Raw genomic sequence first — 63047 nt, 5'->3', positions numbered from 1 at the left:
TGTCTGATGTAACACGGCTGTCAGCCAAACAGCATTCAGGGCTCGAACCACCCAGTTTATAACGCCTAATACAAATCATCAGTAAAGCTCCATCCATAATGACCTCTGCTGTTTAGAAGGAGTCAGGTCAACCCAGCCTCACCTCTGACCACTGCCTGCAAGAACAAGGTATTTAGCTTGTGATTTACAAACTATCATCTACTGTAGCACTACTTACTAGAGTTTGGTGTAGGTTAAATACTGTGCATTGTTGTGGTTTCACTTTGCTTGTTTAATCAGGAAATGCAGGACATCTCTTAAGCCGTTTCTCCTACTCTTTTAAATGCAGTTGAATAAAACATGTTTTAATCACACAGACCCATGTTTAATTCACATGGACAAAGGATTCAAATAGACGACAGACGATAAGACAGGTTAACCACTTACACAAAGCTACAGGCAAAGTAACACTTGATCTAATCCTGGATAAAAATCCAATCTCAAGTAGTACTGCATTGTACTTTGATATCCTGCATTCTATGAATGCTAAAACAAATGAAAAGGTCAGCACAACTTCCTGTTGAGGGTTGAGAAGTTTTTAAGAAAACAGTAACCTCAGACGATGTATTATTTCGGAATCAAGTTCATGTGCACATGTGGCACACTCCATAACCTTTCGTATACATATCTGCACCTGTGCATGAGCCAAACCGCTTCATTAGGCTTATTGCTGCTACCAGATACCGGATCATCTAGACAGGAGGCGGTCAGAGGTGAAGGAGATTAAGGAAGGGGATTGGAGAGGAGGGAAAGAGATCGGGCATAATAATCTTCATATCTCTGTAATCAACTGTCTGATGATACCCAATCCACAAATGACTGCAGATAGTCAGGTCTCGTCTCAGCAGTTAACCGCAGAGCATATCTAAAAATAGCTACATGATTGACTGATTGATTTGTTTTATTATTATAGTGTTGGTCATCTTCAGGATGCCCAGCCCACATGGACTTATAAAACACTGCATTTGCTGTAGCTCTTTACTTTTATTCAAGTATGAATAATTGGGTACTTTTTCCACCACTGATGATATTGATTTAACAATTAAACACTTTTCCATTGCCCCATGTAGTACATGACAGAACCGACCATACCACTGATCAATATTATATTGGGTTTTCTGGCAAGCTTCCAGGTTATCAATAAGGTCCTTAAGAACAGTGCAGCACTTTAAGATGACAGAAAACAGTCAGGTAGGCTTCTAGGACTGTTGGTCTGATTTGCATTTGACTTAGATAAGCTTACACCACCTTCCTCCCCAGTACAGTTTCCCACCATGAATTTCAGAAACAACAATGAATGAAGAGGCAGTCTACTACAGTCTCCAGTCAGGCCAATACACTCAGGACCTTTACTTTCCACAAGCTCTGTTGAGGTAATCACATTCAACCCCACACATGTATTCAGACAGTTGTGGGATGTTACAGAACAGTCGACGACTAGTTTTCCCTTTGTTGATATTGATGTGAAATGTATCATTTTGTGGTGATAATCTACCATTCAGAATGCCTCACTTGGAATCCTTTAAGAAGCCAATGAACTTTTCCCCATGCCTATTTCCCCACATTTCGAAAACAATTCTTACACATTTTCAAACTTGAGTAAAACCCCATATACAGTATCGTAACACAACTACATGTGCTAACAAAGCACCATACACATCTGGAGCGGCAGGTAGCCTAGTGGTTGAGTGTTGCACTAGTAACCGAAAGGTTGCAAGATCAAATCCCAGAGCTGACAAGGTAAAAATCTGTTGTTCTACCCCTGAACAAGGCAGTTAACCCACTGTTCCTTGGCTGTCATTGTAAGTAAGAATTTGTTCTTAACTGACTTGCCTAGTTAAATTTAAAAACACCATACAAAAAAGGTGCTATCCAGAATCTGAAAGGGTTCTTTGGCTGTCTCCATAGGAGAACCCTTTTTGATTCTGTAGAAAAAGGGTTCTACATGGAATCCAAAAGGGTTCTACTTGGAACCAAAAAGGGTTTTCCTATGAGGACAGCCGAAGAACACTTTTGGAACCCCATCATAAACAAATAATGAATTTCTTACCTTCTTAAGGACTTACCTCTTCATCCATATCCTATCAACTGCTGATCATCACAATCAATGTGACGACCTGCATCTACACAACTGGATAACTGCTCACCTGTATCCCTACCCGACCTCTTCATTTTCTTTATAACCGTGCTGACTTCTCTGAATCTTCTCCTCCGTACCTGCTAGTGAGGTGACCTGAAGATCACGAGGTCAATCCCTTGTACTCTGCTCCCTTTATACCCATGTCACCTCTTTAAATAAGCATGAGAACACCATTCAGTGGAAAGTGAACTTGGATTTAATTAGAACAGGTGAAAACAGAGAAAGCTTTGTGATTATACTGTAAGAGGAGAGACACAGTGATTGAAGTTTACTTGGTTAGGATTCAGACAGGTTGGTTATGTTGAAAGGTCTATGTTTAAAGGGGAATATTGTGATTCTTGTGGCTTCTCGGTCAGTGTCAAATGTTTTAGGCAGATATTGACTGTGTTTTATTCCTCTAAAAGCTACACGGAGCTTGATACATAGTGTATGTAGGATCTGGAAAACTTAATTACACACATTCTCAATTCAAATACGCTTTTTTGCTGCACAGGAAATGGTTTTGACTTGTTTCGGGGGCCTACCCTGTACATCTAAATACCTAGTGGTTCTGACAGCTCAACGGTTTCAGTATTATGCTAGGCCTGTGAAATGCATTAGGCCTAAACAGTGCATTCGGGAAAGTATTCAGACCTCTTGACTTTTTTCACATTTCGTTACGTTACAGCCTTATTCTAAAAATGATTCAATTGTTGTTTTTCCTCATCAATCTACACACAATACCACATAATGCCAAACCAAAAACAGATTTTTCGACATTTTTGCAAATGTATAAAACCTATTAACCTGAAATATCACATTTACATAAGAAGTCAGACCCTTTACTCAGTACTTTGTTGAAGCATCTTTGGCAAGCGATTGAAGCCTCGAGTTTTCTTGGGTATGACGCTACAAACTTGACACACCTGTATTTTTGGAGTTTTTCTCATTCTTCTCTGCAGATCCTCTCTGGTTCTGTCAGGTTGGGTGGGAGCATTGCTGCACAGCTATTTTCAGGTCTCTCCAGAGATGTTCGATCTGGTTCAAGTGGCTGTGCAACTCAGGGACATATGAAGACTTGTCCCGAAGCCACCCCTGCATTGTCTTGGCTGTGTGCTTATGGTCGTTGTCCTGTTGGAAGGTGAACCTTCTTCCCAGTCTAAGGTTCTGAGCAGGCTTTCATCAAGGATCTCTCTGTACTTTTCTCCATTCATATTTTCCTTGATTCTAACTAGTTTCTCAGTCCCTGCCGCTGAAAAACATTCCCACAGCATGATGCTGCCACCACCATGTTGTACAGTAGAGATGCTGCCAGGTTTCCTCCAGACGTGACACTTGGCATTCAGGTCAGAGTTCAATCTTGGTTTCATCAGACCAGAGAATTTTGTTTCTCATGGTCTGTGAATCCTTTAGGTGCCTTTTGGCAAACTCCAAACGGGCTGTCATGTGCCTTTCACTGAGGAGTGGCTTCTGTCTGGCAACTCTACCATAAAGGCCTGATTGGTGGAGTGCTACAAAGATGGTTGTCATTCTGGAAGGTTCTCCCATCTCCACAGAGGAACTCTGGAGCTCTGTCAGAATGACCATCGGGTTCTTGGTCACCTCCTTGACCAAGGCCCTTCTCCCTCGATTGCTCAGTTTGGCCGGGCAGCCAGCTCTCGGAAGAATCTTGATGGTTCCAAACTTCTTCCAATAAAGAATGATGGAGGCCACTGTGTTCTTGGGGACCTTCAATGCTGCAGAAATGTTTTGGTACACTTCCCCAGACCTGTGCCTCGACACGAGCCTGTCTCAGAGCTCTACGGACAATTCCTTTGACCTCGTTTTTGCTCTGACGTGCATTATCAATTGTGGGACCTTATATAGACAGATGTGTGCCTTTCCAAATCATGCCCAATCAATTAAATTCACCACAGGTGGACTCCAATCCAGTTGTAGAAACATCTAAAGGATGATCAATGGAAACAGGATGCACCTGAGTCTCATTGCAAAGGGTCTGTTTTTTATTTCTAAAAACCTGTTTTCGCTTTGTCATTATGGGGTATTGTGGGATGAGGGATAAAACTGATTTAATCCATTCTTGAATAAGGCTGTAATGTAACAAAATGTGGAAAAAGTCAGAATACTTTCCGAATGCACAGTATATGGTGTACATGGTGGTGGATACTATACTGTAGGCCAGGTCTGCCTTGATACCTCATTCATGGTGTGTAGGTATGAAGTGTATCACATCACCTACAGATGTAGGATCTTAATTTGATCACCTTGTTGCAGGAGAACTTTCCTGCAATGCATTTGTATTTGAGGTCAAAAAGGTTTCTTAAACTTGTAATTTCCGGTTTGACATTTCAGAGTTGATTTTCCCTTATGAAAAATGTATATTAATTATAATCCACATAATAATTCACATTTCCTGTTACTACAGGATTATTTTCCTGCTGTAGCAAACTGGCTCAAATTAAGATCCTACATCTGTAAGAGTTTCATTGATTTGTCCATGTCATGTGTGTCCAACATTACTTGATAGATGATACGTGTGGGGTCCCAACATCTCGTATATAATAGCATGGTCTTTCTCAGATTTCACTGCTATGGCAGGTGTATTCCTATTGCACCTAATAGTTATGGTATATGGTGACTCAGTGCGACTTGATCATGATGTACAGATGCCATATCTTAATTTGAGCCAGTTTCAGACAGCAGGAAAATAATTCTGCAGCAACAGGAAATTTACATTTTTATGTGGATTATAATTAATGATTTTTTTTTGCAGAGCAAAACAAGTATAAAATGTTAAAGTGGAACTTACAAACTTTAGTTAGCCTTTTTAAACCTTGATTACACTACAAGTTTGCATTTCCTTCAACAACAGGACGGTCAAATTATGATCCTACATCTGTAAAGGCAGCAGTAGCTGCCTTCCGTTAGTGATTCAGTGAGCGGACAGGACACAGACACCACGTCTGCTTAATTATTGAGGCACTGACAGTAGCTTTGCTTAAGGAGCTAATTGGAGCAGACAAACCAGAGGTCAACTGACCCGAAACGAGGCGGTAAATTGGTAAATTCTACACCATGTGGTTGCGGACCATCCATTTGGAGCACATACAGGTTTATTTTCATTATGCACTAAACGGAAGAAAAGTGACTGAAACACGGAGGAACTACTTGGACTTGTCATAAGAGACGTTCATTTTCTGTTGCTTGCTCTAATGATCATGGCCCGGATGTGCCCATCAACTGGAAACAGAAGACTTCTCTTCAGAGGAAAAGATAGCATTAGCTGTCCTTCATTGGGAGAAACTTCATTTTCCTGTCATCTTTAATTTCACTCCCTCAAAGATTATAGTTTGATAAATACTCCAAATGCTACGCACAGGGCACACACTGGTTGAATTACATTGAACCTATGTGGAATACAAGCTGAATTGACGTCTGTGCCCAGTGGGTATATTCAATTGCCTATAATGCTATGCTGCATTTCCCATTTGCAGTGTTAGTACAGTAGATTTTGGCTGTGTGGTGATTGGAGGGTTAAAATGATTGGTTGAGAAAAATGCCTGACCAAAATCCATATTTCGGTGTAGATCAGATGTTTATATATAGAAACAAAATGAGCAAGACAAGCAGAAAAGCCAAACAAGTTTATTTACAGACACAATATAAAGATGATCCAGAATATAGGTTTTGTATCACTGTTCAAGCTGTATTCATTCTATCCATTCATTTTCAGACCAAGTCTTCTACTTAGTTATTTTTTTACTCTATAAAATGTATGATATTTTGTGATTCTGAGTCAAACTGAAAAGGTTTAATGTGCTCATACAGTGCCTTGCGAAGAACTGAAACCTGCTGTTCACAAATGCTCTCCATCCAACCTCACTGAGCTCGAGCTGTTTTGCAAGGAGGAATGGGAAAAAATGTCAGTCTCTCGATGTGCAAAACTGATAGAGACATACCCCAAGCGACTTACAGCTGTAATCGCAGCTGGTGGCGCTACAAAGTATTAACTTAAGGGGGCTGAATAATTTTGCACGCCCAATTTTTCAGTTTTTGATTTGTTAAAAAAGCTTGAAATATCCAATAAATGTCATTCCACTTCATGATTGTGTCCCACTTGTTGTTGATTCTTCACAAAAAAATGAAATGTGGCAAAAGGTCGCAAAGTTCAAGGGGGCCGAATACTTTCGCAAGGCACTGTACAGATTGAATAAATGTACCTTGTGCATTTTGTCTTTTACACACAATCTGTGTGACTGAGTTACAGGTGAAAGAATCGTCCACATTTTTTAGGAGTAATGTCTTTTAAATATCATGGTAATTTGGGGCATTGCATGTACAGAAGAACGGTCCTATGTTTTCAGTTCAGTCAGCAACGTTCCTCTTCTCTGTCACAGTTAAACACAATAAATATTCATAGAAACATACAGCATTCCAAAGCCGAGATCCACAATGCTTTCAAGGGTACATTGTCACAAAGGGAAAATGACACGATGCAGTGACAATAATTATCTTATTTCAAAACGGGCCGATAATAGTCATTCCTTTCCATCATCTGTGAAAAAGTGCATCCATCACTCAATTCTCTTTCAAAATCTATTCAAGGTTTGGTGATGTAAAAGGTTCCATCTCTCGCAGTGCACTGGGAGCTTTAGCAGAAGCTGATCATTGTAAACATATTTCAGTGGTGGTTGCAGGCACACACAAAGCAAATAATACAGTATCATCATGCACAGCATCACGAGTATGCAAATGGAATTCTATTTTACAGTAATTATAGAATATTAAGTCATTTCAACAGCAGAAGTGAGCCTTTTCTTAATGAGGTTACACTGTCAGCAGACAGTAAGACCAAGAGTTTGTTTGATACGATCATCCGTTAGATAAGTGATGCAGGGGTGAATTGCATATCTGAGAGAGGATTTGTACAGTAAGGCAGCGTGGTTTTAAGACATGAATGACAGCGACAAATCAGATTGCTCAACAGTACCCAATAACTAGGGCCAGGGTATATTTCTTTGACTATGTGACCTGACCAGGAACACCTCAAAGCCCTAGTTACAGGCTATAACATAATATAGGCTACAACTAGGACCTAGAGTGTTCCCAGTCAGGTCCCAAGGTGAGGAAACACTCCTGGCCATGCAGAGTGACTAGGACTGTCTGTTCTGGAGGTCAGAGATTTTACTATGGTGGTGGAGATTATAAAATATTAATCATCTGGCCTTTGTCCAAAAACAGCGAGCAATTAAAACACCACCATTTCACATCAATAATATCCAAGGATATATTCCAGCGTTTGGCAAGTTAGTTATACAGAAGAAAGTGGACCTGTGAAAAAGGTAATCTCTGGTCAGGAGTGTTAACAGTGTTTTATATGAAATATTTACCCATGTAAAACCGGTTAATGTAGCTGGACAACAGAAAGTTCAACTGTTGGATCTTTGAAGATATATTTTGGATTTGCTACAACATCAATAGTGTTCAGGCTTTTTACACAGACATACATAAAAGCTGCCTCACCCACAGTGTCTGAGAAAGATAGCACATAGGTGGGTGGGAATCATAACACAGGAAGTGGCAAAGACAAAGTACAGGAGGAGGTGAGGGACACACAGAGTGGCCCTATATCAGTGTAAATACTTGTGCAACGTTGAGTTCAAATCTGTACAGCAGTAGTACCACCGAGCCACTAAGATTTCACAAAAACGACATCACTAGGAAAGACCACTTTACATTAAAACAAGCAACCTACATTAACAGAATCAGAAATACCGGCAGTCATTGGAGTTGCTTATTCAGCAAGAGAGTAAGAAACACATTAAGTAGCCAGTGTTTGCATTAAAGCAAGCAACCTCCAATTCATGGAGCTACTGTAGAGAGCCCAGATATACGGTGTTAGTTTAAAAGGCTCTTGTGACTGTAAGAAAAAAAACATTGTACCTTTCAATTAAGATATGAAAAATGTACAACAGACAAAAACAGATGGTGACAGACAACAGACAAAAACAAATGGTGACTCCCCACAATACATTGCGGTGTGGGCGTGACTCTGGTTCACAATCACGTGCAGGCTCCCGAGTGTACATGGAGGATGCCTCGCGTGTGCATGTGCAGGAAGTTAAAGATCTCGTGGGGCATAGCGTGGAACCCGGGGCGGGGCTTGACGTTGTCGTAGTAATGGTGCGTGATGAAGATGCCTGAGGGGTTCATGGGAAATGCCCAGAAGCCGTAGAGGTGGACCTCCTCGCACAGTTCCATGGCGGCGGTGACCAGCATCAGGCCGCTGCTGAGGCGTTTGGCGCGGACACCCTGGACACCCCAGAAGCGCTGGACGTTGAGCAGGTACTGAGGATGGAAGAAGAACACGCCCCTCTGGGAGTCAAAGTCGTCTAGCATGTACTTTACTCGGAAGGAGACATCAGTGTTACGCGTGTTGTAGAAGGCGGGTAGGACCACCGACGAGTTCTCATAGTTCTGAAGAACCTCATAAAATGGCCGCCGCCACTTCTCTAGCTTCTGGAACCTGGTGGAGGAGGAGAGTCGAGGTAAGTGATTCATGTTTAAAAGGAGGGAGGGAAAGGGGGTGTGTGTTTGAGAGGAGCAGATGTGAGTGCTGCAGCTCTGTGCCCCAACATTACATTTCACTAAGTGCACACCCATTGTAACTGCCTCCGTTAATACATTTAAAGTCTAGATGTTCTGTCTGTCTGTGTGTGTGTATGTGTGTGGCACAATGACAATGCAATGTTAATGGCAATACACTTTTTTGGTGACATAGCCTACAGTACCTCTCTGTTATAATACTTGGATTAATCGTCACCAGATCTGTTTTGGAGCCTACATCAGCAGAATACTTCTCGCTGATGGGTGGTATGTTGCATCTTTGGGGAAGGAAGGAGAATTATTCATATTATTCAATGCAGATTCTGAGAAGACCTGAGCAGATTGAAAGTAGTTCAATACTAGATATTGCCATGTGAAATCTGAAGACCAAAATAAATCAGCTCAAGTGATGCTGGTAAATATTTATAGCACTACAGGATGAAGATGCTGTGTACCTAAACACAAAATCTGCTGAGTCAATTTCCTTCCCACATTTGCTGTTCTTGATGATTCCTCCGTTTCCAACAACAGCACATTTCTTGAACTGGGACTTGGAGTACGGCATGTCCTTTAAATGAAACGGAACCAGTGTCAGTTCCATCACTTTAGGGTGGGAGGTATAGCATTGGATGCATGGATGACAGGTAGTCTTTCAGGATGCTATACTATATATTGTTATAGTTGGAACACTCACGTCGGGGAACATCTTGAAGACCTCAGTAGTGATGGGCAGGATGCCACTGGTGTCCACCTCATACCTCAGCTTGGTGCCTGCTGGGGTGTTCCTCTTGGTGGTGAACAAGAAGGAGGGTGCATTACAGCAACGCGACAGAGACATCCTAGTGGAGAGAACAAAAGAAGGACGGAGTTCCTGTCGGATCCAAACAAACTGTAGTCGAACAAGGCTGCTGGAGAAACGAGCAACACAGCAGGCCTGGTCCTTGAGGGACAGAACGTTGCACCCCTGCAATAGAAAGTATCTCCAGAAGTTGGGTTACAGTCACACAATAAAGATTGCTCAGATGTCTCTCTCTACATATCAGGCTATGCGATTGGTACTATAGGTCGATCTCAAATAAAACGTCACAATAAGGTGCAGAGCGTTGGATTTTCCTGCTGGGGGGCAAGCTGACCCCTAACTTTACTAAAACCATTGACAACTGTGTGCCGTTTTCAAGGGATTGCTAAATAAAAGTTAACAATTAGGTTGTAATCAATTGATCATGTAATTTCAGATATGTGAGGGACGATAGGCTATCATTAATTGGATATTTGAGTGATACAAAATAAAACCTGACAAGTATGACTGGTTTAGGTTTTTCCCATCCTTTGTGGACAGTTGGCTAAACATAGTAATAATTCAATATTTTGTTGTAGGCAGAACACATCGGAGTAGGATTCTATCGCATTGAAATGCATGTCTCAGCCCGTACTCTACACAGACCGGCATAGCATAACCAATCAGAGCTTCAGTATCCCTATATGCAAAAATAGCATTGCCATATATGGATCTGTGCCATTCACTTTGAATTGGACTGTGTTTACAGAATAAGCTGTCGTGAGTAAGCCGTTTTGAGATCAGAGCGAGAGCTGTATGTAGCTGTGTGTGCACATTTGATCATATCCTTTGCTAGTTAGTGAGTTATTAACCCAGTTATAGCTAGTAGTCAGCAATGGGGGAGTGATTGCTTCCTAAAAGAGCACAAAACATTACATTCCTAGACCTCTTTGAAAAGCAAGTCAGGTAAAGGGCTTGCTTTTCTTAAAGGTGCCGTATTGAATAAGCCAAGTAGCCAATAAGCAGAGGGTAGCATAATTTGTCTGATTTTCTACAATAATGGTATCGAATAATAATGCATTTTATTGTGCAAAGTGGTTTCTTGCATCAAACAACATTTTCAGTCACCTCCTTGTCTGAAGGACAAGTGGATAAATAGGTTAATGTGAATCCCTACAAACCCTTTTTAAAAAGTTCAATGTAGGCCTACATTGAACACCACACATTTGCTGCTACTGTAGACTGAATGATAGAACAGCTATTGTCGTGTTAAAATGTTATGGGATGCATTTTCTCTGTTGTTTTTGATGGTAGGCCACTCTGGTAGGCCTACATTATGATCAAATAGCCACAGTACCCTACTTGATCAGTGTCTGAAACTGTAACTTAAAGTGGGTACAGCCTCAGTGTTCACAGTAAATGTGCGCTGGAAGTTGCACAGAATTTTCACAACGTTCAAGATGTGCTCAGCAGACCTGAAATTTGCTCAGTGCCAAAAAAATGTGGGGGAACATTGGACTAAATTGACTTTTTGTCCAACCAGCGTAGGCTTACTAATCATGAAAAGCATTCAGCTACTTGCTGTGTCGCTCTGATGATAGAACTAAATGTGGAATAATAGGACATGTGTCGCTCTAATGATAGAACTAAATGTGGAATAATAGGACATGTGTAACTCTAATGATAGAACTAAATGTGGAATAATAGGACATGTGTCGCTCTAATGATAGAACTAAATGTGGAATAATAGGACATGTGCAGCTCTAATGATAGAACTAAATGTGGAATAATAGGACATGTGTCGCTCTAATGATAGAACTAAATGTGGAATAATAGGACATGTGCAGCTCTAATGATAGAACTAAATGTGGAATAATAGGACATGTGTAGCTCTGATGATATAACTAAATGTGGAATAATAGGACATGTGTCGCTCTAATGATAGAACTAAATGTGGAATAATAGGACATGTGTAGCTCTGATGATATAACTAAATGTGGAATAATAGGACATGTGTCGCTCTAATGATAGAACTAAATGTGGAATAATAGGACATGGAGGATTCCGGATTTCCTGCATATTACCTACTGATTCCTTTTTATTGAAAACTAGTTCCTGGAATTTTGCAACCCTAGTCAAACTAGATGGAGATTGATCGGGTTGATAATGAGTAGAAGTACAACAAAGGAGGAGGCTAATGTGTGTGATGTACGGTAGACGACCATTAATAACGCGATCTCTGTGATGCCTTGAGGGTCAATTGTGCTTACTTGAAGTTGTTAGTCTCCACCATGTTCTGCTGCCACTTGCACACCTGCAGGTTCCTCCATCTCTCAAACAGCTCCGACGTCTTCACCCTGGCAGACAGCCAGGGAAACCCCACATAAAAACCAGACAAAGAGAAGAGTCAAGTGATCCATGTATGTTTAAGAATAAGGAAATGGTCCTATACCAGACACTGAGTGTATAAAAACTAAGGACACCTTCCTAATATTGAGTTGCACCCACTTTTGCTCTCATAACAGCCTCAATTTATCGGGGCATGGACTCTACTAGGTGTTGAAAGCGTTCCACAGGGACGCTGGTCCATGTTGACTCCAATGCTTCCCACAGTTGTGTTAAGTTGGCTGGATGTCCTTTGGGTGGTGGACCATTCTATATATGCATGGGAAACTTTTGAGCGTGAAAAACCCAGCAGCGCTGCAGTTCTTGACACAAACCAGTGTGTCTGGCACCTACTACCATACCCCGTTTAAAGACACAAATCTTTTGTCTTGCCCATTCACCCACTGAATGGCACACACACAATCCATGTCTCAGTTGTCTCAAGGCTTAAAAATCCAGCTTTAACCTGTCTACTCCCCTTCATCTACATCATAGCTTTCACCTGAAGTCACCTAGTCAGTCTATGTCATGGAAAGAGCAGGTGTTCTTAAATGTTTTGTACACTCAGTGTAGGTTCAGTATATGGTCACAATGAGGGGGTGGAAACTGCACAGGTATATAAAACTGACCAACAGGGGGAAGGGGCTGCATGGAGCTACACTGCAGCATGCTATGTGGCTCTGCTCTATAATATGAATATTAAACACGCGCTGAGGTGTAACATGAGAATGACACTGGATTCTGTAGCTCTGGGATTAGCATTGCGCCCAGGCACTCCCTCTGACTGACGCCTTGAGTCCACCGTCTTGAGGAGAAGATGGTGATAGCCAGAAATAGGTCTCTGAATAGCTCCCCTTGAACTGACATTCCCCCTTGATGATTGTGGCATTTGACTTGCTCAGGGAGGTAAAGCACCAGAGGGCTTGATGTAGTGTAATGAAAGCCAGTCACTGTACTGTCACTGCTGGCAGAGCCATGGGCGGTTGTCTGTCTGTCTGCTGCCTGGCACACTGCCCTTCAGCAAGCTCCTCTTACAGGTGTGATAACTAGCTGGAACAGCCTCAAGAACACGTAGGACGGTGTGGAACAGCCTCAAGAACACGTAGGACGGTGTGGAACAGCCTCAAGAACACGTAGGACGGTGTGGAACAAGCCTCAAGAACACGTAGGACGGTGTGGAACAGCCTCAAGAACATGTAGGACTGTGTGGAACAGCCTCAAGAACACGTAGGACGGTGTGGAACAGCCTCAAGAACACGCAGGATGGTGTGGAACAGCCTCAAGAACACGTAGGACGGTGTGGAACAGCCTCAAGAACACGCAGGACGGTGTGGAACAGCCTCAAGAACACGTAGGACGGTGTGGAACAGCCTCAAGAACACGTAGGACGGTGTGGAACAGCCTCAAGAACACGTAGGACGGTGTGGAACAGCCTCAAGAACACGTAGGACGGTGTGGAACAGCCTCAAGAACACGTAGGACGGTGTGGAACAGCCTCAAGAACACGCAGGACGGTGTGGAACAGCCTCAAGAACACGTAGGACGGTGTGGAACAGCCTCAAGAACACGTAGGACGGTGTGGAACAGCCTCAAGAACATGTAGGACTGTGTGGAACAGCCTCAAGAACATGTAGGACGGTGTGGAACAGCCTCAAGAACATGTAGGACGGTGTGGAACAGCCTCAAGAACATGTAGGACGGTGTGGAACAGCCTCAAGAACATGTAGGACGGTGTGGAACAGCCTCAAGAACACATAGGACGGTGTGGAACAGCCTCAAGAACATGTAGGACTGTGTGGAACAGTCTTAAGAACATGTAGGACTGTGTGGAACAGTCTTAAGAACACATAGGACAGTGTGGAACAGCCTCAAGAACATGTAGGACTGTGTGGAACAGTCTTAAGAACATGTAGGCCTGTGCCGGAGTCTGTTCTAGAGGTAGAGCTGCTGCTGATTGTACATCACCATGGCGACAGCTATCATCAAATCATTCTTTACAACAACAACAACAAAAAAAGAAAAAAAAGAAAAAGAAAAACAAGGGATGGGCCTGAATGTTGGAACTGAGTGCACAGGCTTTGTTGTTTCATCTAAGATCTAAATTAGAAACTCATTTCAGAAAGAACACAAACCAGCAAGACACACAGGCTCTGGAGGACCATATCTGCCCATCACTGCATTCCCAACACAGGCGATACACTCACATGGTCAAGACTTTGACATCCATAATCTCCTGTCTGAGCTCTTTACATGCAGTGGAGTTGTAGTCATAGGATCCATCGTATGAATCCAGATACCTGGAGGGATTGTCACAGTCAACATAACGATTACACAATAATCAACAATAATATGGAACAGACTGGGCCACAAAACACATAGCACAGTGGGTTCGGGAAAATATTTTATAAATTGTGATACACTTAACTGTATTCCATTACAATTGGCTATACTTTAAAATGTATTATTATTATTCATCTTTAATGTAAAGACATTGTTGTGAGATGAGTGGCAGGTGTGATATCATTCCTATGGGTAGGGGACCCACAATATGTATCCTGGACACTTTTTTGTCACCAACTACCAAAGTTGGTGGTTTTGTTTTCAGATTTTAAACATTCATTATTGTATTTTGACATGGGAATTTGGACTTGACATGGGGAACAACAATTAACACTGACATTCTCTTAACAAAAACAAGAGTCATTGTAAACAACAAAAAGTGTGAAATACATAGTGAGAAGGGGGGGGGGGGGGGGGGGGGTAGAAAAACGATCAGATCCTGATGGCAGGAGCACCTAGAACGCACAACCTTTATCATGGAGGTGTGTCTGTGTCTAATGACATGTACAGTATGTTGGTTAGAGTGAACTGCACAACTGTACAGTATGAAAAATGACTATTGTATGATGCCAATGGCGAATAATGGGGAGACTATTTCACTGCATAGGGCAGACACAGAAAACTTACCCACATGGCAAAACTGGTTACAACGACGTCATTAGGACGTCTCTTATGCCGCTATAATCAAGTTGCACACAGTTTTTATTTTCCATGTCTTTTGAACAACCAAGAAGGCCTCTTTGTCTGGTTGTATTAGATCTGATTATCTGACCAGATAACAACCAAAATATGACATCTTTCCCATGACGGCTTGGTCTTGTCACGAAAGGGGCGTCTTTATCCAGTTGTAACAAAGACCAATTTGTTGTACCCTGGTTATAAGATGTGTTCTCCACCAGTTTACAACAAGAACATTACATCTTTAAGACTTCATGTGCCACATTTTGCTTGCTGGGTAGCCTGAGTTCCTCAGTCCCTGTGTGGACTAACCATAGCGTAGTCTCGTTTTTCTACAGATCTCTTAGCATGTAGAAATAAAATTGAGGAAGACCACATGAAAATCGGTTGGTCCTACATTTGTACTTATTACCTATCTGGTATGAAACGCACACCCACATACATACACATAATTATCATGTACATACTGTACACAGTCATCATTCTCACTCAGATTCAAACCATTTCAGAAGATTTTACACCTCATTGAACTATACAAATACTTATCATAGATATATTAAGAAATCTTGATTGGACAGATACAACCTTTTACATGCTTGAGAGGCTTGAAAACCTCTTAACAAGAGGTTTCGGACAAGGAAATAAAGAAACATTATACAGGAAATGGTATAAAACAAAACAAAAATATAAAAACATCTGTTTAATATGGTGGTAGTGATTGTGTGACATTTGAGACAAACACAATGACATATAAAGAGAAGAAAACTAAAGAAAAGTGAAGACATGGTCGTCATTTTAGATGACAGAAAGGATTCGACCAACATTTTGCACCTTCTCCTCCCTTTTGAGATCATCATCACCAGCTACAGAAACAAACCCAAATCTGTGCATCCCTGTCAAGCCAGGCGGAGAGCCACACGAGAGAGTCAAATCTCCCTCTAGGTGTATTTAAATAGGTTTGTAATGGATAATGCTATTGATCCATGTATAAGCTTTGGAAAGGGCTGCCCTCTCTGGCGCCTGGGCTGGTGGAGTCTTGCCTGCCGACTGCTCAGCCTCAGGGGCACCAGGAAAGGTGGAACGCTTAGGGCTCCTAATACATATTGAGAAGGTGCTTTCTATTCGGAGCATCTTTGAAAGTAGATAGCAAATAGGTGATGTTGAGTATCTCACTACAGTCACTCCCAACAAATGGAATTCTGTCTACTGGAGGGACAGAGGGAGTGGCTGCCCAGCGGGCAAAACTGGTTGCAATGACATTTTGTACTGTTGTTATTTTTACCAACCATCAAAATATGTCCATCTGGTTGTAATTCTGCTATACGACCAGATAACAACCAGAAAATGTCTTTCCAATCACATCTTCATGTCGTCTTTCCCTGGTTGTAATCTACTTATATGAAGTCTTCTCTACCATACCAGAAAAACTATTTACAGCCCAAAAAAATGATGTCACGTATCAAACTTTGTCCGCTGGGTGAGGGGTAAATCAGTTGAATCCAAGATGGCAGTGATCACAAATGTACAACACCAGTGGATGAATTTGTAGAGCAAATACTATCTCAGTGAGATAGGATGAGGTGGAGAATGTTTGTGAAAAATATGACTGATGTGGTAAAGCATGATTGATGTGGCTGTTGAAATAAATGTAATTGAGGTAAAACACAAAAAGGACAACATGGGTGACATGACAGAAAAATGCATTTGAACAAGATGCTGGGACAAAATCAAAATGAGAAAGGAAAAATGAAGCTGATGATGCAGTGTATTTTGGATTGGCTTGTTATTGAGTAGATACTGAAGTGACCTAGAGCAGCATGTCTCTATTGAAAAAAACCTTATGTAAAACATACCTATCATATTTCCTATTTAGACTGAGATCTGTAGCATCTTAGCTTCATTTGGTTAAACTCTAATGATGAAACCAGAATAAGTATTGTAGCCTAGAAGAGAAGACTGATTGTTATTTTAGATCATCCATGACACACAGGCTTTCTGCCATCCGTGAGGGATGGTCAGATGGAAAAGGGCCTATTAATAACCCGCGTGTTATCACGCCTAGTGACATTAGGTCCTCGAAGCACTGAAGCCAGAGACCTGCTGGGAAAGTGTCATATTTTTGTCTTCTCATAAGAGGAAAACAAAAGGAAAGGTAATCCAGGTAGGTAGCAGAGAGAGACGATGTAGATGTGAGAAGAGGAGATAGGGGAACAGAGAGACGTGTCCACTATGTATATGACATACACACAGAGCTGTGCAGAACGCATGAACACACAGTTTGAGGAGGAAAGGCATTTGAGAGATGGATGCTGAATGGGACACAGAGGTACAAGGAGCAGCCGTGGTCCAACCAGCTTCTCAGGGGGATGGGCGTTAGGGTTTGAGGGTCACGGAGGGAATGGGGGGGGGGGGGGTCAGACAACATGCAAGAGCAAATCTGGAGTGCAACCACCACTGAAAATATATGACAGTTTAATCCTTTCAGATCAATGAAAAAGAAAGAGGCATTCTTGGGTTTTTGTAAAAGTACTTAAAATGCCTTCAGACTGGCCTACCTTTGCGAGCGTTTTTTTTTTCTTCTTAATATCGGCTAGGCAGGGTGTGACTATTACGGAGCTCTGTGAATCTGGCTGAAAATTCTGACGGAAACATCTGTCAACATGCAGACAGGTAAGTTAGTTAAACGTCAGTGTGAATGGGTCCTGTGTCATCATCACCCTTGCAAACATCTCTACCAGGATTCCTCAGAAATGCAAAACAAGCAGAAGCAAAAAAAAGAGTTAAGTATGTGTTGCTGACTTCGTCTCTCTACTGGTTAGTTAGTACAGCAGATTGGTTGGTTATACTGGTTATGCATTACGAGTGGAGGCTTCTAAGGCCCAGGCCACACATGCAGGGAGGGGGCTGGGACATTAGCAGGAAATGGCATGTTCTCTCTCTCTTTTTTCCTTTCTTTTTCTCACAGGGGTGTTGTACAGTCAGTCAATTACGTTGGAAATGTACCTTTTCTTCCCATTTCTGGCAGGCTTCAGAGATCCATCATCCAAGAAATTAACAGGGCCGGTCCAATTTCCTGTCTCGTCTCCTTTGAGTCGGCTAAACTGTTGCGCACTATTAAGAAAATTAGTCAGTTTATTTGGGGTTTATTGTGCGTTAAGTACCTGAGAACTAACAGTCAGCCAAACATAGACACGCACACAGACTGATACACAAACACTTCCATGTGTGCATGTATGTACACAAACGCACACACACTCCTATACACAATGCACATTTGTGCAAGCAAGTACACACAGACACCATACAGAGGGATCAGCATTTGGCTTAGTGTACCAAATCAAACATGGTTAGAATGAACCTAGATAATGTGTGCATGGTTGAAGTGATGACGCATCTAGAGTGTAAAAGGAAAAGTGGCACTCAGTAACACATTTGTAATAAATTAATAAAACACCCAGTCACCACATATTGATTACATAATATTAAAATGAAGAGGGGCAAATAATTAAATGTACAAACGTGCCTTGTATGTCAAATCTTACCAAAGAATAATGATAGGCTACATAGCGATTATTAGTTTATTTTTTTACACAACCAAAAATTTGTAAAAAAAAAAAATCAGAAGGGGATAAATAAGTCCAAGCTCAGACTGAATAACAACGTGCATACGAGTCTGGCCATCTGGTGTGGTTCTTGGCGCCGATTCCTCACATCTGAGAATGGCATGCAATGCAGACGCACTAATGTCTCAGCTATCTCTGCTGAGCAGTGGAACAGAAAACACACTTGGGTTTAAAACAGTGTGTATACTTTGTTATGTTTCTTTATGACATGAAATAAAGATGCTTCACTTGGTCCATTCATTGTGGTTAAACAGGTCAAACTTAGGTTAGTTGACAAAACTCTGTCGTCTCACAGGTCTAAAACCCCTAATCAGTCACCATTTCAGGGTGGTTTGTCCAATCTGCAGAATATCTTAGTTCTGTAGGTTAGCCTATAGAGTACTTTTCCCATTAGGCTCATGCGCAATCTGAAAAACCACAACGCATTATATAAATCTGAACCACATTTTTATGGTTAAGGGGTTACATAGAGAACAGACAAACTGAAAGATACTTAACGGTTTACAGACAAAAGCGGCATTTAGACCAACATTGAAAGGTGCATAGCATCTGTACCCTCCCAGGCCACAACGCTGACCCCTACTAGACTAGACAAATTCCATCTCCTCCCTGAGTAACATGGGTGGATTGAACAGATTTTGTCAAAATCGCATAAGGCAAATCCAAATATGCAAACCCGTAAGAAATCTAAATGATTTAATTCAAAGACTAACTGTTTTGCGTAAAAGGGACATGTTTGATTTAATTCATCATATGTGTAGAGTAAAGGCATGACCCAAATCACTAAGGAAAAAAAAACATGAATCTAAATAAAACCATTTGAGCATTCATGCCATTGTGCATTTAATCCTTTGTTTCTGGTCCATTAAGGCCTGGTGGACAGCACAGTGTAGCACTACAGTGTACTGGCAAATAATCTTACACATAAAGCCTCTCTGTAAGCACATTATGTGTTCAAATTAACACTGCTTTTTGGGCTGCATGTCATTATTGCAGGAGCCACTTAAAAACCTCAATGACACCGCCCCCATGGCTGTTGCAGTCAGGGTGGAGTGCACTAAAACAGGACATGGATTTAAGGGCTCTGGATCTTCTATGTGATGCTCCTAAATTAAAGAAACCATGCAGCGGGTGCAGCCACTGCACACCTGCAGACCATCAATTATCTACAGTAGAGCAGTAGAGGCTGGTGGGAGGAGCGATAGGAGGACGGGTCATTGTAATAGCTGGAATGGAATAAATGGAACGGTATACAACCACGTTTGATGCCGTTCCATTAATTCCATTCCAGCCATTACAATGAGCTCATCCTCCTATAGCTCCTCCCACCAGCCACTGCTTCAGAGGGATGCAGTGTCTCTAAAAAGGCCAAACAGTTTCTTTCCCAACAAAATAACTGCTGACTTGGTTTCTAAAAATACTGAACCTGACCTACCCGATCCACCATTTCATCCTAATTAAAATCACTGATGTCACACGGCAGTGTTGATATTGGTGAAGTCGCCTCCCGGGTGGCGCAGTAGTTAAGGGCGCTGTACTGCAGCACCAGCTGTGCAACCAGAGACTCTGGGTTCGCGCCCAGGCTCTTCGTAACCGGCCGCGACCGGGAAGTCCGTGGGGCGACGCACAATTGGCCTAGCGTCATCCAGGTTAGGTAGCGGTTGGCCGGTAGGGATATCCTTGTCTTATCACGAACCAGTGACTCCTGTGGCGGGCCGGGCACAGTGCGCGCTAACCAGGTGCACGGTGTTTCCTCCGACACATTGGTGCTTCCGGGCTGGATGCGCGCTGTGTTAAGAAGCAGTGCGGCTTGGAGGACGTATGACTTTCAACCTTCGTCTCTCCCGAGCCCGTACGGGAGTTGTAGTGATGAGACAATATAGTAGCTAGTAAACAATTGGATACCATGACATTGGGGAGAAAAACGGACTAAAAATTCAACAAAAACAAACAAAAATATATTGGTGAAGTCATTCTACAGACTATTTATAGACATTAAAGAGCTATTGCTCCCATCCTGTTGAGTCTATCAATTTTTCTTCCTGTCCGTTTTATTATCAGCCTGTCAATTTTAATATTATATTAGGCGTACCCAAATCATTGAAGGTAAAACAAAGTCTGCAAAATTAAAAAGATCAAAATGGCAGCCCATGACTTAATTCTGTCTACAGCTGCAAAAATATTAAATAGTCTTGGAGTAATGGAGGACTCTGCTGCTGGTTATTCTCACATAGTGCTCTCTGCAACTGTCATTATTGCATTGAAGCTTAAGTGTCTCTAGTATTATCTTTTCCAGACCCACAGAATTTGGCCAATTGCAAAGATGGTTTACTGAGATCCTGGGGCATGAGAGAATCTCATGAGATTGAGACCCATGTACTCAGGCATCGTTTGGCTGGGCTACGTGTTGGGAGGGGTTGGACCTGTTGCAACGACTTTAGCTTGTTGTCATCGTTTCAGCATGGGGGGGGAGAGAATATCTCACAGTGACATAATTTTCAAGACTTTCTCTCTCTCTCTGTGTTACTGTGTAGCAAAATGGCTGCCGTTGTTGCCCACTGGCTGGGTCCGTTGTGACTGTAGCCCATTCCCCTCTGTTCCAGTCGGTGTGCTAGGAGTGCGGTGCAGGAAGGCAGATAGATAGGTAGATAGAGATATTGCTGGGGCTGGATTCATGCCATCTCAGCCATAGTGTCAGGATGCCATGAATCCATAAGATGTCATCAGAGTAATCCGCGCAGGACACACACACAGGTGAGGGGGCTTTGGGCAGGGGGGGCACAGTTAGAATGCAGCACATGTATGTTTGTTGTAAGGCAAAGTCATAATGCACTGTCTGAGGGGGGGTGGGGGGACGGGGGTTAGTGTGACAATTGTTCTTATTTTCATATTTTGGGAGGGGGGGTTAATTATCTGAAGATGAAAATATCTCTGCTTCTCAGCATCTGCTCGTCTCACAATGAAAAACATCCCAGAGGATAATGCAGAAGTCAATGCCTTCCAGTGATTAATAATAACATCTTTCACTATGGGTGCTACTAGCTAAAATAGATTGCATAAGAAAAGGTCTAATCCCTATTAGAAAAGATATTGCTGTTGCAAAGGTGTTACAAAACATCTTAGGAATGCATTGCAGCAACAGTGCATGGCTATGTGTGCAATGAAGCCCACAGGGTAGTAACTAATATTAAATAGGACAATAACCCTGTGACATAACATGTAGAAATGATCAACATTTAGTGAAAATGCTGATCAATAAACTGCATCAAGAGATCATTTTTTGTTTTTACTGTGATATCAGCAGATATCCAAGCCTTATGTAAGAAGATGCATGACCAGTACAGCTGAAAATCAAAGACAAAATCAAATAAAAGGGAGTACACTGCCATAAACAGCTGGAGCACTGTGTATGGCATGAATGTGATGCTTCATTTTCAGAAAAATATCAAACAGAAATATCATGAGAATAGTGTCAATATGCTACTGGAAAATGGAAGGCTGATTGCTATTGTTCTTTTCAGCCATTTAGCTTATTTTCTCCTTCATGCAGCAAATACTACAACCACTAGGCTACTCCCACATTTACACTGAATTACAATAATGACAGTATTAATAGGCCTACAATTATAACAATAACAGAGACATTTGCTTCACAAAATTGAAAAATATCAGGCTGTCCCTTACATTTTAACATTATGCAATTGTTAACAATTGAGTCTTGCAACCTCCTCTTCAGATGAATGGCAAATGATTTGACTTGGGCCTATAGGCTACATGTATAATATATTTCACAGCGCTTACCTTTTAATGTAGTTTTTGCCATAAAGAATCTGTTGTAAAAGTGTAACCAGTCCAAATGCGCAAATGAATATAAAACAAAGCGACCTATTGCCGAGTAAATCTCTACCCGACGTAGGGTCGGAGTATCCCATTCTTCGGCGCAGCATCCACTGTTGCCCAAAACTCCAGAATTAGCCTTCTCTCCGCGCAGCATTCAGAATCAATCACACAGGTTTATCGTGAAAGCATTCGTGAGGACATTGTCCAAATGTCTTTATGATATGTTTACTAACCTATCCTTCGCTGCGGTCACAGCATTGATCTCATTGGCCTATATAAATCATAGAAATATAGGCTACGATTCCGGTCGGAAAGTGATTTGGTTAGAAATTGTAGAATACAAATATTCTGGTATTTTGCAAGGCTGATGGTACACAAAACATGAAATGTTTCGTCAAAAATGCCTGACATTTCTTTGAGATCAGGGCGATAACCTCTCGAGTGGGAGGTGCGCTCGATCGAGAGGCTGGACAGACAATGGCAGGCAATGCAGATGGATGGAATTCTTTCTTTTGCCCAACGCAGTTAAGCAAAAACCACGCCCGGTTATTCAGAGGGGCGTTCTACAACGCTGTGAGCTCTCTCCAGGTTCGGAAGTGAATATTACGTACCGCAAAATTCAGTCACTGATTAATATTAATAACGTGGACCGAGCTAGCCATTACCGTCCCTCAACGCTCAAAGACATATTCAGTGGCTGTAACATAGGGTATTCAACTGAATTAGTTGTATTTGATTTAACCAGGCAAGTCAGTTAAGAACAAATTCTTATTTACAATGACGGCCAACGCTGGATCAATTGTGCGCAGCCCTATGGGACTTCCAATCACGGCCAGATATGATGCAGCCTTAGTCCACTGCACCACTCGGGAGCCCATGATTAGCTAATAAATATTTGAGAAATTATGAATAATAAGCATATGCTTTTACCTGATAATAGAATACTAATGATAATAAAACAACTTCCAATAACGTTAAGAAGCCTAGGTTCATTTAGCGGACCTTCAATTGAAGGAATTCAGCAGAGTTCTCAGACATTTTTACAACTTGAAACTCTGAAAATAAATACATGGGCAAATGTTACCAAATGTAACAGTATAGCTTCTGTCCCTCTCCTGGCCTAGAACCAGGACCCTCTGCACACGTCAACAACTGCCTCCCACGTAGCATCGTTACCCATCACTTCACAAAAGCCGTGGCCCTTGCAGAGCAAGAGGAACAACTACTTCAAGGTCTCAGCGAATGACGTCACCGATTGAAACGCTATTAGCGCGCACCCTGCTAACTAGCTAGCCATTTCACATCGGTTACACAAACATGATAATAACAGGCCTGCTAATTGTTAAATTACACTTTCCATCCTTACCTTGGAAGGTCACTGTCTCTAGCCAATGGGAGCGTAGTAGAACGTCCCTCTGAATAACGGGGTTTGGTTTTGGCTTAACTGCGTTGGGAAAAAGACGCAGAAATTCCAGTCTCATTTACCAGTGTTCCTTCCACCGTGAGGATGGGCTAGCTCAGTTAAATACTTAAGACAACATGATCGAAAATAATGAAGTAGCCTAGCCTATATACGAAAGAGCTCTCCTCAAAATCAGGACAAACAAGAATGGCGTGAAGTGAAGCACAGTTTGGTGTTGCTGATAATTGCAGCTTCTTTCCATTACAGCAGACTGGTCCAGAGATGCTGATGCTGATACTCTCTCTCTCTGTCTGTCTCTCTTGCTCTCTCTTTATTTCCAAACAGACAATCATTAGCTACTCCTAGACCTTTGACCTTTCACTCACTTCCGGTTGAACGCGGAACGAGGAAGAGCTTGGTTTTGTTGTTTTAAAAAAAAGTTTGTTGTTTTGAAAGTGTATTGGAAAGTTCTTAGTAGCTAGCTAACTTTTTAGTTTGGATCTCGAAACGCAGTTGGCATCAGTTGCTGGGACTGCTAGTCTCTGTCCAGTGATCCTGCCAACCAAGGAAAGGGTCCGAGGAGCTATTTGGGCTTGCTAGCTGCATATCAAGCAAGCAGGTTTTCTTAAGAATAATTGTTTGGAAGCTTGAGTGAAGAGGCGACGGGACAATGTCGCGGTTAGCCATTGTGACTGGGACAATGGATTGTCTCTGGTTTATGGCTGTCTAGATCCCTGCAGTTTGTTGTTTTAAATCTTCCCTGTAACCTGCCCTGTCATGTACTAAACTGACACAAATTTCTGATGATCGGTTGAAATAATTGGAAAATAGGAAGATTGTGAGAGCTGTACTGTTAGATTTTAGTCCAGCCTTTGACATTATTGACCGTAACCTGTTGTTGAAAAAACATATGTGTTATGGCTTTTCAACCTCAGCTCTGAATCCACAAAAAGGCAATCTATCTAATAGAAATGAAAGGTTTTACTTTAATGGAAGCTTCTCTAATGTCAAACATTTAAAGTGTGGTGTACCGCAGGGCAGCTCTCTAGGCCCTCTACTCTTTTCTATTTTTACCAATAACCTGCCACTGGCATTAAACAAAGCATGTGTGTCCATGTGTGCTTATAATTCAACCATATATGCATCAGCAACCACAGCTAATGAAGTCACAGAAACCCTTACCAAAGAGTGGCAGTCTGTTTTGGAATGAGTGGCCAGTAATAAACTGGTCCTGAACATCTCTAAAACTAAGAGCATTGTATTTAGTACAAATAATTCACTTAGTTCTAGACCTCAGCTGAATCTGGTAATGAATGGTGTGGCTTTAAGGAAGTGGATGGCTGCAAATGTTCTACTTTTAAACTCGGACAAAACAGAGATGCTTGTTCTAGGGCCCAAGAAACAAAGAGATATTCTGTTGAATCTGACAATTAATCTTGATGGTTGTACAGTCGTCTCAAATAAAACTGTGAAAGACCTTGGCGTTACTCTGGACACTGATCTCTCTTTTGATGAACATATCAATAATGTTTCAAGGACAGCTTTTTTCCATCTACGTAACATTGCAAAATTCAGAAACTTTCTGTCCAAAAATGATGCAGAAAAATGTATCCATGCTTTTGTCACTTCTAGGTTAGACTACTGCAATGCTCTACTTTCTGTCTACCCGGATAAAGCACTGAATAAACTTCAGTTAGTACTAAACACGGCTGCTAGAATCTTGACTAGAACCAAAAAAATGGATCATATTACTCCAGTGTTAGCCTCTCTACACTGGCTTCCTGTTAAGGCAAGGGCTGATTTCAAGGTTTTACTGCTATTACATGGGCTTGCTCCTACTTATATTTCTGATTTGGTCCTGCCGTACATACCTACACGTACGCTACGGTCACAAGACGCAGGCCTCCTAACTGTCCCTAGAATTTCTAAGCAAACAGCTGAAGGCAGGGCTTTCTCCTATAGAGCTCCATTTTTATGGAATGGTCTGCCTACCCATGTGAGAGACGCAGACTCGATCTCAAGGTGAATGGAAAGGCACTGGAGCAACGAACCGCCCTTGCTGTCTCTGCCTGGCCGGTTCCCCTCTCTCCACTGGGATTCTCTGCCTCTAACCCTATTACAGGGGCTGAGTTACTGGTGCTCTTCCATGCCGTCCCTAGGAGGGGTGTGTCACTTCAGTGGATTGAGTCACTGACGTGATCTTCCTGTCTAGGTTGTGCCGTGGTGGAGATCTTTGTGGGCTATACTCGGCCTTGTCTCAGGATGGTACGTTGGTGGTTGAAGATATCCCTCTAGTGGTGTGGGACTGTGCTTTGGCAAAGTGGTTGGGGTTACATCCTGCCTGTTTGGCCCTGTCCGGGGGTATCGTCGGATGGGGCCACAGTGTCTCCCGACCCCTCCTGTCTCAGCCTCCAGTATTTATGCTGCAGTAGTTTATGTGTCGGGGGGGCTAGGGTCAGTCTGTTATATCTGGAGTATTTCTCCTGTCTTATCCGGTGTCCTGTGTGAATTTAAGTATGCTCTCTCTAATTCTCTCTCTCTTTCTTTCTTTCTTTCTTTCTTTCTTTCTTTCTTTCTTTCTTTCTTTCTTTCTCTCGCTTGGAGGACCTGTTCCCTAGGACCATTCCTCAGGACTACCTGGTCGGATGACTCCTTGCTATCCCCAGTCCACCTGGCCGTGCTGCTGCTCCAGTTTCAACTGTTCTGCCTGCAGCTGTGGAACCCTGACCTGTTCACCGGACGCGCTACTTGTCCCAGACCTGCTGTTTTCAACTCTCTAGAGACAGCAGGAGCGGTAGAGCTACTCTAAATGATCGGCTATGAAAAGCCAACTGACATTTACTCCTGAGGTGCTGACCTGTTGCACCCTCGACAACCACTGTGATTATTATTATTTGACCCTGCTGGTCATCTATGAACATTTAAACATCTTGGCCATGTTCTGTTATAATTTCCACCCTGCACAGCCAGAAGAGGACTGGCCACCCCTCATAGCCTGGTTCCTCTCTAGGTTTCTTCCTAGATTCTGGCCTTTCTAGGGAGTTTTCCCTAGCCACCGTGCTTCTACACCTGCATTGCTTGCTGTTTGGGGTTTTAGGCTGGGTTTCTGTACAGCACTTTGAGATATCAGCTGATGTAAGAAGGGCTTTATAAATACATTTGATTTGAAATTTGATTTGATTTGAACAAGTTGAGGAGACTAAATTACTTGGCTTTACCTTAGATTGTAAACTGTCATGGTCAAAACATGTAGATTCAATGGTTGTAAAGATTGGGAGAGGTCTGTCCGTAATAAAGAGATGACACCACACTCCAAAAGACAAGTTCTGCAGGCTCTAGTTTTGTCTAATTATGATTATTGTCTAGCCATGTGGTCCAGTGCTGCAAGGAAAGACCTAGTTAAGCCCAGAACAGAGCAGCACGTCTTGCTCTTCATCGTAATCAGCCTCTCTTGGCTAAGAGTTGAGGAGAGACTGATTGCATCACTTCTTCTTTTTCTAAGAAACATTAATGTGTTAAATTCAAAATTGTTTGCATAGTCAACTTACACACAGCTCTGACACACACTTTCCCCACCAGACATTCCACCAAGGGTCTTTTCACTGTCCCCAAATCCAAATCAAATTCAAGAAAGCGTACGGTATAATGTGAGGAACTCCGTTCCATCTCATATTGCTCAAATAAATGTAGTTCTGTCCTTGAGCTGTTCTTGTCTCCTAATGTTCTGTATTATGCCATGCTTCCTGCTTTGTGTGGACCCCAGGAAGAGTAGCTGCTGCTTTTGCAACAGTTAATGGGGAATGGTATAGGTGAAGACGGGTGTTTACTGGGAACTATGGGCACACAAGTAAATCAGTGCCCAGTAAAAACCCGTCTTCACCTATATGTCTAATAGGTCCTATTAACCTTACAAAGGGAAAATCTGGCTTTTGACAAGGAATGACATTCTAATTTCCAAATGTCTATATTTTATAAAACAAACAAGAAACATTTAAAAAGCTTATAGAAAGACTATAGCCTCCTTAATGACAAAAAAGCATCCTATAAAATCCACACTTGCATCATTCTTTTGATTAGACTAGGTTGTGTTTGGTTGTAGGTTGAAGTTTTGGTGTTTTGGGCCCGAATCATTTTCCCTCAACACTTCTATCCCATGTTTTTTAAAACTCTGTGTGTAGGCCCACCCCATATAAATGTCATACCACTAGGCCTACATGTCTTTCCTCTTTCCCAATAAGATGTTTAAAGTGAATTGGCATATTCCTAAATATCAATGATGAATATTCTCAGTAGGCTATTCAAGGACTATTTGGGAGCATAGGCCTACTTAAAAAGGCTATAGGGAGGGAAAGAAATTGAGCTAGGGTAGACCGGGGCTAAATGTAACATAGTTACCGTGAGTAATGGTAGCTAAGACGCATATATTGTTTGTATAAAATGTTTTTAATCAAACAAAAAAAATTGTACTCAAACAACATACATATCTCAGCTGCCATTACTCACTGTAACCACGTTTCTGGGACATGCCAGTCGTTTACAATTAAAACCAAAAGTGTCATAGGTGAAATGTTACAATTAACCCAGTAGGTGTGGTTAAATGTAACAGTCTTTGATCCTAAAAATACGGGGTAATAAAACAACAAAATTATTTGAAACAAATATTTGGATGAAAACAAAATTGATAAACAAATTATTATATTTTTTTTACCAACTTTTTCTCCCCAATTTCGTGATTACCATCTCGTATGCAACTCCCCAACGGGCTCGGGAGAGGCGAAAGTCAAGTCATGCTTCCTCCGAAACATGACATGCCAAACCACACTTCTTAACACGCGCTCACTTAACCAGGAAGCCAGCTGCACCAATGTGTCGGAGGAAACTGTTCAACTGATGTTTGAAATCCGCCTGCAGGTGCCCGACCCACCACAAGGAGTTGCTAGAGCGCGATGAGCCAAGTGAAGCCCCCCCCGGCCAAACCCTCCCCTAACCCAGAGGACACTGGGCGAATTTTGCGACACCCTATAGGACTCCCGATCACAGCCAGTAATGCCACAGGATCAAACCCCAGGCTGTAGTGACACCGCAACACTGCGATGCAGTGCCTTAGACCCCTGCACCACTCGGGAGGCCCCAAACAAAATATTTTAATTTGACCAAATATTTCATTTTTTTTATTTATAATTGTCATTCAAAGGAATGAATTTGACTTTTTATATTTTTCAAAGTTATTAACTTGGTTGTACTGGGATACTTTATAGGAAGAAGTTACATTTTATATCACTATGTGAATGTGTCTAAAAACAATATAAAATACCATAGTATTTGTTGTAGGTGCACTAACCCCGATACATCTAATCTGAGTTTTGTGCGAAAATACAATAATTACTGTCAACTATACCACTCAAAATACCTTTTCTAACTGATAAAAATGATTGAAGTGATAATGCCCGAGAAGCTGGTGTTTGGAGGATATATTGACACTGGTGTTGTTAGGCCCGACACGAAGTCCAAGGCCGGCTAACCATGCAAATATCCTCCAAAGGCGGTCTTCGACTGCATTATCGTTCTTATACAATGGGTTACCAACATGTGATTTCTATATTTTAATAAAAAGTTTGATTCATTTATTCATACTATTTCATCCTTCCACAAGATATAGTACCGACACAAACCTAGGGTTGACACCCAAGCCGGCTGGTCGTTTGGTCTATTGGTTTGGTTGTTAGAGACATTCTACGGCTAACTTACAGCCAGAATAAAAGCAAAGTAGCTGCCTTTGCATTAGTTTAAGCTGTTTTCTAGTGACATTTATTTGGATAAATCCATAACAGAACGACTGTTAGCGCACAGCCAAGACAATGCAGCAGTGGCTTCGGGACGAGTCTCTGAATGTCCGAGTGGCCCAGCAAGAGCCCGGACTTGAATCTGAGCAAACAGCTCTGGAGAGACCTGAATCGTGCTGACTTTATGTCATTGTGCGATGACATCATTACATAGAATACACAATAACGTTACTCAAATTGAAAAATATGATCTCTGAAAAATATGATTTAACATGTTAGTTTAGATTTTTTTGTTCATTAGCATATAGTTTTATTTGTAAAAGTAATACACATTTTTATTTAGAAAGAACATTGAAAAAGTACACATTATTATTTATTTTCTTTTTAACTAGTGAACCTACACATTCTGAACAAATAGTTTTAAGCAGTGTATTGGTGTAACGGCTGTTGGAAGGAGAGGACCAAGGTGCAGCGTGGTACGTGTTCCTACTTTTATTTGAACTGAACACTGAAATAACAAAAACATAGAACGAACGAAACCGAAACAGTTCTGCCTGGTGCAGACAAAAACAGCTACCTACAAAACACAGGTGGGAAAAGGCTACCTAAGTATGATTCTCAATCAGAGACAACGATAGACAGCTGCCTCTGATTGAGAACCACACAGAAATAGATAACATAGAATGCCCACCCCAACTCACACCCTGACCAAACCAAAAGAGAGACAAAGGGATCTAAGGTCAGGGCGTGACAGTAACCCCCCCAAAGGTGCGGACGCCGGCCGCAAAACCTAAACCTATAGGGGAGGGTCTGGGTGGGCATCTATCTGCGGGGGCGGCTCTGGTGCGGGACGTGGACCCCGCTCCACCTTAGGCTTGGCCCACTTGGAGGGCGCCTCTGGCAGCGGGCCCCGGGACAGGACTCACCAGGCTGGGGAGACATACAGGCGGCCTCCTTCTTGGCCGAGTCACCGGACACACTGGGCCGTGGAGGCGCACTCGAGCGCAGAGCTTGCCTCACCTGTTCTGGATGGATGCCAGCTTCCACCCAGCAAATGCGGAACGCTGGCACCGAGCACACCAGCCTGTGAATGCTCGGCCAAGACACAGTGCGCATCACCCCATAGCACGGGGCACGACCAGTCACATGCTCGCCCCAGTAAGCACGGGGGAGTGGGCTCAGGTCTCCAACCTGACGCCGCCACACTTCCTGTGTGCCCCCCCACACGTTTTTTTTTTTTTGGGGGGGGGGGCTGCCTTGCCAGCCGTGTTCCCTCATACCGCAGCATGGTACATGTTCATACTTTTATTTAAACTGAAATAATGCCAACGAACGAAACGGTTCTGTCTGGTGCAGACACAAAAAAACAGAAAACAACTACCCACAAAACACAGGTGGGAAAAGGTTACCTAAGTATGGTTCTCAATCAGAGACAACGATAGACAGCTGCCTCTGATTGAGAACCACACCCGGCCAAACACACAGAAATAGAAAACATAGAATACAACATAGAATGCCCACCCCAACTCACGCCCTGACCAAACCAAAATAGAGACATAAAAGGATCTCTAAGGTCAGGGAGTGACAATTGGTAGTTAGTTAACATGCTACCTAACTGATCAACAATTATAGGTACAAGGTATATATGCTATCTTATTGAACAAGCAACTTAACTCAAATAATGATGTGTGCTAGGCATCTCTCTCCAGGTTGCTGTGCTGCTTGGCTGGCTAGCTGCTTAATGGTTTCCTCCAGATATTGCCACTGTTCTCGCACACACTGTAGTGCACACTGCCACCATCAGCTGTGTGTCTCCACCAGTTCCAGAAAGTCCACTCCTTGTGTACGTACTGTAAATATGATGAATCATAGATTGGCAAGGAAATCCTCTTCATCTTCACTGTCCAACTGCATTGTCACGGAGCTGGAACCAGCAGTAGAGGATGCAGAGGCCTTAAAGCTGTACGCTGCTGCTGAACTTCACCTGGTAGTTTATGCTGGTAACAGGTATCACCAGCCAGCTTCAGGAGGAGGAGGAGTATGGAGTTGAGAGTGTGCAGTGACATTCTATTTCTTAACTTTGACTTGACCACACTCATTTGGCTGAACAGCCGTTCAACCTCCGCATTTGAGTGTGGCAAGGAGAGGGCAGCGAGTGTAGCTTTGCACAGTTCTTCAAATGGATTTGACCCAGAAGAGTCCGTGTAGTTATTGACACTCCAAAACGCGACTGTATTTTCAGTTGAGTCCCGCCAAAACAGATGGATGTTTTTCCATTGGGAAACAATTTTATAAATTGTTTGGGGCCGGTACCCCAGTAGCTCAGCTACTTTAATAATTTCAGTGGTATCTTTATTGTGCTTTAGCGTTTCCTTAACACTGAACAAGGCCATGTGTCACAAGGCTTCAAGGTTGTCTGGGAGCCTTGCTTGTGGCTCCTTGCTTAAAGCAACAATGTAGTTGATGCACTGTCTCCGAATGACCTTTTTGTCCTCTGGCGCAAGACTGAGTTGGTACACCGTGCTCTCTAAAAGGTACCCACGGTATGCTGATGGACTGAGATGTCCATCAATGGCATCCTTCAGGACATCAATTTTTGCCATAGAGTTGACTACTCTGCTGCAAATTGATGTTAATAGGTGTACCAGATTGTCCAAAAGCTTGACAGGATCTGTTTGCTCTCCCTCAAATGACTTCACTGCAACTTGTACGTCAGACAGGATTGATTTCAAGAATGTCAGGTAGACACATAGTTGGTCTTGTCCATGTACATGGTGAGGAGCACATCCACCATGTAGCAATGCTCACTGGCCTTGGTCACCTCAAAGTGGAGTTTCAGTTCTTCCCACCGGCTCAATATATGAGTTACCGCAGGCTCAATCGATAGCCAACGTGTGGCACACACTTTGGTGATATACAGGGGTTTCTGGCCACAATTAATGGTGGCATACACTGCTTTGTACGCCTCGTGCCATTTTGGGGAAATGGAAAACCAGTTGTAGGTTTCCCTGATTAAGTAATCAACACTCCTAGGGATGGTTTCTTTGGATGCTGCACTGACAGCCAATTGTAAAGAATGGCACACACAGCGGATGAGAACCAAATTGGGCAATGCACATTCTTCCTTTAAAATCTTGTGCACCCCGTTGTGCACCTCAGTCATCACAGATGCATTATCAGTGCCAATACCCTGAAGATTCTCTTTTTTAAAGTTACACTTCTCAAGAAACTCAACTGCCGCCTTTGCTATTGATCTGGCATCGCCCCCCTCCAATTCATTCAGACCAAGAAAGGTGGACACAACGGTTATTTTTTTAGCACTGAAATACCGAATACCCAGGTATTTCGAGACACTGACATCAGTGGACTCATCCAAAAGGAGACTGAACTTCTCCTTCCCCACATCTGATGTTACTCTTTTGAGAAAATAAGGAGCCAATACTCCCCTAATCATTTCTGTGCACTTGGTGCAGTGCATTTGGAAGTTTGTTGCTGTCATGGAATCTGAAAAGGCAACTTTGCAAGCCATACCTAAATGTTTGCATGCTAGCAGCGAACAATGCAGTAGCTTAGTAGCTTCTGCTCTTTTGCAGTTATCCACTTTCTTAACCAACTGTGGTAATGTAGACTGCGTTGTGGGGTTGTACAGTTTTGATTGATTTATATGCTTTGCTGTAAAAACAATGTTTTTTTGATGTCATACATTTTTGCAAGCATATCTGATTTGCAGTACTCACAGTATGCCCAACACTCATCCCCAATTACTGGCTTCAGCCACCCTTTAAATTCAGCTACAGACTCCTACTCTTTTCTTTACTTCTGGCTGTACAGTTTTGACTGAGACATGTTGATTGATGTTGTAAGTTCTGTTCAAGATCAAACATTTGTGACCAAATATATTCATTGGGTTTGTCTCCTCGAACGCACACTACTGCTGCTACAGTCAGCCAACAATGATTTACAATTTGCTGAAATTGCTGCTGGCCTGTTGCTGCCTGTGCACGAGCTGAGCGCCTGCTGCTGACGTCACTCACAATGCACTTTTGCAGCCAGGCACGTGTGTTTTGACTGAGTCTGTGACAGAAAAATCGTTTTTGTGTCATTTAGAGGGAAAATGCATTTTAGCATTTGAGTAACTTTTCAAACGTTTCTAAAAGTTCCAAATACATTTTTAAAAGTAGCTAAATGTGTTGCTAGGTGCTGTTTGAAAAAACGTTGCCAGGGTACTCTGAAAAGTTGCTAAATCTAGCAACAAAATTGCTAAATTGGCAACACTGGTCTCATCCCCGACTCTCGATATGTTCATTACTATGGGACAGCTGGAGATCAAATTTGAATATTTAAACATTGTTTTTAATGTCAGAGAGACAGACAGCAATGTTTATACAATTCTCGGGAGCATAATGTCACAATATACACGTAAGAAATATACATAATTCTGTTTGTGCCATTGAAAAACTAAATGCACAACATAAACTCAACTGAAAGTCAGTCCACATCACATGCTCATTCAGTGAGTCCATGTCCATTTATCCAGAATGGATCCCAGTCATTTTCCTCTCCTTCCGCTTTACAAATCTGTGAATAGCAATGTGGCGGATACCCAGCAGGAATGCACTTAAACTTTACAGTTAAATTGGTTTCAGATGAGGGAAAGCATACAGGAGATGAAGCTGCTTTAGATCATTGTGCCTCCTAGCCACCAGCAGCTGAATGGCAACATCTGGTGGCAAAAATATATATTACACTCAAAAGCATTTGACGTTGCAAACACATCAGTTATTAATATATATATTTTTTTTTAATTGAACTTTTATATAACCTATGATGATCACAATATGACATTGATTGACAGATTGAAATGTATTATTTGCGTTGTATGCTACTGCACTTTTGTAGTCTTTCAAAGCAGGACTTCTGTATTGACGAACATTGTGGACTCCTTATCTTGATAGGCTAAGGAAGAAATATGTGAATTCATATCCATTTCAGAAGCAAACTATAGAAGTGGCCCAGATAGAATACTTTAAAAATGATATCCTTCCCTCTTCCTCTTCCCTTCCTTGGAGTAATCACTGATTCAACATGATTGGATGTGTGTAACAGTGAAGAAGGAAGTATGCATTTTAAAGTATTTAAACATGGCCCGTACCTGACATGAACAACAAAACAAATTGATCGGATTTGCCATGAGTAGTGTATTAAAATCAATGTTTACATCCTTAGTACTCTGTCCGCTATTTGTTGAAATAAACGCTTATCCTACTTAAGGGGGCTTATTTTACTGTTACACCCGGAACAACCTCGATTGGGATTTAATGCAACACCAAACGCTTTTCCGGTCTCTTTTCACCCACCCATAAGAAGAAAATGGTGAGTGGAAAAATAGTCAGAGATGTATCGTACAACATCTATTTCTGTATCTGTTTATTTTACCATACATTGTTGCGATTTGCGACTTGTAATCACAAATAATGGTTTCTCATCGATATTGTTTTTGATGCAACGTTAGATGGTGTATAAAAACCTTGAATGTTTGCTTGCCTAAAAGCTTGCTGGCTATCTTGCCTATTCAGCTAGTTAACTTGCTACCGGAAAAGTAATGTGCTCTTTCAACTAAAGCACACTTTATTTCGGGTGTGAAGAATTTACTATGCGTTATTCACGAGACTTAAATAAATGTGAACATGTATATCTAGCTAGCTCAATGCCTATCTACCGGTAGTTAACATGGCTAACGTCAACTTTCTAGCAAAGGAAGCATTGCTAACGTTAGCTGCCTTGCCTCAAGCAAACATTGAATTAAGTTGCCAGGAATTTGACTAGAAACGTTCGTAGTCCATCTTAATTATTATTTGTCATTTCCCGCACTGCCGACTGTATGCTCTGCAAATAATTATCAGTCTTGTCAATTATGTTTTCAATACAAATGTCTTTACACATGAATTTCAGTGACTATTTCTTGTTGGCTGAGACATGATCCCGACTTCTCCGTTCATGCTCACTGGATGACAAAGGTCTTTGGCTAAATTATGGACCTTATGTGTTTCAGACGAAGGGTACATCGTCCTTCGGAAAGCGGCGTAATAAGACGCACGCTCTGTGCCGTCGCTGTGGCTCCAAGGCTTACCACCTGCAGAAGTCGTCCTGCGGGAAGTGTGGGTATCCCGAGAAACGCAAGAGAAGGTGTAAGTGCCATTCCTTGAACAATCAATTGATTCATTGTAAAAAAAAAACTGCTATATTGTAAACAATATGTCAGACCTGTGGGCATTCTGTCTTAACTTGTTGAATAATGAGGGTTGTTACTGCATTGTCTTTTACTTTTTACCTTGTTAGAATATTTTACACCTGTATGCAGCATCACACAATTAATGTTGACTGCCCAGTGTCTTGTCAATGATGTTTTCAATACAAATGTCTGAACATATGAATTTCAGTGATTCTTACTTTGTGACTGAGACAAGACCCCAACCTCTTCAAGTATGCACATTGGTTGACAGCTCTTTCCATAATGTGTGCCCCCACATCTGTTGACAGGCGTGAGGATATTTGGGAATGTTTGCCTTAAACCTTTGATCCTGCTTTGTGACAATTTGTGTACTTTTTTGTGTCTTTTCTGTAGACAACTGGAGCGCTAAGGCCAAGAGGAGGAACACCACTGGGTCTGGCCGCCTGAGACACCTGCGAGTCGTCTACCGCAGATTCAGGTGAGCACTCGTATAAAGCCAGCGGTACACAGTACTGCTGAGATTATTTTCCTTTTTCTTCATTTCCTGGAAAACCAAGGTCATTCAGTAGGGCACATGGTAAAATGTTTGGATCTGAAAATTGCATTCTTACTGGACAAGTTCGAGTTGGTCGCTATTCCCCCTTCAAAGCGTTTTCTCCTGTTTCCTGTCTACTCTCACTGCGACCCTGGTTTGTGTGGACTCCAGCCAATCGTTAACATTAGTGCAGGGGTGTCAAACTCATTCCACGGAGGGCAGTGTCTGCAGGTTTTTTTTAGGAGTTTCTTTACTAATTGGTGACCTTGAATGATTAATTAGTTTGGGTGGGGAGAGAACCAGCAGACACTCGACCCTCTGTGGAGAAATGAAAACCTGCAGGACTGGCTCTCAAGGGCCTTGGTTGATCACATGCTAAAGACATGCAGGTCATTCTACAATGGGAGTTAAATTGTGGTTGTTGATGCTCTGTTATATGTGAATCGATCTGAGTCTGGTTGTGGCCAATAAGCCACTGCAATCCCCCTGTTTGCGCTGTTACAACTGTTGCTTTGAAATAATGCTAGCGGAAATGAGCTTGCCAATTATGTCACAAAATAAATGTCTGAACTGATGACGCCGGATTATTAAAAATAATAATAATAAATTAAAGATCTTTACTAAAGCAAGCTCCACTGCCCCATCAGTTGTGACATAGGGGTCCCTGAGAAGAGTTCTGAAAACCACTGACCTAGGAGCCATGTAGAACTACATATTCTGCCACATCTGTTTATGGCCATCTGTTACGTAGTTGGATCAGCACTAGCATATGCATCCAAGAGACTTCCACAAATAACACCACAAACTGTGAAGACTACCTTAGTGACTGTCAGAAATGTTGCTTATTACCTTAGGTGATCCGTAAGGTTACAATTAGTCTTCTACATAATGTACAGATGTCATGTTTTCTTTCCCCGTCCTTTTCAGGAATGGGTTCCGGGAAGGGACCACCCCAAAGCCTAAGCGTGCTGCAGTGGCTGCCTCCAGCTCGTCCTAGACACACTTTGGATTTACTTGTTTAAATAAATGTGCTGTTGATAGTTTTGAGTCGTCTGGGTTTTTTCTCAGTATAACATGAATCATCCATTTAATTATTTCCACAACAGGTAAGCGTGAACTGTGCAGTGCACTGGGGTTTACCAATCCCAATTGAGAGAAAAAACATTTTCTTATCCTACCTTTTTTCTTTTATTTAACAGGTTTTTCTGTCTACTTGCACCTTTGCTCCAATTTAGTGCAAGCAGTCATTACCATGCCACTGCTTTTATCATTGGTTGACAGCCTCTAACAGCTGTGGAAATGGTATGGATACGAATGTTTTTTTATAGTTCTGTGGTGAAATGATAAAATATGCCCTTTAGCAGACTTTTATCCAAATTGACTTAGTCATGCATACATGTAAGTATGGGTGGTCCTGGGAATCAAACCCACAGTCCTGGCATTTCAAGTGCAAACGCTTTAGGTTCCAAGTCAAATCCAATTTTATTGGTTGTGTGTTCAGATATGTGATTATCAAATCAAGCTGTATTTATACAGCACATGGACTGCAACAGGAAATGCTTTACTGGAAAAAACAAAAGCTCCCCAGTGGTGCAGTGGCCTAAGGCACTGCATCTCGGTGTAAGAGGTGTCACTACAGTCCCTGGTTCAAATCCAGGCTGTATCACAGCTGGCTGTGGTTGGGAGGCCCATAGGGTGGTGCACAATTGGCCCGTGGTAGGCTGTCATTGTAAATAACAATTTGTTCTTAGCTGACTTGTCTAATTAAAAATGTGACACACTGAATGACTAAAAAACTGCTGGAATTATGTTAGATCTCATGTCCACAGTTTTGGCCCCCCTCGGGTACTCTGACAGGCTATTCCAGAGCCTGGGGGCATAACTAAAGGCTGCCTGTTGGTCCTAGGCTTTGGGATAGTTAAAAAGGCCCGTGCCTGAGGGAACTACTGGGTACATATGCTTTTAAATTGTCTTGACATGTTTTGGGGTGCAAAATTGTGGATTGGTTTTAAGAATATTAATGTATTCTAGAACTCACAGGCAGCCAGTGCAGAGACCTTGAAACCGGTGTAATGTGTGCTCTCCGTATGGCCTTGATCAGTACCCGTGCTCCGCATTCTCTGTTTTGCACTTGACCGATAGCTTTCGTGGGTAGACCAAACAGGAGAGCATTGTAGTCAAGCCTGCTTGTAATAGTCTCTTCCATGCTTTTATCTGCTTGAGAAATTGCCGCAATGTTCCTCACGTGGTAAAAAGCTATTTTGGTCACGTTCCTAATGTGATTTGAAATTAAGTTCAGAATCTAAAATAACACTTAGATTTTTTTACCTGGTATCTTCATTGCCCGTGAATGAAAATGTGCAGCTAGATTCTCAGCGGTTTGGCTCCCACAATAAGTACCTTGGTCTTGTCTTGATTTATCTGGAGGAAGTTGTGAGCCATCCAAGTATTTAAATCACAAGAACTGTCAATTTATTTGTGACGCTAAAATCCTAACACTGCCAAAGGGTTAACATATAAACTGAACCATACCAGACCCAAAATCGAACCTTGTGGAACGCCACATGTGTTATGTTCAAGGGTGACAACTCGACCGGTTAAATAGGTCCTAAACCCAAAGTCGCCAAACAGAATGTCCATACAGCTGAGAGCATTAGTAAAAATACAGTCTGTCCCCCCCACCCCTTAAGCAACTAAACATTAACAAAACAGGTTCGTTCACATTGGGGGCTGAGCATGGAAATGAGAGAGAGTTCACCCAAATTACAAAGTGACATATTGGTTTCCTTAGTCTGTAATCAGTCTATGGACTTGCCTGGAAACCCAAGGTTGAATTGCATTGAATTCTATGTTGGGCAAAATAATCGTTTGAATCAGGAACATTTTCTCTCATGACCTTTACAAGCCAGAATGTTGAATAAAATTATATTTGAATGTACTTTTCCGGTTGTCCGTGTAGTTGGTCCTTTTGAGTATAGGAATGAGAGACAATATATCCACTGGAATGTATAATTACATCAACTTTCAAAGCGCAGGTAGTGCGTTAGATTTCTATCACCTGAAGCATGCGTAGAAAATATAAATATGTGCACGAGATGCATGGATACTTGCCGAGCTCGTGCACGTGTTCACATGGCTCTGCCAGTGCTTCAGGGGAAAAACTGATGGCACTACCAGAAAAAACTATGCAAATACAGAATACACCCCCAAGTCCAGGAAAGTTTACAAGCCAAACAAGCCCAATTGGAATGATGAGTTTGCGTGGAAAAAAATAAGTCCATTGTTATATGGGTCAGATTGACCCGCACAGTTTAATAAACACATTCAAGACAGTCAAAGAATCAAGTAAAAACAGCCAAAACTATTTTGTCAGACCTTTCAGAAAGAAGAAATACAATAACATTTGATTTCAAAAACTCTATTTAAGAACTATTTGTTAAACATATTTCCTTTCTCACAAACAAGCATTTCATGTTTGTAGCTCAGGTCGGTATTGTGATGAAATGGAAGTGGAAAGACTATGTAACTATTGTGACCTTGAAGAAATAGAGAATGAAAATCATTTTATCCTCTATTGCCCTTTCTACCACGATATACACTTGCTCTTATTCCAGAAAGCCCACCAGATATACTCTGACTTGACTAGTTAAATAAAGGTTCAAATAAATTTTTAAAAAATGTGGCGAATGATGACATATTTTTTTGTCCATTGTGTATTTCCGTTTGCTTGTCTCCCATATGAATCTTCTCTTTGTTCCAGACTGGGTTCAAATGCCTTGTTTATTTTTTTATTTTTTTCTGTATTTATTTATCTGTATATGTTATATATATATATATATATATATATATGCATGTTCAGTATGTGTATATGTATGTGTAAAAACAGTTGAAGTCAGAAGTTTACATACACTTAGGTTGGAGCCATTAAAACTTGTTTTTCAACCACTCCACAAATTTCTTGTTAACAAACTATAGTTTTGTCAGGTTAGGACATCTACTTTGTGCATGACATTTCTCCAACTATTGTTTACAGACAGATTATTTCACTTATAATTCACTGTATCACAATTCCAATGGGTCAGAGGTTTACATACACTAAGTTGACTGTGCCTTTAAACAGCTTGGAAAATTCCAGAAAACTATGTCATGGCTTTAGAAGCTTCTGATAGGCTAAATGACATAATTTGAGTCAATTGTAGGTGTACCTGTGGATGTATTTCAAGGCCTACCTTCAAACTCAGTGCCTCTTTGCTTGACATCATGGGAAAATCAAAAGAAATCAGCCACAAATTGTAGACCTCCACAAGTCTGGTTCATCCTTGGGAGCAATTTCCAAACGCCTGAAGGTACCACGTTCATCTGTAGAAACAATAGTATGCAAGTATAAACACCATGGGACCACGCAGCCGTCAGGAGATGCGTTCTGTCTCCAAGAGATTAACGTACTTTGGTGTGAAAAGTGCAAATCAATCCATGAACAACAGCAAAGGACCTTGTGAAGATGTTGGAGGAAACAGGTACAAAAGTATCTATATCCACAGTAAAACGAGTCCTATATCGACATAACCTGAAAGGTCGCTCAACAAGAAAGAAGCCACTGCTCCAAAACCAACATAAAAAAGCCAGACCACGGTTTGCAACTGCACATGGGGACAAAGATTGTACTTTTTGAGAAATGTGCTCTGGTCTGATGAAACAAAAATAGAACTGTTTGGCCATAATGACCATCGTTATGTTTGGAGGAAAAAGGAGGAGGCTTGCAAACCGAAGAACACCATCCCAACCGCGAAGCATGGGGGTGCAGGAGGGACTGGTGCACTTCACATAATAGATGGCATCATGAGGGAAGAAAATTATGTGGATATATTGAAGCAACATCTCAAGACATCAGTCAAGTTAAAGTTAAAGCTTGGTCGCAAATGGATCTTCCAAATGGACAATGACACCAAGCATACATCCAAAGTTGTGGCAAAATGGCTTAAGGACAACAAGGTCAAGGTATTGGAGTGGCCATCACAAAGCCCTGACCTCAATCCCATAGACAATTTGTGGGCTGAACTGAAAAAGTGTGTGTGAGCAAGGAGGCCTACAAACCTTACTCAGTTACACCAGCTCTGTCAGGAGGAATGAGCCAAAATTCACCCAACTTATTGTGGGAAGCTTGTGGAAGGCTACCCGAAACGTTTGACCCAAGTTAAACAATTTAAAGGCAATGCTACCAAATTCTAATTGAGTGTATGTAAACTTCTGACCCACTGGGAATGTGATGAATGAAATAAAAGCTGAAATAAATAATTATCTCTACTATTATTCTGACATTTCACAGTCTTAAAATAAAGTGGTGATTCTAACTGACCTAATGTAACAGTATAGCTTCAGTCCCTCTCCTCGTCCCAACCTGGGCTCAAACCAGGAACCCTCTGCACACGTCAACCATAGTCACTCACGAAGCATCGTTACCCATCGCTCCACAAAAGCCACGGCCCTTGCAGAGCAAGGGGAACAACTACTAGGTCTCTGAGTGAGTGACGTCACCGACTGAAACACTATTAGCGCGCACCACCGCTAACTAGCTAGCCATTTCACATCGGCCACACTAAGACATTTTACTAAGATCAAATGTCAGGAATTGTGAAAAACTGAGTTTAAATGTATTTGGCTAAGGTCTATGTAAACTTCCGAATTCAACTGTATACAGTGTGTAGGTATGTATGTATATTATTTTACTGCTCTATGGATGTAATTATTGTTTGGATAACTTTATTTACTGTTATGTATAGATTTTTTTTTTTACTCTTTATGCGATGCGCAATGCAGAGAACACCGGAAGAAGAATTATTATTGAATTACCATAGTGAATTATTGTAATGTTTGTTTATGTGTCAATTCATCCCATAAGGGATGGGTTGCCAATTGGTGATTTGACACGAATTCATTCATTCATACCTGCGCTTCTAAAAGTTGATGTAACTATACTTTCCCGTGGATCTATTGTCTCACATTCCTACCGCCAAAAGGACCAACTGCACGGACAACCAGTAAAGTACATTAAAATATCATTTTATTCAACGTTCTGGCTTGTATAGGTCAAATGTCAAGGTGTTAGGGATCATTGCTAGACAGCAATTTTCCAGTCTTGCCTCCCGGGTGGCGCAGTGGTTAAGGGCGCTGTACTGCAGCGCCAGCTGTGCCACCAGAGACTCTGGAGGTCCGTGAAGACCTCTCGTCCATATAACTCATTATGTGATATGTTAAGCCGAGGGTATTAATTTGTATAAATGTGTAGAATTATCTTTTCATTTTGAAATGATGGAATATTTTGTGTAGATCAATTACAAATATTACAACTACAACTATTTCAATCCCACTTTGTAACGCAACAAAATGTGAAAAAAGTTAAAGGGGGTGTAGACTGTCTATAGGCCCTGTACCCAGAGAGGTGTCCCTCAGCTTTCCACACCACAGCCTAAATCAGCCTAATTCAAATGACAGCTTACTAAGTATAGTTTGAATTCTAATCATATCAAAACGTTATAGAGCGTTGTGTTCTTTACACCACCTTCACCTTTTATGCCTCTGTATTAATTATGGTCTTTAGGGTGAACAGTGACACTTAAACAGGCAACTTCACTGACTTGGTATTGCAAAGTAGACATGATGGCATGAAACAGATTGCACAATGTGGGTACCAAACACTTTTATTTGTTAACAGAATATTGAACACATGGTGTACAAAACAACAACTATTCTGTTTGGATTTTGAATTATGGCAGTGGTTAACATTAGTTATCATTTTTGTGGGGGATGAATAAACATGAATGTGTAGATCCTTCAATAGTATAACCAAGTTAGTGCTGTATCTGCTGACTATTAAGCTAAGCCCTGTGAATGAAAGGATGTGCATCCCACAATGCAAACATTCAGATAGATGAGAGGGTATGTCCTAAGTAGCATGAAGATATACATGATTTTCACTCATCTCCATGCATGAGGCCTCAACAAAAATGTGTAAATCGGGAACAGCTCAGGGATAACACAAAATCTGTTTCAAAGATCTGTACATTCATTTAACAATTATCTTGATACCCCATCATGTATTACCATTTTATGATATGAAAAATACATATTCTCTATGTAATAACTCACAAAGTCACCAAGGGAATGTTCAACCTTTTTGAATCAATGCTCAGAATTCTACCATGAAAATCACATTTTATTAAACAAGGTGTAGGATTATTTCCTGAGTAATTCTTTAATTTATATGGCAGTTATACACATTGCTGAAATATGGTAAATCTGTGTTACAGGAAATAACTGTGTGTTATCTATTTCTTTGCCTGGTAACTAATGATCTGTTTTCCTATTGGCCAATGCTTTAATTGTGTGGGGTTAAGCTTTATTGATACAGGAAGTGACAGACAGTTCTAGTGTGGTGGCTGATGGTGTTCAATGTGGTTTGACCATGAAAGCTACTAAATAATTATCCGTTTCCATGCAGTCTTTGTTCCTACAGAAATTCATCCTTCCACCTGCACTCGGATCCTCAACTTACAATGGGAAAGTGTTGATCTGGGTGTGTTTATTATTTCCCCTGTAAGAGGAGAGAGAAAATGTTATCAGGGTTGGGGACAATTCAATTTAAATTCCAGTCAATTCAGAAAGTAAACCATATTCCAATTCCAAATGTTTCTCATTGAAAAGCATAGAAGATAATTGGAATTTCAGTGTACTTCCTGAATTGATTGGAATTAAATGGAATTGACCCCAACCTTGAGTGTAACACTCAGCTTGCAACACAAATCCCCTAACTCTTGGTAGAATATGTTGGATCTTTTAGGGCCAGCATTTAAATGGCTCTGTGGTGTTTAACTATAGTTTCACTTTTCACTGCTGTGTATTGCAAATTGTATATACAGTGCCTTTGGAAAGTATTCAGACCCCTTGACTTTGTTCACATTTTGTTACGTTACAGCCTTATTCTAAAATGGATTAAATAAAAACAACTCCTCAGCAATCTACACACAATACCCCATAATGACAAAGTGAAAACAGGTTTTTCGAAATTCTGCAAATGTATATACACTGCTCAAAAAAATAAAGGGAACACTAAAATAGCACTTCCTAGATCTGAGTGAATGAAATATTCTTATTAAATACTTTTTTTCTTTACATAGTTGAATGTGCTGATAACAAAATCACACAAAAATTATCAATGGAAATCAAATGTATCAACCCATGGAGGTCTGGATTTGGATTTTGGATTTGGACGTCGGGCCCTCATACCACCCTCATGGAGTCTGTTTCTGACCGTTTGAGCAGACACATGCACATTTGTGGCCTGCTGGAGGTAATTTTGCAGGGCTCTGGCAGTGCTCCTCCTGCTCCTCCTTGCACAAAGGCAGAGGTAGCGGTCCTGCTGCTGGGTTGTTGCCCTCCTACGGCCTCCTCCACGTCTCCTGATGTACTGGCCTGTCTCCTGGTAGCGCATCCATGCTCTGGACACTACGCTGACAGACACAGCAAACCTTCTTGCCACAGCTTGCATTGATGTGCCATCCTGGATGAGCTGCACTACCTGAGACACTTGTGTGGGTTGTAGACTCCGTCTCATGCTACCACTAGAGTGAAAGCACCGCCAGCATTCAAAAGTGACCAAAACATCAGCCAGGAAGCATAGGAACTGAGAAGTAGTCTGTGGTCACCACCTGCAGAACCACTCCTTTATTGGGGGTGTCTTGCTAATTGCCTATCATTTCCACCTGTTGTCTATTCCATTTGCACAACAGCATGTGAAATGTATTGTCAAACAGTGTTGCTTCCTAAGTGGACAGTTTGATTTCACAGAAGTGTGATTGACTTGGAGTTACATTGTGTTGTTTAAGTGTTCCCTTTATTTTTTTGAGCAGTGTATATATATAAAAACAAGTATTCAGCCCCTTTGCTATGAGACTCGAAATTGAGCTCCGGTGCATCCTGTTTCCATTGATCATCTTTGAGATGTTTCTACAACTTTATCGGAGTCCACCAGTAACATGATTTGGCACACACCTTTCTATATAAGGTCCTACAGTTGACAGAGCAAAAACCAAGCCATGAGGTCAAAGGAATTTTCTGTAGAGCTCTGAGACAGGATTGTGTCGAGGCACAGATCTGGGAAAGGGTACCAAAACATTTCTGCGCATTGAAGGTCCCCAAGAACACAGTGGCCTCCATGATTTTTAAATGAAAGAAGGTTGGAACCACCAAGACTCTTCCTAGAGATGGCCACACAGCCAAACTGAGAAATTGGGGGAAAGGGGTCTTGGTCAGGGAGGTGACCTAGAACCTGAAGGGAACTCTGACAGAGCTCTAGAGTTCCTCTGTGGAGATGGGAGAACATTCCAGAAGAACAACCATCTCTGCAACACTCAACCAATCAGGCCTTTATGGAAGAGTGGCCAGATGGAAGCCACTCCTCAGTGAAAGGCACATGACAGCCTGCTTGTAGTTTGCCAAAATGCACCTAAAGACTCTCAGACCATGAGAAACAAGATTCTCTGGTCTGATGAAACCAAGATTTAATTATTTAGCCTGAATGCCAAGTGTCACGTCTGGAGGAAACCTGGCACCATCCCTACGGTGTAGCATGGTGCTGGCAGCATCATGCTGTGTGGATGTTTTTCAGTGGCTGGGACTGGGAGACTAGTCAGGATCGAGGGAAAGATGAACGGAGCAAAGTACAGAGAGATCCTTGATGAAAACCTGCTCAGGACCTCAGACTGGGGCGACGCTTCACCTTCCAACAGGACAACGACCCTAAGCTCACAGACAAGACAACGCAGGAGTGACTTCGGGGCAAGTCTCTTAATGTCCTTGATCTCTGGAGAGACCTGAAAATAGCTGTGCATTAACGCTCCCCACCCAACCTGATAGAGCTTGAGAGGATCTGCAGAGAAGAATGGGATAAACTCCCCAAATACAGCTGTGCCAATCTTGTAGCGTCATACCCAAGAAGACTCGAGACTATAATCACTGCCAAAGGTGCTTCAACAAAGTACTTAGTAAAGGGTCTGAATACTTATATAAATGTAATATTTCAGTTTTTTTATTTTTAATAAATTAGCACAAAAAAAGAGCTTTGTCATTACAGGGTATTATGAGAAATTGTTTTTGAATAGATTTTAGAATAAGGCTGTAACCTAACAAAATGTGGAAAAAGTCAAGAGGTCTGAATACTTTCAGAAGGCACTGTTTCCAACTTGAGTGACACCACTTAAAGTAAACAGCACTTAAAGTAACTGTCCAGTGAAAATATCACTTTTAAAAGTTCATATTCTGTTAACTCATACCCAAATAATGTTGTTCCAAGGATAATTTAGCTATTGGATTTTGAATTTTAAGACCCCTTAAGATATACAAAAAATAAAATGTATTGGATGAAACATATACCACAATGAATAACATATTCACTACATATAACAACAGATAGACCCCCCCCAAAAATCTAAAGGAAGTTTGTTCTTAAGTGTCTCTTCTATGTGAGAAATATAAGAAAGATCAGGAAACTATTTTTATTTACATTTACATGAATTTATCCCTTATTTTAGTTTTAAATACAGTGCCTTCAGAACGTATTCATTCATGCCCCTTGACTTATTCCACATTTTGTTACGTTACAGCCTGAATAAAATAAAATAAATCACCCATCTACACACAATACCCAATAATGACAAAGTGAAAACATGTTTTTAGAAATGTTTTCAAATGTATTTAAAATGAAATACAGAAATATCTAATTTACATAAGTATTCACACCCCTGAGTCAATACATGTTAGAATCGCCTTGGCAGCGATTACAGCTGTGAGTCTTTCTGGGTAAGTCTCTAAGAGCTTTGCACTTCTGGATTGTACAATATCTGTCCATTATTATTTTTCTATTCTTCAAGATCTGTAATGTTGGTTGTTGATCATTGCTGGACAGCCATTTTCAAGACTTGCCGTAGATTTTCAAGCTGATTTAAGTCAAAACTGTAACTAGGCAACATTTAATGACGTCTTGGTAACCAACTCCAGTGTATATTTGGCCTTGTGTTTTAGGTTATTGTCCTAATGAAAGGTGAATTTGTCTCCCAGTGTCTGTTGGAAAGCAGACTGAACCAGGTTTTCCTCTAGGATTTTGCCTGTTGTAAGGACCGACGCTGGAGATGAGAAGCAGGCACGGGAGTTGAACATTTAATGAGGAACAGACAAGTAACAGGAACAGCGTCTGCACATGGGCAAACAAGGACATATGACAATCAATGCAGAAGCAGGGAACATAGCGTGAACCAGACAAATATAGGGAACGTAATGACAGAGGTGATTGAGTCCAGGTGAGTCCAATAATCGCTGATGCGCATGACGGGGGGAGGCAGGTGTGCGTAATGATGATGGCAGGAGTGTGGAATGCTGGGGAAGAGCGGGAGCAGGTTTGACACCTGTGCTTAGCTCTATTCCATTTATTTAAATAATAAAATCCCTTATCCTTGCCGATGAAAGCATACCCATAGCATGATGCCGCCACCATCATACTTGAAAATATGTAGAGTGGCACTCAGTGATTTGACCCAAACATAAAGCTTTGTATTCAGGATATAAAAGTTAATTTATTTGCCAAATTTGTGTTATTTTAGCGCCTTGTTGCAAATAGGATGCAAGGTTTGGAATATTTTTTGTTCTGTACAGTGTTGTACATCCTCAGTTTTCTCCTGTCACAGCCATTAAACTCTAACTGTTTTAAAGTCACCATTGACCTCGTAGTGAAATCCCTGAGCAGTTTCCTTCCACTCCGGCAAACGAGTTAGGAAGGACGGCTGCATCTTTGTAGTGACTGGGTGTATTGATACACCATCCAAATTGTAATGAATAACTTCACAATGCTCAAAGGGATATGCAACGTCTGTTTTTTTATTATGTTTTTATCTACAAACAGGGACCCTTCTTTGCAAGGCATTGAAAAACCTCCCTGGTCTTCTTTGTGGTTGAGGGACCTTACAGATAATTGTATGTGTGGGGTACAGAGATGAGGTAGTCTTTCGAAAATCATGTTTAACACTATTACTGCACACAGAGTGAGACCATGCAACTTATGTGACTTGTTAAGCAAATTATTACTCCTGAACTTATTTAGGCTTGCCATAACAAAGGGGTTGAATCATCTTTTACTAAAAACACTTCAGCTTTTAATTGTTTTAATTAATTTGTAAACATTTAGGCCAGTAACACACAATCTCAATTTAATACATTTTAAATTCATGGTTTGACACAACAACATTTGAAAAAAGTCAAGGGGTGTGAATACTTTCAAAATGCACTGTATATCTTTACAGCTTCAATATAATCTAAACATAACTCACAGGGAATAGTTATCATAAATGAACACCTTCCTTCATGTCACCAGCGTTTATGATGCGATGACGTCCTACTTCATGCTGAAATTCAGGGGTACCCACTTAGTGTTTATGGGTAGAGTGTGTGCTCACCACGCAGGCAATGGAATAAGGATTATGGCATTGGATCACTGAAGTTACAGTATTTTAATGGTAAATGATTTATCTTACGCTTCACACAACTTGTCATCCACTCTTCAAATGTTTCACTAAGCTCTCCTTGAGTACACATAATGTGACGGTTGAACTCTAGCCATAGTGTTAAATGCTTTCTGTCATTGAGTAGCTAAATCATCATGGACTGTCATCGAGTATATGATTGTATGCAGAATTTTGGCAGTGGCATTTTGGCAGAGAGGGACTCCATCCAGGAAGAATGATGGATGTTGCAAAGTAGTTCTACCACAACTGTCATCATGAGTGTGCTCTATGGACCTCATGTAATGGCTTTTATTTGCATTTGGTGGTGGCATGATTCAAACCATTAACATGAAAGTTTGATTTGGAATGTGAGATGTCATAGAGTAGTCATAGAGTAGTATGAATGTTAACTAAATACATTAATAGGCTATATTTGATTTACAAGTAAAACACATTACTTTAAATCAAAGTACAGTGGATTTTTTAAATATATATTTTTTTCAATTAACTAGGCAGGTCAGTTAAGAACAATTCTTATTTACAATGACGGCCTAGGAACAGTGGGTTAACTGCCTTGTTCAGGGGCAGAACATATTTTTACCTTGTCAGCTTGGGGATTTTATCTATCAACCTTTAGTTTGCTGGCCCAACACTAACCACTAGGCTACCTGCCGCCCCAATGTTACATGGATAACGTGTAACATTGCTTGAATAATGTAAAGTGCTCCTGTACGACCATGAATTAGCCTAGTTGTTAAGCAGCAGGGTTGGGCACTTAGTTTGGAAGCTTCTGTATTGACTTGATCACTGGGGAGCCGCTGGTGCCTGTGAGGCTTTCACTAAAGGAGTGAAGGTAACAGCCTCTAACAGGCTATTTAGATCTGCAATCCATCACAACAGACCCATAGAACTATACCCTGAGGGGCTTTAACATCTGTCATAATAACACTTTGAACAACAGTGTCAGCAAATGTTCTATGCCAGGCGAAATCACGCCTCATTAGCTCATTGTTACGGATGTATCCAAATAAATGTCACTAGAAAACAGCTTAAACAAATGCAAATGTGGCTACTTTGCTGTTATTCTGGCTGTATGTTTTGACATGACTGTAAGTTAGCAGTAGTTGGATAGCTATCAAGCAAGGGATAATGACGTTACCAGCCAGTATGGAACATTTAGAACGAACGACTGGGTCGCGTCTAGATACAAAACAAAAAGACTGAACGACTGGGTCGCGTCTGTAGCAACTGAACCCATAGAACGAACGACCAGCCGGCTTGGGTAGCAACCCTAGATTTGTGCCGGGACTATATCTTGTGGAAGGATGAAATAGTATGAATAAATTAATCAAAATAACTTTGTCTGGGGCCCAACAACACCCATGCCAATATATCCTCCAAACTCCGGCTTCTCTGGCATTATCACTTAAATATAATACTTATGTGCCTTCAGAACAGTATGGAGTCAGTGGTTGAATCTAATCTAATTGTTACATCACAGCTTTCGGATAATATTGAATTTCTTTATAGGCCTATAAATGTAAAATGTTAATTTAACAGTTTTTTTATAATGTAAAGTGAATTCACGAAGTCACCAAAGGTACTGTACATATGTTTTTACATTTCAAATATGTTTTATTAAGGAGCATACAACAGTGTAAACAAGTTCCCAAAACAATTTGTGGGCTACCCCTTTTACACACAAGACAACCACAACAACATGCATCAAAATAAAATGGACAACAAAACACAAAAAACAAATGACAAGGAGAAAAAATAACAAAAAACCAGTACCCCCACTGACCACCCAGCCCCTGGCCTGGTTTCTTTGCCTTGTAGTAGCTAGAATAATGTAAGGCTGTCTTAAGAATTGTTCAGTCCAAGTTCTCTATTTAAAATAAAATAGGTTTACTCTTCTTTGGCCTGTAAGAGAAAGTAATAGATATTAATGAGTATATCCAGTTCTGGGCTCAAGATCAACAATAACTAAAATTGTGGTTACATGAAAATGTACTTGGAATGAAATGCCTCTGATCTTTTAAAATTAAGATTAAAGGAACATTAACCTTAAAAAAACATGAAGAAATTGAATTTAAGAACATTGCTTAGAAACACCTAGAACGGCTTAGTACTTCTTCTCCATGGTCATAATCCTAAAAACGTCAGTTGCAGAGCCGTTAGGAAGTTTGTACTGCTAATGTTTTTGCTGTTGTGAACGTCTCAAACGATAACCAATCATAATTCGGGAAGTTGTACACAACAAAAGCCAGACCAGCTAGTCACAGTAAAAAATGCTAATTAGCTGTAAAAGTGATATGCGGCCTTCTAAAAGGTATGTTTTGCTCTTGTGGATTTATATTGTAATTGACAGGTGGAATTGTTGCATATAGCTCCTTTAATTGTGTCCAATAATAATTTTGGCCATATTAATGCAGCCAAACTATTATTTGTTTTGAATTAGGTTTAATCTGAGTCTGTGACAGCCTTTATTGATGATGATGAAGTCTTACTTGAACATTATTCAGGTTTAGGTTTAAAAGCAGATCTTTACCTTTCCAGAGTCACGGCTCTTGACTCTGAGCTTGTTGACCTGGGTCTCTGCAATGTCAGCGCGTTCCTCAGCCTCCTCCAGCTCATGCTGAACCTTACGGAACTTAGACATGTGCTGGTTGGCTTGTTCCTCCTGGGAGGAGGGACAAAGACCAACATCAGTGGTTTATTCAGGATGGCATATTTGTTTTTCATGCTTTGCTTACTATGGCCAAGTTCACTACACAACTTAATACAGGCTAAAACCATTATACTTGCTATAAATTTTTGGTCTAACTCACCGCTTCCTCAGCCTGCCTCTTGTAGGCCTTCACTTTAAGCTGCAGCTTTTCTACTAGATCCTGAAGTCTGATAATATTCTTATTGTCCTCCTCAGTCTGTGGGCGGAAGTAGATGTATCAGTGTCCATCCTTTCATACACATCTGTCTGTATTACTGTGTGTTAAGGTGCTTTTCTTACTTGGTATGTGAGCTCCTTGACTCTGCGCTCGTACTTCCGGACTCCCTTAACTGCGTCTACACCTCTTCTCTGCTCGGACTCCACCTCAGCCTCCAGCTCACGTACCTTCACAGATGAAATGGTCATGTTATTTTACGAGGAGGAATCAGTTTCAAATCACTGCAAATAAATAGAGGTAGTTCCTCCAGGCTAAGAAATGGTGTTGACGAAATGTACAGACTTTGTTCAGATACTCAACTATCACATAGTCTTTGTCTCTTCCTATGTCCTTTTTGTAAATTTAATGGGAGAGTTTCTAATGATAATGACAGTATCATTATCCACATGGGTTATTGAAAGCAAATTGTTTACCCCATCTTCTAAATGCCTGAATAACTCACCCTGGACTCCAGTTTCTGGAGCTGCTTCTTGCCTCCCTTCATGGCCAGATTCTCAGCCTCATCCAGACGGTGCTGCAGGTCCTTGACTGTGACCTCCAGGTTCTTCTTCATCCTCTCCAGGTGAGAACTGGTGTCCTGCTCCTTCTTCAGCTCCTCAGCCATCATGGCCGCCTGAAATATCATTAAATAGGTTTAATGAAGGTGAGACCTTAAGGCAACACAGACAGGTTTTCCTGTAATAATCTGATAACCGCATGCCTTGACTTAGTTATTCTGCTGTTATTAACTGTTGCACTCATAAAATCTTATGAAAAAAACTGATAGTTAGAATTTGGTACAGATCAAACACTTTCATGTGGTTAGCCTGGAGACCTTGTACTGTGTTTTGGCCAAACATATGGACTCACATCAGTGATGGCCTTCTTGGCCTTCTCTTCTGCGTTTCTGGCCTCGTGGATGATGTCGTCCACCTCACCTTGCACCTGCACCAGGTCAGCCTCCAGCTTCTTCTTAGTGTTCAGAAGGTTGGTGTTCTGGAGGAGGAAATATAGATCAATCAATGACTGGCTGAAACGCCTTATCGAGACAATATATCAGTCACACCATGGAAACTATGGAAATCAATCTCCATAAATCAATCTCTTTAATGCTAAGATTGTTAAAAGAAAAAATATTTAAAAGGGGGCTTTTAATCAAGTATTTAGGTAATTAATTTCCTTTAATGTACTTTATAAAGTATGCTATAGTATCTGAAATGGCATGGCTGTACGGCGCATATGGAAAGTATTCAGACCCCTTGATGTTTTCCACATTTTGTTACAATTACAACCATGTTCTAAAATTGCCCCCCCCCCCCCCCCCCCTCAAACTACACACAATTCTCCATAATGACAAAGTAAAAACTGTTAAGAATTAAACTGAAATATCACATTTACATAAGTATTCAGACCCTTTACTAAGTCCTTTGTTGAAGCACCTTTGGCAGCGATTACAGTCTCGAGTCTTCTTGGGTATAACGCTACAAGCTTGGCACACCTGTATCTGGGGAGTTTCTCCACTCAAGTACATTCAAGGACTTGTCCTGAAGCCACTCCTGCAATGTCTTGGCTGTGTGCTCAGGGTTGTTGTCCTGTTAGAATGTGAACCTTTGACCCGGTCCTGAGTGCTCTGGAGCATATTTTTATCAAGGATCTCTCCTTGATTATGACTAGTCTCCCAGTCCCTGCAGCCACCACCATTGACCGTAGGGAGGGAGCCAGGTTTCCTCCAGACGTGATGCTTGGCATTCAGGCCAAAGAGTTCAATCTTGGTTTCATCAGACCAGATAGACCATGAGAAACAAGACTGAGAGTCTTTAGGTGCCTTTTGGCAAACTCCAAGTGGGCTGTCATGTGCCTTTCACTGAGGAGAGGCTTCCGTCTGCAGCACTCCACCAATCAGGCCTTCATGGTGGAGTGCTGCAGAGATGGTTGTCTTTCTGGAATGTTCTCCCATCTCCACAGAGGAACTCTTGAGCTCTGTCAGAGTGACCATCAGGTTCTTGGTCACTCACTGACCTAGGCCCTTCTCCCCCGATTGCTCAGTTAGGCTGGGTGGCCAGCTCTAGGAAGAGTCTTGGTGGTTTCAAACTTCTTCCATTTAAGAATGATGAAGGCCACTGTGTTCTTGGGGGTCTTCAATGCTGCAAAAACGTTTTGGTACCCTTCCCTAGATCTGTGCCTCGACACAATCCTGTTTCGGAGCTCTACAGACAATTCCTTTGACCTCATGGCTTGGTTTTTTCTCTGACATGCACTGTCAACTGTGGGACCTTATATAGACAGGTGTGTGCCTTTTCAAATCATGCCCAATCAATTGAATTATACCACAGGTGGACTCCAATCAAGTCGTAAAAACATCAAGGATGATCAATGGAAACAGGATGTACCTGAGCTCAATTTCAAGTCTCATAGCAAAGGGTCTGAATACTTATGTAAATAAGGTATTTATGTTTTTCTATTATTTATACATTTCTAAAAACCTGTTTTCGCTTTGTCATTATGGGGTATTGTTAATTATTCTCAAATCCATTTGGGAATAATGTAACAAAATGTGGAAAAGGTCAAGGGGTCTGAATACTTTCCGAATGCACCGTGTGTCTAGAATGAGCTAAAATAGGACATGACAAAGATTGTCATGAAAGGCACGTTGGAGACAACCGTTTAATTTAGTTCCATTAAGTGGAAGTTCCATTTGTCTCCCCATGTGCAGATATACTCCTTGAAAAATCTTCAGATTTATGAAATCACTGTCTAGTCCCTTTTTACCTTATCCCCAAATAATGTTGTCACATACACTGGATAGGTGCTGTGAAATGTATTGTTTTACAGGGTCAGCCATAGCAGTACGGCTTTCTAGGCATATTCCTCATATCATCACACTGCCAATGAGTGACCAGACCCGTACCTGAGAGTGGAGCAGTCCCACACGCTCACTGGCGTCCACCAGCTCTTGCTCAGCCACTTTGCGGCCTCTCTCAGTCTGCTCCAGAGCAGTCCTCAGCTCCTCAATCTCTGTCATCATCAGACCGTTCCTGCGTTCCACCATGGCGGCCTGCTCCTTCATGTCTTCTGACTCACGGACAGCGTCATCAAGGAGAATTTGGGCATCCTGGAATTCAAAACGACAGAGTATTAGGACACGTGAATGTTGTCTTTAATGAAAATGTGACTGATTTTCTACTTTATTACATTGCTGGATTAATCTAAGACCAAAACAAAACAGTCACAAGTTTTGACATTCTTTACCTTAAGTTGTCCCTGGACATTTCTCAGCTGTTTCGTGGCCTCAGTGGCCTGTCTATTGGCGTGACTCAGCTGCATCTCCATCTCATTCAGGTCTCCATCCATCTTCTTCTTCACCCTCAGGGCGTCGCTCCTGCTGCGGACCTCAGAGTCCAGTGTGTTCTGCATGGATTCTATAATCCGCTGGCTGTTCCTCTTGATCTGCTCCATCTCCTCGTCCTTCTCTGCCAGCTTCCTGTCCACCTCACCCTTGATCTGGTTCAGCTCCAGCTGCACACGCAGAATCTTGGATTCCTCGTGCTCCAGTGTTCCCTGGACAAATAAAAGTGATTTGTCACAGAATTCTTGACATCAGAGGTTATCCCAGCAATTAAAAGATTATAAGACTTGGAGACAGCTAAAAGTAACAATTGTCTCTCACTTGTGTGTTTATTAGACCTAAAGCAGTTGCATAAATCAAAAAGTGCCCACTCTTCACAATGTGCATAAAGATGGCAGAACACAGATATGACGTCATTGTTCTAACACCACAATCCTAGTTTTTAAAACTATGGCGCACAACATGGTTCAATGTGCCAATAAATCAACACAATGATGGAGGTAGATATGGTGATGGAGGTAGATATGTATAGGGGTAAGGTGACAGGGATACTGGGGTGATGGAGGTAGATATGTATAGGGGTAAGGTGATTAGGCAACAGGATATAAGATAAACAGAGTATCAGCAGCTTGTATGCTCCCGAGTGGTGCAGCGGTCTGAGGCACTGCATCTCAGTGCTTGAGGCCTCACTACAGACACCCTGGTTTGTGTCCAGGCTGTATCGCCAACCGGGCATGATTAGTAGTCCCATAGGGCGGTGCACAATTGGTCCAGCGCCGTCCGGGTATGGCCGGTGTAGGCCGTCATTGTAAATAAGAATTTGTTCTTCACTGACTTGCCTAGTTAAATAAAGGTTAAATAAAAATATATATAATAAAGTATGTGAGTGGGTGTGTAGAGTCAGTATAATGTTATGTGTGAGTGAGCAACTGATGGAGTGAGTGTGTGTGAGTGAGCAGATGATGGAGTGAGTGTGTGTGAGAGTGGGTAGGGTCCTGTAAGTGTGCAAAGATTGAAATAAAAGGTCAATAAAGATAAATGGTAAACTCAGATAGTCTGTGTAGCTATTTATCAGTCGTATTGCTTGGGGATAGAAGCTGTTCAAGAGCCTGTTGGTGTCAGACTTGATGCACCGGTAATGCAGATACAAAAAAGAGTGATGGAGGGTAATTTGTGGTAACTACATGGAGACTGCCATCTTTATGCACGTCTGCTATTCCGAGGAGCGCACCACCTAGTGAAGAACTGGAAGCTATATTACTACAAGAAGTACCAATATAGGAGTACTGAACAGCACTGTAGCTCTCATTCTGTTTCATTATTCGACTGCATAAGGATGTATCATATCTGCTCACTTCAGCCTCCTCCAGAGCAGTCTGGATCTCAGAGTTCTCCATCTCTACAGTCTTCTTGGCCTTTTCCAGCTCATGGATGTTCTTGCTTGTCTCTCCGATCTGTTCAGTCAGGTCAGAGATCTCCTCTGCACAAACACAGAGAAATGGTTTAGAACAGGGAGATTCGTGAATGTTGCCAAATATCATACAGCTTTGCATAAAAGTATTTTGGTACCATAGATGTTTCAAAAAAATACATCTATAACTGATAACAATAAAAAAGGGATTGTAAACTGTACACGCCAAATGGGCCAAATAAACAACTCCTGTTGTTTACTCACGTTGGAGGTTCTTGTTCTCTCTCTTCAGAGTCTCCAGCTGATCCAGAGCCTCCTCATAGGAGTTCTTCATCTTGAAGAGCTCTGTGCTCATAGAACGAGCCTCCTTCTGAGCTCCTTCCAGTTCCGCCTGGCCCACCTCATACTTCTGCTTCCACTCAGCCAGAACCTATTGGATTTTATGGGATTTAACAGTTTATTCTTGATGCAGCTGTCCTTCTAGTCAGAAATAAGTCATGATACATTATGATCACATCAATCAAATGTATTTACATAGCCCTTCTTACATCAGCTGATGTCACAAAATGCTGTACAGAAACCCAGGCTAAAACCCCAAACAGCAAGCAATGCAGGTGTTGAAGCACGGTGGCTAGGAAAAACTCCCTAGAAAGGCCAGAATCTAGGAAGAAACCTAGAGAGGAACCAGGCTATGAGGGGTGGCCAGTCCTCTTCTGGCTGTGCCGAGTGGAGATTATAACAAAACATGGCCAAGATGTTCATAGATGACCAGCAGGGTCATACTGATAATGTCTATCAGATTTGTTGTTGTTGCTCTTTATTTTTCCAGTCCATTTAATAACACATTTCAAAAGTCAGTATAGTGTGTGAAGTGTACATTTTCACCTTGTCGAAGTTTCTCTGCTTCTTATCAAGGTTGCCAGCCATAGCGTTGGCCCTCTCTACATCAATCATGATGTCCTCCACCTCTCCCAACAGCCTTTGCTTGGTCTTCTCCAGCGAAGCACACTTTGAGTTGGTTGCCTCAATCATTTCCTCAGCGTCCTGCAGACGCTGCGCCAGCTTCTTCCTGTTAGACAGGAAAGAGTTCATCTTTTAATGCTTCCACAGGTAATCAGATACATGTATCATATAAACATGATGCCTCATAACTAAGTGAAATTAGGAAGGTGGGAAGGCGCGCACATTTAGAATCATAGTTATAATAAAAGGTTGTTTTAAGTGTAACTGCTTACTTGGCCTCCTCAAGCTCCTCTGTGCGCTGGATGGCATCCGTCTCATACTTGGTCCTCCACTGAGCCACCTCGCTGTTGGCCTTAGACATGCAGCGTTGCAGTTCTGCCTTGGCCTCTTGCTCCAACTCAAACTGCTCCCTCAGAAGGTCACAGTCATGGCGGGCAGACTGGACACCATGGGCCAGGGAATTCTTAGCCTGAGTGAGAGATAGCAAAACAGGTTACAGTAATACATTGCTGAGGATGGTTTAGTTATTATAAACATGACAAGAGTCATTTGACTCTATACTCTGTGCTTGGTAGAGCATTTTGACTCCCTTACTTTGACCTCCTCCTCAATCTGCCTCTTTAGCTCCTCCACCTGCTGTGTGAAGGCCTGCTTGACTCTGGTCAGCTGAAACACCAGAGCTCCCTTCTCTTCCAGCTGGCGTCCAAACTCACCTGCAAGGGATGAGACTACACATTGTAAATTATTCTGTTCTTAAAAATACTGTAGCCTTGTACAATAGCCCCTAACACATGTTGTTGGGTACTGATTTAGATTATGTATGGAAAATGTGTTGGTCATTGTTGTGGGTACCGTTCTCAGTCAGGAGTCTGGCCCTCTGTCCACTGATGTCGTTGATTTGGCGAAGGTTCTCATCGTTCCCAGTCTTGAGCTCACTCAGCTGATCCTCAATAGTACGGCACATCTTCTCCAGATTGCCCTGTTAGTGAAATATAGATATGTCATTTTTATTTTACATTCTTATGGTGTACAGCTTGTGTACATTTCTGTCTTGCAGTAGGGTTTTGTAGATAGTAATTTGGGAGCGATGCTACTCCAGCCCTGCACCTTCCAGGTCATTGCACTGCCCTATGTGCCTATAGGATTAACTCACTAAGTTGAAGCTGTGGTGTGCTTACAAATGTGTCCAACTTTAGAGCTGGACGCAATTCTGCTGTCTGGCAGCATTCCATTCATCCATTCATGTTGAGTATTTGGGGTTTGATTCAAATACTCACCTTAGTCTTGGTGACAGCCTCCATGTTGCTGGAGAGGTCATCGATCTCCATCTTGTACTCGCTCTTCTCCTTCTCCAGTTTCTGCTTAACGCGCTGCAGGTTGTCGATCTGCTCTCCGAGCTCCGCCACACTGTCAGCCTGCTTCTTCCTCAGGACTGCGGCTGTGGCCTCGTGCTGCAGGGTCGACTCCTCGAGGTCGCGTCTCAGTTTCTGGAACTCAGCCTCGCGCTTCTTGTTCATCTCGATCTGAGCAGCAGTGGCTCCACCAGCTTCCTCCAGCCTATCACTGATCTCCTCAAGTTCCCTGGAGAGATCGGCCCTCTGCTTCTCAACCTTTGCCCTGGCAGAATGCTCAGCCTCAATATCCTCCTCCATCTCCTCAATACGAGCCTAAAACAAGGGAGGGGGTTTAGGATGAGGAAATTTAAACTGACCTTGCAACAAAAAAAAAAAAAAAAAAAAAAAAAAAAAAAAAAAAAAAAAAAAAAAATAGGCTGGATAGTTGTGTATTTATACTATGTTTTATTGCAACAACGGAAAGTTGCTAAATACGTAAGAATGACATCTAGTATCTAGAATATGTAGTCTCTAGAACATGTAGTATTTTGAACATCTAGTACCTAGAATATGTAGTCTCTAGAACATGTAGTATTTTGAACATCTACTATCTAGAATATGTAGTCTCTAGAACATGTAGTATTTTGAACATCTAGTATCTAGAACATATAGTAATATATGGAATACTATACTAAAGCCGGGGTTAGATACTCTACTGTACCTGGAGTTCCTTGATTTTCTTCTGCAGCTGACCACCCAGAGACTGCTCATCCTCAATCATGCTGAGGAGCTGGCTGGTCTCAAAGTCCTTCCTATGGTAAGATAAATACATCACTACTCAGCAGTCATTTTTTCATTTAAAAGAGTCTTTCAAACTCCTAACTACAGAAAACTATTTTTTAATGTACTTTTTGATCTTTTCTTCAGACTGCTGCTTGTCATTCTCCAGGTCCATTATGGATTCCTGGGCTAGTTTCAGGTCTCCCTCCAGCTTTCTCTTGGCTCTCTCAAAGTCCATACGGAGCCTCTTCTCTTGCTCCAGAGAAGCCTCAAGCTACATGTTAAGATACTTGTGTCAGTTCATTTTAAACAATCAATGATTACGCCACTGCCTAGCTAAATGTATAATCTAACAATATATAAATCCACGCCTCGATAAAGTGTGACTACACTCACGTCATCAACTTGCTGTTCCAGCTTGGCCTTGGCCTTGGTCAGAGTGTTGACTTTGTCCTCCTCTGCCTGCAGGTCGTCCAGTGTCTGTTGTTGGGCCTCTTGGAGGGCTTTTTTCTCCTTGGTCAGCTTGGCAACGCTCTCATCTTGAGAGGCCATCTCCTCAGTCAGATTTTTGACCTGAACACAGCCACAACAACATTTGTATGTAAGTTGTGTGGTTAGTTTCAATCATTGTTTAGCTTTGGTTTGATTCTACTATTGTTCAGCTATGTCAAAATGTTAGACCTTGTTTTCAGTGGCGTGTTTCTCCTTCTCCACTTTGGCCAGGGTGAGCTCCAGGTCATCAATGTCCTTCTTCAACTCCAAACACTCATCCTCCAGCTTCCTCTTCTTGGAGGTCAGCTCAGCATTCATCTCCTCCTCATCCTCTAGCCTTTCGGTCGTCTCTTTGAGTTTGGCCTCCAGCTGGATCTTGCTCTTGATCAGCCCCTCGCACCTCTCCTCAGCATCAGTCAGATTCTCTGATTCCTGGTTACACAATGATAGAAAAATAGGCAGACATGAATTTAGTCAGTGCACACCTCCTGTCCATCGTCTTCTATAAAATATGGGCAATTAAGCCAGGCACTTGACAGATGCTCACAGATGCAACTTGGAGCGTCAGGTCATTCCTCTCCTGCAGAACGGTCACCATCTTCTCCTCAAGCTCTGTCTTGCGGGCCTCAGCCTTGGTCAGGGCGATTTTGCACTTCTCAATGTCCTCCTTCATGTTGGCTAGCTCCTTCTCAGTCTCAGCACTCTTCAGCAGTGGCTTGATCTTGTAATACACCTTCATCCATGGCCAGTGTTTAACATTCATGAATGAGCGAATGTTGTATTTGATGGTGAAGACAGCCTCTCTGAACAACAGGAAACAGGGGTCTTGGTGAGTGTTATGGCTAAATAATAGTACTATGTTATTTACAGGACAACGTTCCAGCTCCTCAGAGAAAATAAATTAATGAATTTAAAAAAAGTATAGGATTTGTAAATTTAAGGTGAATATAACATGTTCAATTTGATCCCTGGAATCATTGGAGATTAAATGGAAACCACTGCAACCCTGTTAGATGAATTTGGATGAGCCTTTATCTTGAGATATCTTTTATCCCTCACCTCCGCTCCATCATCTTCACAAACTCCTTCCTCATGGCGAACCCACGACACAAAGACTGTATCATGCAGACCAGAGAGGCCAGTCTCTCGTCTCGCATCTCCTCCAGGACACCCAGCAGACCAGCTTTGAAGAACACCTGAGAGCATGTAACAGGAAGGTAACAGGAAGGTAAATGCCCGAGACACCAGTAAGAACTAAGAACACCTGAGATTAAGTCAACATTATCAATGGACGTCATCAGAAGTCAGAAAGCAGGGTTGAATTTAAATGAGGGATCAACATGGCAAGATTTATTGTAAAAAGGCATTGAGTGGTTAGCATTTACATGGTTGTTTTACTTATGTTTTGTGTTTGCTTTCCTGAGTGTATTTGAACCCTGACCTTGGTGTGTCCAAACTTGTACTGCTCGTGCGCCACATTGATTGACCCAAGCAGATTCTCAGAAGCCTTCTTGTTGTCCATAAATGTTCCTTCTGGGATAACACTGGGATTCAGTACTTTGTACCTGGATTAGGAGAGACTGGCAACTGTCAGTTTTTAAGTTGTGGGCAAACAAAGCTATTCTGTTGCTGTGTCACAGTTCTACCACTGTTTATGAAATCAGCGGAACATTCTAGCCATTCTTCTTTTACATTTTTTTATGAACTCTAGCATAGGCCAATTGATGCCAAACATTGTTTAGGTCTGTATTTATTAAATCTCAGAATGTAATCTTTTAAGATTTCAGAATGTAATCTTTTAAGATTTCAGAATGTAATATTTTAAGCTCTCAGAATGAAAGAGTTTCTGAGTTTCTTATTATTTTGTCAAATTCAGTTATATTCTAAAGTTAACATGGAGCCATGTTAGATAGATGGCATTTCTAAAGGGTACCTCTGCTTGAAGTCACTGTAGGAGATTCTGCTGGGGAACCCCTTTCTACAGATCCTGATACCCTCCAGTACACCGTTACACCTTAGCTGGTGGATAACCAGGAAGTTCTCCATCAGACCTGAAAAACACAAAATATCATTAAAGCTAAGAAACACTGAAACATCGTAAGGGCTACAAATAGATTGTGGTGATGTAAGTGCCATTATTTCTGGGTAAATATATGGGAATAACTTATGAACAGCTATCTTGTACCACATGTCAGTTCAGGTAGTTACTTAGTACTTATTTTGTTTTAAGGTACTGAATCTCACTAGCTGCTAAACCATTGGGTTACAATTTTGTATTTCACTTGATGTTTCTTGTACCTGGAGTCTTTGAATCATTGGGGATCAGACAGCGCACAAAGTGAGGGTGAGTGCTCCTCAAGTTGGTCATCAGCTTGCCCAAGTTCTCCTTCAGGGCGGGGACACACCAAACAGCCGTCTCAGAAATCGTTCATACAAATGAACTTATCTGGTCAATAAGGTGCGTTAAAAATGTTGACCAGATAAGTTAACCAGATAACTTTGAATACAGGTTTGAAAAGCTCACCCTGAACTGGGAAGACACTGTCTGCATGGAGCCTCCCTTTTTCTTGCCTCCCTTCTTGGATGCTCTGTCTGTAAAATAGTTCAAATCATGAGTGATTTGGTAAACACCATATTTTATTTCGGAGATAATCTATTTGAAACTGCTACCAAATAGTTTGTGTAATGTAATGTTGATATCAGGAATATTGGCAAAAACGATTATTTAACAATGTTAAATGACCTTCAGCTGGAGAATCAACGTAGATAAGAACCAGCAGTTTGACTGAAGACTTCTGGTAGAGCTGCACCACTGAGTCATTCAGGGGGTCCTTATTCTTGTCCAGCCAGCCACAGATGTTGTAGTCCACAATGCCAGCGTAGTGC

At 41.7% G+C, this 63047-nt stretch overlaps 3 protein-coding genes and 1 non-coding gene across 5 annotated transcripts in view; 2 read left to right on the top strand and 2 right to left on the bottom strand.

The window, feature by feature from the left end:
- Window positions 1–6307: 6307 nt before the first annotated feature.
- st8sia5 (ST8 alpha-N-acetyl-neuraminide alpha-2,8-sialyltransferase 5) lies at window positions 6308–22925 on the bottom strand. Of its 2 annotated transcripts, XM_021601962.2 has the most exons (8): window positions 22370–22925; window positions 17949–18056; window positions 14132–14224; window positions 11813–11899; window positions 9459–9603; window positions 9220–9332; window positions 8950–9042; window positions 6308–8684 (listed from the first exon to the last, which is right to left on the bottom strand). In XM_021601962.2, the coding sequence occupies exons 1-8, from the start codon at window positions 22513–22515 to the stop codon at window positions 8222–8224; spliced, it is 1248 nt and encodes a 415-aa protein (XP_021457637.1). In that variant the 5' UTR covers window positions 22516–22925; the 3' UTR covers window positions 6308–8221. The 2 variants fall into 2 exon arrangements, with proteins under 2 accessions (XP_021457637.1, XP_021457638.1); XM_021601963.2 differs by lacking the exon at window positions 17949–18056 and having other exon boundaries at window positions 22370–22923.
- Window positions 22926–34815: 11890 nt separating this feature from the next.
- LOC110523343 (60S ribosomal protein L37) lies at window positions 34816–37403 on the top strand. Its single transcript, XM_021601960.2, has 4 exons — window positions 34816–34966; window positions 35646–35781; window positions 36219–36303; window positions 37288–37403. Exons 1-4 carry the CDS (start codon window positions 34964–34966, stop codon window positions 37355–37357), a joined length of 294 nt encoding a protein of 97 aa, XP_021457635.1. The 5' UTR covers window positions 34816–34963; the 3' UTR covers window positions 37358–37403.
- Window positions 35984–36062, top strand: LOC118964776. The gene has a single exon (XR_005051969.1). It is a non-coding gene; the product is annotated as a small nucleolar RNA SNORD72 (small nucleolar RNA).
- Window positions 37404–50509: 13106 nt separating the features above from the next.
- The window catches only part of LOC110523342 (myosin heavy chain, fast skeletal muscle), an 18408-nt gene continuing 5870 nt past the window's right edge, over window positions 50510–63047 (bottom strand). Inside the window, exons 14-39 of the mRNA XM_021601959.2 lie at window positions 62905–63047; window positions 62686–62753; window positions 62460–62547; window positions 62095–62212; window positions 61603–61726; window positions 61221–61357; window positions 60709–60964; window positions 60351–60593; window positions 60066–60242; window positions 59798–59943; window positions 59611–59701; window positions 58833–59222; window positions 58408–58534; window positions 58150–58268; window positions 57828–58024; window positions 57478–57661; window positions 56857–57022; window positions 56537–56661; window positions 55085–55393; window positions 54744–54947; window positions 52706–52831; window positions 52299–52469; window positions 51919–52023; window positions 51740–51835; window positions 51460–51591; window positions 50510–50831 (exon numbers count right to left, since the gene is read on the bottom strand). The exon at window positions 62905–63047 is cut by the window's right edge and continues 161 nt beyond it. Of these exons, the coding sequence (XP_021457634.2) occupies window positions 50817–50831; window positions 51460–51591; window positions 51740–51835; window positions 51919–52023; window positions 52299–52469; window positions 52706–52831; window positions 54744–54947; window positions 55085–55393; window positions 56537–56661; window positions 56857–57022; window positions 57478–57661; window positions 57828–58024; window positions 58150–58268; window positions 58408–58534; window positions 58833–59222; window positions 59611–59701; window positions 59798–59943; window positions 60066–60242; window positions 60351–60593; window positions 60709–60964; window positions 61221–61357; window positions 61603–61726; window positions 62095–62212; window positions 62460–62547; window positions 62686–62753; window positions 62905–63047 (4057 nt within the window). The 3' untranslated portion in view covers window positions 50510–50816. The remainder of the gene's footprint in view (window positions 50832–51459; window positions 51592–51739; window positions 51836–51918; window positions 52024–52298; window positions 52470–52705; window positions 52832–54743; window positions 54948–55084; window positions 55394–56536; window positions 56662–56856; window positions 57023–57477; window positions 57662–57827; window positions 58025–58149; window positions 58269–58407; window positions 58535–58832; window positions 59223–59610; window positions 59702–59797; window positions 59944–60065; window positions 60243–60350; window positions 60594–60708; window positions 60965–61220; window positions 61358–61602; window positions 61727–62094; window positions 62213–62459; window positions 62548–62685; window positions 62754–62904) is intronic.

Source organism: Oncorhynchus mykiss, chromosome 5 (genome assembly GCF_013265735.2).
Source record: "Oncorhynchus mykiss isolate Arlee chromosome 5, USDA_OmykA_1.1, whole genome shotgun sequence".
Lineage (NCBI taxonomy): Eukaryota > Metazoa > Chordata > Actinopteri > Salmoniformes > Salmonidae > Oncorhynchus > Oncorhynchus mykiss.
Note: the sequence above shows the minus strand (reverse complement) of the source record. Positions and strands in the feature narration are given on the sequence as shown.

Coding starts and splice junctions, on each gene's coding strand:
- st8sia5 (XM_021601962.2), bottom strand. CDS start 22,515: ATGCTGCGCCGAAGAATGGGATACTCCGACCCTACGTCGGGTAGAGAT. Junction 14,225..17,948: donor GCCAGAAATGGGAAGAAAAG/GTACATTTCCAA, acceptor CAATCCCTCCAG/GTATCTGGATTCATACGATG. Junction 9,043..9,219: donor TCAGCAGATTTTGTGTTTAG/GTACACAGCATC, acceptor CCTTCCCCAAAG/ATGCAACATACCACCCATCA.
- LOC110523343 (XM_021601960.2), top strand. Junction 35,782..36,218: donor CGAGAAACGCAAGAGAAGGT/GTAAGTGCCATT, acceptor TCTTTTCTGTAG/ACAACTGGAGCGCTAAGGCC. Junction 36,304..37,287: donor GTCGTCTACCGCAGATTCAG/GTGAGCACTCGT, acceptor CGTCCTTTTCAG/GAATGGGTTCCGGGAAGGGA.